Raw genomic sequence first — 72,089 nt, forward strand, 5'->3', positions numbered from 1 at the left:
AGACTGTATTGGAGTGTTATATTCAACACAGACAAAGTGAGTGATGTATGATACATACAAATAATAATTTAATGGACAGTTGTAATAAATCATTTCATGTTAAAGCACAACTCACACATGCACTTGTTTTTCGATTAATCAAAACTTAAGTAATTAGGGATTTCAAAGTACAAGTGTTTGTTATATATATTACTATCGGATCAAATTAAATTAATTAGATAATTATTTCCATTCAGTTCAATTAAATACGAGTTGTACAAATACTATAAAGGCTTGTTAAAACAAAGGTTCACGTTGTTAATCTTGAAGTTGGTTATAACCACTAGCACCGGGCAAGATTTATCTCAGTACAAGGATGCTTTTGGTTATAATAGAACTGAAACCCTTTAACTATTCCCCGAAGTCCGTGTTTAGTATCCCTAAATCACAAAGTGTTTTTATAAGTTTTAACATGTGAAAGAACCCAAAGATATCAATCGGGAAATTACCATTGTCGTTATAGTTATTACAGGGAATGGTACCTTAGGGGGGCATTCCCATAGCAGAGATGCCAACTTTACAGACTAAAAAATAGTAATGATTCTTCCTGCAAAGAGTAATGCTAATGTAAATACATAGGACAACAGTCAAGTTTAAGAGTAACCACAGTACTTTTCAGAGTAGCCACAATGTTGGCGTATAGGACAGCTGGAATTTTCAAGAGTAGTAACATGCCTCAAAATCCTAATAATTGCTCCAAAAGAGTAATGGTTGGCATCTCTGCCATAGGGTTGAGCACAAAAATGTTCCATCTTCAATGACCCCTAATTCCAATTTTCCCTTTTCCTACCCCACGAATTCTGCTATATTTACGTTTTGAAACACAAGCAATCGATTTAGCCTATTTGTGACAATAAAATGTTGCCCCTAAATAGGAGTTGTGACATTAGGGAGACATTGAAATGGCTCCTTAATGTCCAGTGTCTCCTAAAGGTATTACTTACGACAAAAATGTCTCCTTAAGGGTATTAAAAATTACTGGCTTTTAACTATTACTGGTTATAAAAGTATAATAATAAAGTGTTTATGTAACACCTGAACTTGTGAAAATATATTGTAACATGTGTATTTAAAGTACTTTTATTGAGTTGACTGATTTTTAGTTAAGTTTACATGTTTAAATGCTTCACTGCAAGTGGAACTACTTTTATTGCCATTACTGATATGGTTTAACATTTAATACCCATTTTTCAGAAAAAAATATTGCTCATCGCCAGTCAGGTCACAAAATGCAATTATATGGTCACGCAAAAGCAAATTAGGAAACTTTACTGAGTTCTGCATTTCAACTGGTTGAAAAAGAAATGAGACAAATATATATTTAGAATGTATAACCACAATAAATTAAGCTACATCAGCAATCAGCACAAAATATATATGGAAATGAATCTGATTTCTCTCTCGACTTGGACAAGTCTGTCGATGAGGTGTCATTAATGCCACCCTTCCACCGATTTTCTTATAAGTTACTTCGCAAGCGGACCTCTCGTGTCAATCTCATGTTTTGGATAAACTGTTTTAATTCCAGTACGACGATCAGAGCAAAATTCATTCGATTTGCATGTTCCCATTAGTGCAAAGGCGAGAGTACCGAATCAACCACTTATCAACCACTGGTTCAACCTGCTCGTATAATTCACCGTCTAAGAGGAGGTGCTTTCCTTATTCTGTCTCCTTCTCTTTGAGAACCTCATCCCACGTCCCTGAAAATGCCTCAAACTTCAGCCTAATCGCCTATGACTTACAGGATGTCACCTCTTAATACTAGCTGGTTCAGACTCCTCCTCGTCACTTAAGAAACCTTTCGGGTTTGAGTTTTGGCTGATCTTTCTGTAAGATAAACAACCAACAGTTTTCTTGGTCATTTTTCATGACACCCCTAACCAGGACAGTTTTTACGAGAAACCTCTCTAAATCTGCTCAAACCAAACGCTGTGCCGTAAACCAAATGGTTCATTTTTTTGTGCATGCACACAAAAAGCAAACATAGGCCAACAGCACCAAAAACTCTTACGACAACAATTATACATGAACACGTATACCAAATAAATACACACGTGACTACAAAAAAAGATTTCTTAATATGGGGACAATGCATTTAAGAAAAAAATAAATTTGGGGCAGCAGAAGCTTAATCGCGAAGGACACAGCTATTGTGTGGTCAAACTGAAGGCATGTAAAAGTGCCTTAGGCAGCTGCCATTCGATCCATGTCATAACAGGAAGTCAATTTTCATGGAGGGAGAAAACCAGAGAATCAGAGAAAAACCCTGGTATTTGCTTGTTCTGAACCGCAATAGGAAACACACACATGACAGTAGGGTGCTGAATTTAAAAATTGCAACCCAGTTTTGATTCGTATTCGAAAGCTTAAAAAAGAAAATCCTACCTTGCAGTTTTCCGAACACACTTAGGGCAAGCGTCAACAGTCAGAAAGCAGGCCTTGTGATAACATGCCCAGCAACCTGCAAAACAATCACGCTGGTGCAGTTAATAAACAAGAAAGTCAAGATATCCTTGGGCAATTTCAAGGAACTGCTTAAAAATTTATACAGAATGACAAAGCCAGAAAATAAGTTTCAATAACAATTCTACAATGAAAAATGAATTTCAATTTGTTCAAAACTGAGACTTCCTGGCTGAACTTTGACCTTTGACTCAAAAAGTTTCCATAAGAATTTTACAATGAAAAATGAATTTCAAGGAGTTCAAAACTGAAACTTTCTGGTTAAACTTTGACCTTTGACCTAAACTGACCTTGACACTGGTAGGTTTTCTGCAGCTGGAAAGGAAAGATGATGTCCTGGTCGTTGTTGCAAACTTCACAAATGAATCCCTTGGCTTGACACAACTGTTAACACAAACAAGGCAGTATACTTGCACTCAAGCAAAATTCAGGAGTTTAAAAAAAAATCAAACGTAAATCAATAATGGGAAATCTTTTGAGATGCTTGGTAGCCGCAAATACAATGGTCCTGTTCGATTGTTAACGACTTTTTGAACATGCGCACATCAGCTGAAACTCGTAAACAATTCAACAGGATTGTTGTATTTGCTGCATCTAAGTGTCTCAAAAGTTTCCCATTGTTATAAGTATTGAGTATGCAGTACTGAGTAATGACGAGTAATGAATATGAATATCGTTTCGGTTTGCAGTAACACCATGTGGTAATGACTTCTGCTTAGTAGATACTTAGTTCTGAAAAGAACTTGTCCTGCTTATTATCAACTTTCGCTGTGTAATTTTAGTTCTGATAAGAACAGTCCTGCTTTAAGTTCTAAAAGAACTTGTCTTTGGTCTTTGAGAGTATCAGGTAGTGAGTAATAGGTATGGAGTAATGAGTATCCTCATCAGGGTAACCGTGATGCTTACCTGACACTGATTGACGTGAGCGACTGCATCTTCCACCAGCTGTGTCAGTTCCAACTCCATCTCGCCGCTGCGGACTCGAAAGATGTCGCTCAGTGAGTACAGGTGCGGCTCGTTGAGTAGGTGGTGAGGCTGAGACTCATAGGTTGCCTGGAGACTGTTTTGAATCAGAAAAAAACTGAGTCACCTGAAGTTCAATGATTAGGATCAATTACTGATGGGAGAAAAGATACTCAAGAGAATGTTGCTCAGTGGGTAGTGAAGGGAAATAAGAAATTGTTTCCACCAATAAGAGTTACTTTGAAATAATGAGAGTAAACACATGACCTTGACTCACGGACAATCATCAATATGAGAGTCACAGAAAAATATTAGCGTCACATTGCACAAAATCAGATAAAATATGTGGCTCAAGAAATATGATCATGAAAGACTTAATACGCATTTCTGCTACTCAGGATCACTCAAATTGAAACGTTTAGCTCAATTTCATTGCATTTCCCGATGTGTTCCATGTTTCGTGTGACAGGGTCAGTGCTTCAAAAAAGGGTTGACTTCATTATACAACTCCATTTCTCACACCAATCCTAGCATCGATATTTTTATCCAGTCTTTTTTGAGTTTCAAATCTTCTGTCAGGCAATCTTGACAGACGTCCACCTCTCCCATTTAATGTGAGTCTACTGTCAAGGATTGAAGAGTTGGGCCCAAAGTGAGCCTGATCCATATTTTTTGCGCTTTTTAATGTTTTGATGTCTAAATCTTTTCATTTTTTTTTGGCAAGTGTTTTTTATATGTTTTGAGTTTATTTTCATCGTAAATTTTTATTGTAAATTAACATTTTATCCTTTCGTTTCTGGTTCTTGCGCTGTTGGATGTTGTTCGAAATGAATAAAAAAAAAAAAATTTGAACAATAATATTGCCTTGTACCTTTGGCTCAGTCGACATGTCTTTAAGAAGTCCTTCAAGAAGAAAAGCTGCGTTCTCAATTCCTGAGAAAAAAAAAATATCAGTGAACACATTAAAAACACAACATAGACCCATGTTTTGAATAGACTATGACAAATCAAAAATGCCGATCCCAATGTGATTTTATATCCCAACTTCACACTAGTTTCAAAATGAGGAAAGTTAACTTGCAGTGTTTTTGGTCAGTGAAATGAACGCCCGACTTACTTTGCACGTGTTGAGATGCTTAACTTTCCTGTAGAGTGACGGATTTATATCCAAGATGTTAAACAGCGGGTCCTCGTGCATCTTCTCAAGGAGCTCACGGGAGAAGTTACAGATGGGGACCTTCTGGAAGTCCCACTTCCTTAGAATGCGACCCGGGATGGCAGCGGAGCAGTTGCTATGACAACAGTGACAAAAGTATTTGCCCAGATACTCACAGTATCTTAACCTCTTCACAGAACCTATCGAAAGTAAAGGAAACTGTTATGATGCATTTGAACCAAAAGTCAATTAACATAATCAGGTTGAAAAATTTTACACTAATTGAAGCATTTGATGCACAACCTTCTAGTAAATTTGGTACAAAGACAAGTCTAGCATTTCAAGAAATCGGAAGGTACATCGTACCTCTTTCTATTCTCATGCCGCATCCAGCGCAGCGATAGTTCTGCTTTGCAACCAGTACTTTTCTCCTGCAATAAATAAAATGAACAAAAAATAGATGTGAAAATACCGACAGGCTACAGGTAAAATCGGGGTTTTGCCTTTTGTACTAAACTTAAGGGATTCTGGACCGTTGAGCAATTTACTTTTGAAGGGCTTAATTTAATTTTGTTTGTTTTGTTTTAAGTATAAAGAATGTGGGACTGCGGAATATGGGTTTGTGGGTTGGGGTAGGTTCCTAGCAAAAATCATCATGGTGGTGGAGGGGGGTTTGTGGGTTCGAGTAGGTTCCTAGCAAAAATCATCATGGGTGGAGGGGGTTTGTGGGTTCGGGTAGGTTCCTAGCAAAAATCATCATGGGGGTGGAGGGGGTTTGTGGGTTTGGGTAGGTTCCTAGCAAAAATCATTATGGGGGTGGAGGGCGTTTGTGGGTTCCGGTGGGTTCCTAGCAAATATCATCATGGGGGGGGGGGGGGGGGGGGTGGAGGGGGCGTTGACATATTAGAGTAGCACAAAGAGTCCTCGGTCCTTGTACTTACTTTGGAGGTGGGTGAGCATTGAATATGATCTGGGCTCTAGGTGGCGCCCAATCAGCATTGCCACGTAATCGTGTCTAAAAATCACAACAGAAAGAGAACCGAAAAATTGAAGTTGAGAATTAAATCCAATAAACTTCAAAATAGTAAAAAATCAAAGCATCACAGCATTTTTTCAAAATATTGCAAAAGACATAGCATTGCAAGAATTGAAAATAGCAATCAATCAAAAACAAACATTTTTTTTTCAATATAGAAGATAAGTTTTTTAAACCAACAGCAAGTTTTTGTTTGGAAAAAACCACCATTTTTTTTTTTTTTACAGTAATGGCTAATGATGCATGATATTAAATGGACAATTGAGCACCTAATGAACTGCCATGCAAAAGGTGATGACCTTTCCTCTTTCCAAAGCAAAGGCATAGACTGATGACATATACTGGTAAACCTTTAGAAGGACCTCTACAGCCTTAAGAAAGTTTGCTTCTTTTGGCATTTCTTCAGCTACATTGTTAATTTTGCCTGCATCAGGCAAGTTAATACTCCACTTATCCTAATGCATGTTTTTTTTAGCCCAAAATGGAAGCTGTTAATGCAAAGTTGCAGCAGTATGCACCAATGAGCCAAATTACCATGAATAGATCTGTTACATTAGCGGCCATGTTTGAGGTGCACGCGTTTGGTCCATAGCAATATACACAGGTAGGCCTCGTGTGCACCTCAAACATGGCTGCTAATTGCAAAGGGTCTATAAAGCATTCCTTGGGCATCTACATGTAATGCACTAACTACCAATGCTGTGAGCGTCGCAATGTTAAAACTTTCAATTTACCTGGTCTACCAAGGACTGACTGCCATATTTGGAAGACAATTTGATCTACAAAGATGATCCAAAAAGGATCAGGTAAGGTGATGGACATCAATTCCTCTTAGCAACTATCCTTCTACTAACAGTTGTGACACAATCTAATAAAAGAAATGACCATCTGTACGTTTGTTAAGGCGACAGTTCACCATTCAACTTCCTAGAAACTTTGTCAAAGGACTCACACTTTTCTTTGTGTAGATGTCAGCGTTTTCACCATCATCTGGAGATACTGGTAAGGATTTGGGCATTGGTAGGAGCTGTAAAAAAAAAAGTTTATAAATTGATACAGAATTTCATAAGATAAACCATTAGGATTATGGAAGTTATGGTGTGACGTCAAAGCATGTTTGAGTGCTGGAATACCAAATGCGGTTTTGATCGTGGTTGTGGTTTTAACTGTGGTTGTGATTGTGATTTTATCTGTGGTTGTGATTTTGGTTATTATTATAATTTTGGTTGCAATTGTTGTTGTGGTACATTGTGTTTTTGGTTGTGGTTGTGATTTTGGTTGTGTTTGTGATTTTGGTTGTAATTTTGATTTTGGTTGAGGTTGTGATTTGGCTGAGGTGTCGATTTTGTTGTAGTTTTGATTTTGGTTGTAATTGTGACTTTAGTTGTGGCTATACTTTTGCAACTGTTATTTTCCTTGTGTTTGTGATTTTGGTTGTGGTAAAAATTCTGGTAGTAATTGTGATTTTGGTTGTGGTAATAATTCTGGTAGTAATTGTGATTTTGGTTGTGGTTATAATTCTGGCTGTTATTGTGATTCTGTTGTGGTTATAATTTTGGTTGAGACTGTTATTTTCGTTGTGGTTGTGAGTTTGGTTGTGGTTATAATTCTGGCTGTGGTTGTGATTTTGGTTGTGGTTATAATTTTGGTTGAGACTGTTATTTTCGTTTTGGTTGTGAGTTTGGTTGTGGTTATAATTCTGGCTGTTATTGTGATTTTGGTTGTGGTTATAATTTTGGTTGAGGCTGTTATTTCTGTTGTGGTTGTGAGTTTGGTTGTGTTTATAATTCTGGCTGTTATTGTGATTTTGGTTGTGGTTATAATTCTGGCTGTGGTTGTGATTTTGGTTGTGGTTATAATTCTGGCTGTGGTTGTGATTTTGGTTGTGGTTATAATTCTGGCTGTTGTTGTGATTTTGGTTGTGGTTATAATTTTGGTTGAGACTGTTATTTTCGTTGTGGTTGTGAGTTTGGTTGTGGTTATAATTCTGGCTGTTATTGTGATTTTGGTTGTGGTTATAATTTTGAATGCTACTGTTATTTTTGTTGAGGTTGTGATTTTGGTCGTGATTGTGCTTATAACTATAGTTGTGATTTTAGATGTGCTCGTTGATGAATGACATTTGTTGACGTTGTGATATCTTCATCTACTCACTGCCTGAGGAGCGTCCTGCTCCGACACCAGCCACTGCAGCTCAGAGGCGGCTGGCAGGTGCTTGGCTGGGAACTTGCTGAGCAGACAGAGGGCGACAGACTCGGCCGACAGCGTGTTGCTGTTTAATGTTGGTGAAAATTCATTCGATATTGCTGACGGGGATGTTACTCTTCCTATGTCAGCATCTGTGGTTGAAACATTCATGCACATTTTTAAAGCTACAGTATATCATTTGCAGCTAGTAAAAAAGTAACTGACGAAATTAAAAAAGTAACTGACGGAATTATTGTACAAAAGCAAACTTGGTTTAAAAATAGTAATGGCACTTAACTCCCTGTAAAATTACTCTTTCTGGCATGCTGTTATTTTGAAAAACAAAACAATTAAAGAGGGTCATTTCCAAAGATGAGTCTAAAGACCTATCTTTTGAAATTTCCGTTAGTAGTTCGTTTTTAATTCGGCAAATCCGTGAAATGGTGTGCGCAAGCTTTGACACGACGCACACGTGCGCGGTTGCTATAATTCGTCGGTTCAGTGCGTGACATCGCGTAACTGCAATCAGCTGAATGAGAAAGTGTCCCGGACGCTGATTTCGGGTGCAATTCAAAACATGACTCGGCAACTTCTGAATTGAAATTGAGATCCTAGAATACTGTTTCCTCAGCATTATACAGCATTCACTGAGCTAAAAGTTCATCAGGTTAGTTGTTCAGCACCCTTCTTTAGATTTTGAGCACTTTCGTTGCTACAAACGAAAAACATGCACAACTGACAAATGATATTATCTTCCCTTAGAAGAAATGCAGCAGTTTGCTTAAAAATACGTAACATATTTAACAACCTGAGATAAATGTTCAGTTAAAAAGATAAAACCATAAAGTTTGAAAACTGACTCTTGATTTGTTTTTACCGCAGGAATTGTAAACAACAAGCTAGTAATTTTTTAGGCACAAAAGAGAATCAGTGCCAAAGTGCACCAAACACAACACAAACAAAAACGACAAAAAAACAACAAAACAAATATAAGGTACATATCATAAAATACATCAGTCACTATCACACACTTCAGATATGATGATATTGACATTGTCACGGATTTTTTCAAACTGAAAGGCAATTAAAAGATATAACAAGTGTCAAAGTGCAATACTCTGTAACCTGAAAGAACCACATCCGGAAAAAAACCCATAAAACAAATGTACTTTCTTCAAAAATGCTAAACACTTAGATATGTACATGTACGTGTACATGACAAAGGGCTTTTTTGAGTGGATATTGAGTATCTTTTCCTTACACTTGAGATATGCACAGAACAAACGTTTTTTTTTAATGGAGATTGTGTATCTCTTCACTACACTTGAACTTTGACCTGAAACAACCACAGCCGGAAGAAAAATATACCTTATGTACTTCCTAAAAATGCTAACACTTAGATATGTACATGTACATGTACACATGACAAAGGTTTTTTTAATGGATATTGAGCATCTTTTCCTTACACTTGAACTTTGACCTTCGACCTGCTTAACTGACCTGAGTAGAGTGATGCAAGCGACGCGCTCAATCCCATGGCTTGTAGGGACTGCAGGTTGGAATGGTTGGGGTCGGCTAGATCGAGATCTTCCACCGAATCTGAATCAGATGAATCTACAATAAAGATGAAGAATCGGAGAGCAAAGAAGTTTCAATAAATCTACATATATTTACAACTCATAACATTGTATTGGGTCGGTCAATAAATTTGGGGTCCAAAAGTTTGACATTTTTGTGTGTCCCTGTTATACCTGGCCTGTGTAATTTGCCAAACGAGAATCATTAAAATTTACTTCAAACTATATGTCATTGCTGAAGAAATTAAAGAATGTGTCTTGAACTTACAAAATCTCATAGCAGATGTAACTAGGACACACAAAAAATTGGACCCCAAATTAGAGTGGTATAATTGTCAATTACCTTCTTCGCTTTCTGTGGCCGTATCTTGCGGTGTGCTGTTTGTGCTACTTGAAGCAAGGGTACTTGCTGGTATTGAACAAAAGGAAAAGAAAAGAAAAGAAATGAATTATCAAAATTAATTTTGTTTGGGAGGTTTAAGAAATTTTGGTTGGGTGGGTCAATACAGATTTAACTTCACCCTACCAAAAACAACAAACTCCAGTAATGGTGAAATCATCTTCAAGAATTCCCCCGTCAGGATCAGTCAAAGGTAAACAAAAATATTGGTAATAATTTGGTCAACCAAATCCTACCTGAACTGGTCAAGGTGTTGAGCCCACTGTCGCTCCTGTTTTCGCCGACCAGCGTGGCTAGTTGACGGAAACCGCCCCGGAGTTTGTCCCTCCGCTTCTCGTTACGTCGCAGCCGGATGCGCTGCTTGAGGTGCTGGATCTCCTCATCTGAGGCGTCTGACTCGTGATCGGATACTGACGTGAGTTGCTGCTTGCATCGGATCTGTTCAACGGCCGCGATGATGGCTTCTGATATACTGAAGTGAGCATTTTCCTGAAATAAGGTAAGAAATTGGGTAAGTGGATACTGCGATTAAAACTGGAACAAAAATCTAAAACAAATGTTTAACACCAATTCCAATTTTCAAACGACTCAAAATGTCCAAAACCTGAAGGTGTTTTTGTTCAAGTAGCCCTTTTGACAGCATTAACCATAACCATCCCAAATCCTCAAATGCTCTTTGCAAATTGGATGAATTTGCAGGATTGAGGCTACATGCATGCATCGCAAAAGTGTGTTGCTGATTGCGGAGGACACACTGTGTCAAGGTCTTGGGCCGGACCTTGTGTTGTTTATGCTCACCTGTTCTTAAATCTAAGCCTTGATTATGCTTGATAATGCTTAATGAAAGAGACGTACATGTAAGCTACAACCTACCCTGTCTAACTCTGGGATTCGTTCAAAGTCTCTGGATGAGAGGAAGCTCATGAGAGACTGACCCTGGGCTGGCTGGGGGAAGTAGCACTCTGTGGCTGGCGAAATAGCACCTGTCAATAACACAAATTGGGTACTGTATTACAGCGTTATCAAATCACTGGAAAAAAAGGCCAAGACTGTCATGTACAGCAGACAGGGTTTAAGATTTACTTCTACCAAGTTGCATTTGATATCCCTTAAGCTTTCTACCACTTCAACTAGACAAACTACATAGTTTGTTTCAAATTGTGTTATATAATTTGGATCTATTTTGAAACTCATACCTGAATTCAACAAGCTGTTCTTGCGCGGTGAAACTATGTGGCTTTCTGCTGGCAAGGAGTTGCTGGTATTATCTGCCGATTTGATACCCGCAGATGCTTCTGCCATGTAGGCTAGTGGTGGCTTGATTGCATGGTCCGACTTTGACCGTGAGTGAGTTAAGATTTTCTTTTTCTTGGCGACATGTTCAGCAACACTCAAGCTGGTCTGTGAGTTTCTCAACGGTTTGGATTTAGTGTATGTGCTGCTCTTCGCTCGTGGAGGACTCATGCTTGACAAGGTCCTACTCAAGAGTTTACTCACGCTACTCGGCTCACTTTGCCTGGTCTTCCCGCATACACTGCAGCGAGTTTCATCCTCTACGTCTGCGGTCTTTGTCTTTTCTGAGGTAACAGTCTTCTGAACCATTGAGTCTCTACTTGAGGTAACCTTGGTATTGCACTCACAAGTTTCCTCAGTAATGTCTTCCTCGTGTAAGGATTCCAGAGGACTGCTTCCCAGGCTATCTAGAAGCTTCTCGGCTTGGGGAGAGGAGCTGTACTCAAAAGGCAGCTTCGGCTCTTTGTTTTGAGACGCAAAAGTCGGAGCAAGTAAATCGCTGGTTGTTTTCGCCCTCCTCAAGACTTTCCTCCGTGGAGGGGAAGTTGCGCTGTCATTCGTGGGGAATTCCATATTCATCAGCGGATCATTGACAGTTTTAGGGAGCTGGTCTGAGTTTTGTCGGACCTGTCCGTCGGCACCGGTGTTACTCAGCACCGACAGAAGCATGGTGCGAGCTGATTCTGACTGGTGCCGCTTGAGGGTGGGCGGGTTCGGCCGAGCATGCTCATCGGACGTTGACAAGATGCTCTCGGCTTTAGGAGAAGCAAATGTAGGAGGATCAATCTCGTCAAGAGAGATCCTCCTTTGTCGCATGGAAGGAGCGCTCATATCCGCTGTGATACCAACAAGAGACGAGTGCCTTGTCCGTGTGTTTGTTGACGGCATCCTGTCCTGCAACTGTGGACAAACAATTTGAAGTGGAGTTGGAACTGGACACCAAACAACAGGAATACCTGACCCAAGTTAATTCTTAGCTAACACTAGCATGTAGAATGCACTTGGAGTCAAATTGTCTGGGCAAATGTAGTTTATAATGGCTGATACACGTCTGACATCCGAGAAAGTTCATGCTCCATGAATGATGAAAGGATGTCCTGTATAGACATTCATATATGAAAATATTTCGCAATTGGAACAAATCCAAGTTTTATATCTCAGTATCCTGAAGTGCGAGCTTGTGTTTTGCTAAGACAAATATAGAAATTGGTTGGTAATTGTCTAACATCCAAGTACTTTCACATGTACTTTAAAGGATATCCCGTATCAGGAAGCATAATGTGAACATTTCACAATTTGCTTGACGTGATCGAGTCCAACTTTCATATCTCCATATCCTGTAATATAAGCTTGCTATTGTTCTGCTGCTCGTGGAACAAAAATAAAGCGTAAAAGCGAAACCCCATGGTTTTATTCACTAGCGCAATGTCGTATATTTTCTATTAACGCAAGGTTGATCATGTGTAACAACATGCAGATTTGCAGGTACTGTTATGTACATGTACGTGACAGTCACTCAATGACCAAACACAGGAAAGCAACAGCTTGTTTATAACATGCAAAGCCAAAACAAATCAAAGTTCATGACAATGTCAAATGCAGACTTCATACTGTACGTGACTTAATCACTTGATGATGAACCAAGTTTCACAATAATCACATGGTCAATTCATTCATGCAAGTTCAAGGACAAACACTGAAACGTGCGCATACAATTTGAATTCCCGAAACAACTTTTTCACTGCTTCACTATATTTTCAACAACTTCCAACAACATAATGACCTAATCTACTTGCACAAACACCGACCTGAAAGTATATCCGTTCGACAACACACCACAGTTAAAGAGGGTACATATAAACTAAAATCATAACGTCATCCATTGTATGTTGATTAACACTCAACAAGCAAGGTCAATGGTTCTGCCTCACTTACTTTCACATAGAAGCAATGACTTTCCCAGATGTTTCAATGATTATTCTTTGTTAACTTTAAAGGGACTCTCGACAGAGTCATTACGATTCATTGATTTAATTACAGCAACAATTGAAGCAAAGAGGGGAAAAAAAATAAAAACAAAACCTCCACCCTAAATTGAAAGAGTCAGTTTGATATTTTGTTTTGCTATATCGGGAAACAGCACTTGCAATATTACATCATCTCACCAGTTTCATATCAAAAGTAAAAGTTCAAAATTGTGACGTAAATCAGTTACATGGATAAAGTTAGCTTTTGTGAAACTGAAAGACAGAAATTTGCTCTATCATATTAAAGCTGGTTTATTTATCTTACATGTCTGATAATGCCATACTATAAAATGTAGTCTGTTGAATTAGCTCATGTTAAAAATAGTAGGGGCTTTCTTATGTAAAATTTAGGGGAAAGTTTGCTATTCTTGACAAAAATCAGGAAATCCAACAGTTCCTTTAAGTACATACACAGATGTTCATTTGTGTACATTTGTTCATCTCAAAAATCCCTTTATTACTATCACAATTATCACAATGATATTTTAAAAGAAAAATGCTAATACTGTGAACTGCTTAACACACCAATGCCACAATTTACTTAAAGCTACATATAGCTAAACAAAAAACCAATTCTGCAAGAACTTACCACATGACAATAAAGACAAGAAAGCTGTTTCATTGAAAGTAGGGAATAATGTGTTTCAAGAGCGATTAATCAATTTTGTTATAATTTTTGTTAAAAAAATATAGTATAATAATATTCTTGCAGTAGAACCCTGTAATAATTATCAGAACCCCACAACTTTAAACTTGGAAGTAACAAAAAAAGAGGAAACTCCAATCTTTACAAGACTTTGTACAGTGTTTTTCAATTTATAATGGCATAAGTGTGAAGTGAAAAAAAAGAAGGAAATCTGCTGACCCAAGATTAAGTTGCATGCCTGCACACAACACAAAAAGTATCATTGTTACATTCTTAGTCTACAATGCAAATCAACCGAACACATCATCCAATCATATGTACACGCACCAGAAATTAAAAGTCAACGTTAATCTTTTAAATGGGAAAGGCGATTTTGGGGCAGAATCATAGTCTAATATGTTTTTTTAATTTTATTCAAATTGGCAGACATTCTCATATTTGCACACATTCTCATATTTTTTTGTCATTCAGCTTAATGCACAGGTTTGACAACATGAATCTTTCAAAAATGCAGCAAAATTACATGTACATTCAGCAAAATACAATTGTTTGGGAATAAATAAAGACTTTGATTGACTTACAAGCATTGGATCCAAGTCTGCCAGCAGTGAGGCGTTGTTCTGCTCCACAGATTGCAGGCAGATGTACAGTGCCTTGAAGTGGGCTTCGCTGCACAGAAAAGCATCGTCTGGTTCAAAAAGAAAGAGAAATGAGGTAAGAGCAAGAAGTAAAATTTTTTTGATTCTATCCATCTGGTTGGAAGATAATAAGGTACCCAACTGGTTGTCTTGGTCCAATTTTGTTCACCTAAAGGGACCAGTCATGATCCCTAGTCATCACGAGCGGACCTAGCAGTAGAGGGCGCTATCATGATAAATCAAATCTCGTCTTGGGAATTTTGACACTCAGACCCAAGAAATTCCGAGCGTACCTCACACGTGAAGTACAAAGGTACAGTGTATGCTTAGAATTTCTAAGGTCTGTGTGCCAAATTTATAAAGACTGAATTTGATTCATCCTGTTGATTGAGTCCGATGGCATGACTTCATTGCTCAGAGATGTCCCTCCCTCTTCAAGTATATCCGAAGGCTCCCAGAAGACGTGCCCGCACATGCTGCTTTCAAGCTATACACCAACATGCTTGGAGGCGCCCGACCTAATCCAACCTGCTACAGAGGCTGACCTTGCAACACCTGGATACATCAGCTCGAGGTAGAACACGGGGCTAACAAACAGTAGCTGTGGCAGCTCATCTACAGATCGTCGCACCTGGATGGTTCTACATCCCACAGTCGGATACAGAGAATGATGATGATGAAGGCACCCACTACCACCACTTGAGGCAGCTTGAGCATGCCTGAAAGGATCAGGACCAGTGGCATTAGCGGAACGAACCCCAAATCGTCTAGGAACCAAGACTTCATCTACTCACCATGGTAGTATCTGCTCAGATGCTCCCTGTCGTCCACTAAGAGCCTCAACTGGCTGGCTAGGGTATGGGACTCCAGACTCGTGTGTACCCACAAGCCTCCTGCCTCCATCCCCTGCTCTGTGGAACGGCGTTGCAAACGGTCAACAGAGGGAGCCAAAACTGGCTGGAGACGACGCAGTCCCATGACAAAGTCCCAATAGTCTCCATCCGATGTGTACTGCTAAAAATCAGAATAAAGACAAAATTGAAACAGCTAAAAAAACAAAAAAAAGAGTTTTGTCATATACACACTAACCCAATTAACATCATATAAGACATTGGTAAAATATCAAAGTAATATTTTTTTTCAATGATTTTTGGGCAAATCACAATTTGTTTTCATAAAAACTGGAAGTTTGCGCAGAATTTCAAATCCTGTAGTTGTACTTGTAGTATTACTGTTAACAGTGTTAGCATTACTCAAGCATGTCTCAGAAACTTTTGAAACTTTAAAAAGTATCTTGTCTAACTCACAGCTCCCTTTGGATGTTTGAGACGATGACGCATGACTTTGTCTATTTGATTGCACAGTCTTGTTAGTCCACCATACGTCGACCACACATTGGTGGTATGCGCTGCCAGCAGCCCCTCAACCGTGAATTTGAGTCCCCACATAAGCTCTTGGTGCTGCCGATGGCTGGGGAAGTAAGAATAGAATTATGGTTCAAATTCAATGTTAGGCCTACCAAAAAAAAAATAATCTGTAGTTATTTTACCGTGTTTGAATAACAACACTTCAAAATTAACACATTTCTTTGAATATTTTGAGATTTGAGATATTTTTGAGATTTGCTTATCTAGCTCCCAGACCTAATGTTTTTGAAACTCAATGGTTCTTGAGTCTGGAATGCTGAATTGAATGGTAACATATATAGCCTATCGGCCATACCCTGTACAAATGTACATGCCGCATAGCAAACGATGACAATTGGTGTGTTCTGCAAATGAATTCATCGAATAGCGTCACTCCCCCCGATATAGCAGTCTATAGCGAACAAGGATATAGGCCTAACATTCTGTTAAAAAAGTAGACCCAAAAAACGAGTACAAAATTCATGAAGTTAGGCAAAACTGCTAAATAAAACAGACAGATTCATATTGAAATTTTATCAGCAAATGCAATGTTTTTACCTTTCATTTTCATTGATCCGGGAATAAAGACCTTGCTCCTCCATCATGCCTCTGATAATTGGACTGATCCGGTACTTAATTTTGACAAGAAAGAAATTCTAACGCTCACGGATCCCGATAAATTTCAGCCATGTTCAACCTGCGTCATCCGATCATCGTTGTATTAAATTTCACTCATCATGCAGCCATTACGCACGTTGAACATTCAAATCAAAACTCAACTCAGCGAAAACACTTCAGTTTACAAGGCAATTTCTTCTATATCAAGAGTTCAATCAACATTAAAACGTTCACGATATTGTGAAATAAACTCTGTTTAGTATAATTAAGAATAAAACTTGTTGAAAAACTGCAGCCAATCCTTGAAAATACCGATATTTTGTATCAATGTTTACATGCGATCTTCGGCTTTTCCAGAAAGTCCGGAGAGTAGTCTAGTTACCGCCTCATCTTCCGTGCCAGTTCCTATATTTCAACGTTGGTTTACGCAAAATGGGCGGAGGTGAGGGATCAGACTATTCTGACCATAAGTTCAAAGGTCACGCATTTAGTCGGGCTCCCAGACGCTGCCAGTACTCAAGGCGTGATGAATGGTCACGGGTGCCTTTTTCCTATCAAAGTGGCGCGTTATTTTGACGTAGGTTTTCGTCTGCTAAAAAGTCCGAAACAAATGCAGACGAGTTCGATATTGTGATACCCAAATTCACTTATTTTTCGACATACTTTACCACAAATTAAGAGTACTCAGTCAATCTGTATATTTTAGAACTGTAATAAGGTAAGTTAATGCACCAAAGAGGCACGGGCAGACAGGTTAAATTGATTGAAATTGGTCGGTCATCCCATCCAGCATGTCCAGGCACTTCGCAAAATTCAATTTCGGGCATTGTATTTCCTGCTTTCGTGCTGCGTCGGCGCGGCGGTCACAAACAGCTTGATAACTCTTCAACGCTGTATTTGAAATATTAAGTGGCCAGTGGGTGCGAGGGAGGGGGGGGGGGTGGTAAATCCTATTTGCACAAAATTTGTGAAAAAAATATGCAAATTGACTTGTGAATTTTTAGAATTTTAATTTTTAGATGAAACATGACTACCCAGCCTCCTGCAGCAGTAACCAGTGTAATAATCTTCACAAATGATGCAACTGAGCTGTCGTTCTCTGACAGCACAAAGCTAGAGCTGTCTCCTTGCGGAGCAAGCTTTGTGTGTCAAAGAGCTGCCAAAAGAGGGCAGCATCCTCTAGATGGAGGAACAAGGATTCAGCAGAGAACGGAGTTTACCACAAGTGAATTCAAAGATAAAGTCTGTCAGGCACTTGAATGTCGGAACCGCTTTGCTGAACAGCCGTATCTCTGCCATCAGTTTTTACCTGATGGTGCAACACTGGTAAATATTCTTCAAGAATTAAAAATACGAGCATTTTGACACTTACGACTTTGATGGCTGTATTCAATGATTCATGTGGCTTTTTTTATTTCAGCAACTTTTTGCAGATATCAAGGCCGTAAAGTGGCCAAAATCCACAGAGAAGCTGCCTGGGGGAAGACAACCAGATGGTTCCGTCAAAGTAACTTCTGTCGACGAGTGTGCTTCGCTGTTGCTGTCAGAAAATAAAGAGGAATTCACTGTTGAGTTTCTCTGTAAGTTGAGTCGAAAAGAATTTCCAAAGAGGACTGCAAAAAAGCATGGGAAGCTTAACAAAAAATCTGAGAGAGAAACAGATGCTGTTGGAAGGCTATCAACTGACTTGCAGTCAGACGTGAACAGGACAGCTGTAAGCAGCTCTTTAAAGCTGTCCCATCAGGACAGCCCTTACTTACAGACTCTAATTCACAGAAAAAATTCACTGAGAAAATCTGAAACCCCTGAGAATCAAAGTCAGCCATCAGTGGATGAAAAATGTACAGCTGGTGCTCATGAGGTGAGTTGCACCTCCCAAGATCATTTGAGCCAAAATCCAGAGATCGAAGAGATTATTGCTATAAAACATGGCTATACATGGGTCATTCAGCATCACACTGTTGAACAGTATCCGGAGTTCTGGAAACATCCATTACATTTGGCTTTAAACTTTGACCCCAAACAGCACACTTGTACCCTTTCTCCAAAAAATGAAACAAACAAGTCCTTTGAAGGGAGTGCAGTGTCAGATATGAACACCAGGACCTCCCAAGATAAAATTTGTTTGACGAGCAAAGTTCTTAGAGATCTCAATTTGAACAAGAAGATAGTGAACTCTGAAACTGAATGCATTGACAAGACTTCTAAAACTCAACAAGAGTCTGTGACTGATGTTGTTGCTTCAACACTGCCTGCTCCACTGCCACTTACCTGTGGGGACAGCCACCGCCATAAGTGGAGGAAGGATGCTGGGGCCAGAGGAGTAGACATCGTGGAAGAAGATGTTCCTGTTGGCCAAAGTATTAAAGTGTGGTTTTCAAATGGAATCATTTACAGGTATGTCTAATAGGCCAATACCAACTTAATATCAACCTATTCAAACTCATTAATGAGCAGCCATAGATAGTCCCTTGATAAATCATTAACATATGTAAATGTAGTTACTTCAGTAAAGTAAATTTCTTAAAGCCTTGATGAGTAAACCGTCTAAAATAAAGTTTTTGGATTAAGTTTGGGTTGCATACATTTTCAAGAGCTCGCCCTATATTTCTTCAACTGAACCCCAGATTGTCAAGGAGTCATCATCCAGCAGTCCACATTTACCCAGGGGATGGCACCCTTATTAAGTCTACTGCTGGGAATGGTGGTTTCTTCAAGCACATTATCCCGCATGATGGAATTCTTGAGGAAAGAATGCTGTGTGTAAGGAGTCTGCCTCCGGATTGTCCTGGAGCCAAGTACTCAATGGCAGGAGTCTTAAGGAAAGCCTCTAGGAAAGTAAAATTCTTCTCATTTAATGCAAAGTTAAAATATTTGTTTGCATACATGTACATTGTAATAAGTTTTCTATGTAACAATCTGTGATGTGTTACGGTATGTTTCGTTTGGGTGTTTCTCTTTAGTTTTTCAGTTTTGAAAGTTTTTTTTCAGTTTAGTTTTTCAGTAATTTTATGGGAGGGGTAGGGGAGGGGAAGGAGTTAGTTTGTACCATATGTAACAATTAACCTGCATATGTTGTATGCTTTTATGTGTTCTTTCCATATTTTCCTGTAGGCTCTTGCAAAATATGATGCAAGCAGATTTGGGTTTGTCTCCATTCCAGAGAGAAGAAAAATGCTGTTGGAAGGTGATGAAAACTTGTCATCTCTTTAAGACATTATTCTGAAGTGGTTTCAGGGCAGTCTTTTCCCTTTAGTTTCATCTTATGAATTCAACTGAAATTTCCTTCAATGTTTGGTTCAGTAACCTTTTGTGTTCCACTATTTCTTACTTCAAGGAAAAGTCTCGCTCCTGTCCTGTCACAAGTCCAAACCCAACTGTTATCATTGAGGAGAGCAAAGTGGAAGGACTCGGCAATTTTGTTGCCTTCTCGAACGGAAGGGTCCGGGTGGTGTTCAATGATCGAACCACTCTTGACATGGAATGGGACTTCAGAAGTCGGGTTGAAGAAAATAAACAAGACAGTCGGCAGGTATATTGCTTTGATGTTGATTCTAATGCTGATATATGCAATCTTTTGACTTCTGCTCAGATATGACGTTAGATCGACCAATCCTATAAATAATTATTAGGAACTTCTGGCTAGTTTCTATCAATCAGTCATTGCGGACTAGTGGCTGACTTTGAACTAATACCTATTACAAGCCAACAATGTACTAATATTACTGGTCACATTACTAAATTTCCTTTTGTTCTTCTCAACTTCAAGTCACGTTTTTAATGGGCAATGATGTGTGGCAAGCAATTATATATGGAGCATAATTAATATCTTGTCCTTCCTTCTTTTATTGCATTTCCTTAGAATCTGCCAGTTAAACATGCAGCTCAAGTTCCAAGGATAAGGAAGTCTATTTTTAAGTCCAGTCTTCAGAAGGGTGTGTGTCAGCTTTTGCTTCCAAATGGACAACACATACTTGTTGCTCTTGAGAATCCACAAGAATACCAGAGGTGGGTGACTTTGATATTGGTGGTTGGAATCCTGGATATTATCAGGAATAAACTTCCCTTGGCAATATTTGTAAAAGCAGTAAATGCAAAAAGTAATAGCTCTTTGTAATCATCCACCTTTATTAAGTTCTTTGGCATCACGCCTTTATCAACAGTCTAGCTTCACGGCTGTACAAATTCTGTTCAGTAAATTTGAAAAGGTTGTTCAAGGGCGGATCTAGCTTTCAGGAACTTGGGGGTCTGGGACTGGGAGCGTGCTCCTCAGAAAATTTTGAAATCTACAATGATGTTTCCTGCATTCTAAGGCAATTCCAGAATAGTTTTAGAAACTTTCGCATTCCCTTTTCGAAAAATATTTTTGGCTTTATTTTGTTAGTCAAGTTTTATAACATTAGTCAGAGGCTGAACGGGGGATTGCCACCCCCGTCTAGATCCGCTACTTTTACCTTTGAAGAGCATCGTTTTCATTGCCCAACCCTTATTTTCAGGTATGTCATGGTGGCAGTAGAATGGGCTACATGGGTGGCAAGCTCTCCAGAGGAAAGAGTTAACTTCTACAAGTTTCTCGAGTCAGACTCCTCCCACCAAGATGGGTAATATATTTAATATCTCGAAAGTAGTTATAATATACAAGGAGAGTATAATGACGAATCTTTCTCGGTGCTTTTTATGATTCTGTCCTATCATCCCATCCCATCCAATCACCTCCCATCCCTTTCTTTTGGCCCCGCCCCATTCTATCCCATCAAAAACCACCTAATTGCTCATTTTTCTATTTCATCAATCAAATTTCAGTAGATACATACAATTACAATGTACATGCAGTTGTAACTCATCGCAAATTGTAAGGGTTTTTTTTACCTACAAAGACCATAATCTGGACCTTTTCTGTTCTTTCTCCAGTGCTGTTCAAACCGAGCTGCAGAAAATTAAATGCTTCGAATGTATCCTTTAAATCGTCAAGCTACTTCTGCCGCCACTACAGCAAACGTAATGTACACGTGCATCCCTTTGCGAGTATTGTACAGTTATTTCATTGTACATGTATAGGAAATGTAATGCTGTCTTCAGATTCTTGTATGGTAAGTGTGGGCGGGCCATCCCCGTGTTTATATGGGGAAGTTTTTATTGTTAGGCAAATTAGGACCCAGTTATATGGGGACTTTCTGCTGTCCCCGTAGCGTCTTCGGTCCCCATAGCGCCATGGGGACAACTCGTGTGTAGTCCCCACAGTTACTGAACAAGAATGTGTGTTACATGTACATGTATTGCGCCCTCTTTAGGTGATCGTAAATGTGAGCTACTATATTAAAGTAGCTACATTTTTATGTATTAATTATTTTGTTAATTTTTTTATATATTCTGGGTTAACAAAACCAAGTCAGCAGCCACAAATGTTTTAAATTTACTAATGCATATATTTATATAGGGTGAGTCAAAAAGAAAATGACCTGGATCTGTTTGTTCCCCTTCTAAAGCAATACCATTTGATACTCGTTTCACACGTGCTTGTTTTTGTGTACATGTATGTTATTTCCGCTCCTGAAAAAAAAAAAGAATTTCTGAAATGGATCCATGCTATCAGATGTCATACTGAAATAACCCATTTTCACAGCTGTCCATAGAATGCTAAATGCTTGGAAGCTATCCAGCTGAGTGAGAACCAGAGATTACGCACAGGCATTCAAATACAAAATAAGATTTTAATAATTTGAGCCGTCGAGACTAAAAATCATTTTTACTGTCAAATTTTGATTTCAAGTGATGTCGCAATAAAGGCAGGCACTGCGCACACCGCCATCTTTTCCGCACGCACATTATTTTGGTTCAAGTGGTGAGAAATTGCCTCAGATCGCACCACAGAGCATCTAGAACTGAAAACGAACCCGCCCCCCCCCCAAAAAAAATTAAAATTGTGCTCTGGATCCGCCATTGACTCCGAGTCTGTTTTCCTTTGCAAGTTTTTGTTCATTCATATCATGTCCATGGTTCATTGTATTTAAAGCTTAAAGGTATTCGTCAATGCGAATCGGTAAGTGATCAGTGGTGGCCAGCTGAATTTCGGGTTACACGTATTTCTGTTCAAATGGGAATAACTTTTTGAATGGAGTATGCATATTACGTGAAATTTTCACAGTTAATAGTCAGTAACATGTACACGTTCCTATGCTATTTTTATGAAACGGAGCAAGACACACATTTTTATTTAACATTTTTTTCCTACGCGATCAGCGGATCACTTTCTTTTCGCTCGCCTATAGGGTACATTGTAGTTATAATTATGTCGTGCCAAATATGCTACACATCACCTTTGTTTAGAAACATGATACCTTCTTAGTTTGATAGGCTCATTAATCCTTGTTTATCCGTGGTTGGCGTCCCAATCAAAATAGAGAGAAAAAAAAACTTCAAAATTTAGGACGACAAACTGCACCATCGGCGTGTTATTATACACGCTCTTTATTTTTCCTCGAATGCGAGTGTGAAGATGGATAACGCTGGGTTTAAGCTCACGTCATCGACAAATTCAACACTATAGTTCAAGGAAAATCCTTGGCAAGTCTGTAGAAGTATAAGCATATTGATTCAAATTCCGCGAGTGATTGTTACGGAATTGTTATCAACGAAGCCCTACATGCACTTTTTTTTTTTTTTTTTAGCCCGGTGCGTTATAGAGAAAGCAATTTAAGGGCTAATTGTTTTCAGTCAGACCAAAGTGTGATGTAAATTTGCCCACGCATTATTATGGCTTTTCTCTATGGCGTGGCTGGTACATGTATAGGCAGAGAAAAATATAAGTACAAAAAAAATGGTAATTTTTTTCCACCATTTAATATGTTTCTCGTGCAGCAATTGCTTTCAGCATGCAGCCAGGAGTTTTTGGAAATCGCCGTGCCGATCGAAATTTGTCGAAATTGCTGGTCCATTAAAACTGGAAGTCGCGATACAATTAATATGATAAATTAGAAGTGCTTAGCAGCTCCAGGAAGTCGCTTCGTAGTAATATAAAGTGTAAACCATAGGCTAAGAGTTTACCCAAACCCTTCTGAAATAACCGAAATTCTGAAAGATTAAATTACACATTGAAACGCTAAGATCCATAGGCCACAGTTGCACTGGTGCAAATTAATGTATAAAGTCTTTGCATTACACGTAAGACACCTTTTCAAGGGTGAAGGCTGTTAGGTATGCTTGTTTTTTTCCTGTTTTTGTCGCAAACACGACACCCCGAGTACATCCGCTATGCACAACAGTGGACCCAGGTGTGCTTGTTGATTACAAGGTACATGTATAGCGCGCTAACAGGCCAAAACATGGCGAACCGCGTTTTAATTTACGTCATTATAACAGTTATATCCGTAAAGAATGAGTGTCATTTCGCCAATGTCATAACGTCATTCGTTTCGCAATTTGGTACACAATGCCTCATTAGTTTTGCGCACGCGATAATTTTTCAGTTTTCTATAAGGCGATGTTTTTTCCTGCTTCAAAGAAAGATAGCAATGACTAATTTTTAATCAGCCAATGCCGCCCACGTGTTCATAATTGGACGGGAATTTTCCCTCCTATTTTTCTCCAAATATTTGTCACAAAAATAAAGAGCCTTAAATAAGTGAGAAAAGGAAAAATGTTGCGCTGTTAGGCTATAATGCATATCGATGAAAACGTTCCTGCTATGACATAGCAAGTGAAACTCAACCAACCAAAAAACAACAACAAGACATTGCGTTTGTAACTTGGACAAACACAAACCCAATCGGACCTATTCTGTGAAAACAAAGGCTGTTCGGAAAATGTTCCGAAAACACCGATCTCACCAAGCAGGTTGGTGTAGCGGAACTTTCCTCGCCTTCCACCACTGTGACCCGGGTTCGAATCCCGCCTGGGCCAACATGTGGATTGGGTTTGCAGTCCCTACCTAATTCCGTTCCCTACCTGATTCCGTTTTATGTACAGCACCGGAAATGCGCATAGAAAAAGCTCGTCTTCCATAAATGGCCCACATTATTTTGGTGAGGCAGTGTTAGCAACACAGTAGGCCTAGAGTAACAGCGATCAAACTCTATTTTTTTTGCTTTTCATAATTTTTCTTTACACACTCATTCAGTGCCCAGTAGTGATAATTGCGGCATAAATGCTGACATCATTTACTGATGTTAGGTGTCCGAATGCTGTGACGTCATCGAAACCGGATGTTAAATGTCAATCGATACATGCAAATAAATCTTGTAATTTGAGGAAAATAAGATATTATCAGTGCTTTTGGTCAAAGGACAAAAAAAAACTGAACTGAAACAACACACAATGCGGCCAATCACCCTGGATTTGTAGCAACAAAATTGTCCAAACCTCTAGTTCCACGTTTGTTTCACTCTATTTACAAATATTGTCGATACAATATTGATATAAATATTATTTAAGAATATCACTGAAACTGCATGTTTTTCTAACAACCAAATACAGAGTGAGTCAATAACAAACAAACAACGAAACCCAAATGTCGGTACCATTGTTTAAAAATGAAGTTCTGCATGTAGCACTTCCAAAATCTAGGATATAAAGGCCCAATTCATAAGCTTTCTTTTAGTATAAGAATCATTCAAATCACTCATGTAATTTTGATTTTACGGAATTTTAAACACAACCACCGTTTTTATAATTCTGTCCACGGATCAACAGAAGGTAAGTGTTCTTTCAGCAAAACGAAAACAAATCACACAGGGATTCGTGTGAATTGTTTTCGTTTTGCTGAAAAAACGCACACCTTTTTGGTGATCCGTGGACAGAACTTTAAAACGGTGGTTGTGTTTAAAATTCCGTAACTTCAAAAGTACATGAGTGATTCAAATAATTCTTGTACTAAAAGAAAGCTTATGTATTGGGCTTCCATATCCTAGATTTTGGAAGCGCTACATGCAGAACTTCACTAAAACACAAGTCCCGACATTTGGGTTTCGGTTTTTTGTTGACTCGCCCTGTATACACGTATAAACTCTTATTTAGTGTACGTGTACATTATGGGCTATGCTTGTCCATAATGAACTCTCCTGATTGTAACATCATCAACTCGTCCCCATCATCTCACAAATTCCTGTTCGATTCCTCTGTTTGCTCAGCTGCACAGATGCCCCATTGTGTACGTCGTTCGTGACATGATAAACTGCTGCACTTGCAAATTCCCAACCCGTCAGAGTTGTCTGTTGAAACATGTGGGTACGTACCCACAAAGTCTGGCTCTATTAACAAGCATCACCAATATTGAATGCCTTAATTTGCTGAACATTTTTCATTCATTCATTCATTCATTCTTTATTATTTTTACCATGCACGTCTCATTGAGATCACATTACACGACCAGGCATAAGTACATAGTTTTAGATATTAAGGCATACTGGTTTTACAAAATATATTCATACACTTTGAGCGCATTATTTTCAAATTAGAGATGATGGAACATTTACAACATGGTTGGCGTTGTAGTTCTCATAAGTATACTTGTGTGTTTAATATTGCGTGGTGTTTAGTATTAGGGTAATTGGGTGCTAAAACTCAATTTTAAAATTACGTATACATCTCTTAAACGCAGAATACCATTGTACAGAACTAAGTGTTCTGGTTGTTGATTTACTTGTTTCTCCTGTGAGATGTACTGAAAACCAATGGCACCATGCCCACTTTCTACCCCCCCCCCAAAAAAAAATGAAGGCGACTAGGCCTAATCTAATTTTTTTTTTTTGGGGGGGGTAGTTTTCATGAGGTTACTTGTTCAGCACATGGAGCATATTCATATATTAAATCTATGTTGCTGTATTGCAACAACTCATTGTGTTACCCTTGCACCACGTGGTACAAAGACAAACCTACTCGAGGCGCGAGAACAAGTGATAAAACTGGCACGGTTCATGACATTGCCATATAACCTCTTTCCAATGTGATCATCCATGCAGGGACTCAACTGTAGGAAAAAAAATAAGAAATGCCACATTTTAATCTGCAGTTGTGACTAGTTATCCCGTATCTATACTTTTCCCCTGGCTTCTTGTGTTACTTGCTAGGTATGTTGCTATGGTATAGACCTAACAACTATGATATTCCTAATGGTCACCTGTAATGATTTTGTTTATACTTTCAACGAAAGGTAAATGCTCGTGCTTCATCTTCTGAGTAACTCGAATAATATCGTTTTTTCTAAGACTCTTCGAGAATGATTCCCTTTGCATTGTAACGTATACTACTTCATTTACTTGAAACCAAAATCCAACTTTGATTCGCTTTGAATTGTAACGCAATTAAACGTATACTACTCAATTTACTTTAAACAAAATTCCAACTTTGATTGATGCATTGATGAGCACCGGTAGTTTGTTCACACCTTGACTCGAGTTTGATAAACTTCCCACGACTCACACACGCAAGAAACTCTTGATGTCTGGCTATAAGACGGCAAGCAAGGTCTCATCCCTCAAATCTTAGCATTCGCGTCTTGTTTTGCTCTCGACTCAGATGATTATCTTCCCCTGAGATGATTTTTAAACTCAAACACCTGCGAAATGAAGTTTGGAAGGGCAAAAAAAGGTACAACCGGGGACTGTACGTGGGCGATTTGACCAAGAATTACCATGGCTAAGCACTTCCAAGGCGAACGCGAAATCTGAAGTCGCGAAATCAGAAGCCGATCAACCGATAGACAATCAGTGCTGCTCTTTCTCAGTTTCTCCTTTCCCCCAATTTATCAGTGTTCCCATTTTTAAATATCAAAACTGCGAATCTGTCGTGTTAGCTGGCTCTCCACAATGCTTAATGTCACAAGAGAGACGCACGATTATTGTGCTTGCCGTAAAAGGGATCTGTATAGATCAACCCACGCAAGTTCGCTGTTTGCGTATTCGGGCAGGTATCTTTATCAAATAATGTATTGTCACTATTGTGCAACACGTCTTGGTTTTTTGTGTGTGTCGTGAAACAATCCCACACATTTTTACAATGGCTGAGTTGATTGAAGGTCACTGGAGAGATAAATTGTACATTATGAAGTCACCTCGCACTTTGACGCAGAGACGATTTAAGATGACGTGTAGCCTGTAGTATTTCGTAAAGTTTCAAATCTGGCATTATAGACACCACGTTATTTAAAGCGCAAATCAGTTTTAAAAGCAAAAATCAACAACAAAGAAACCTGAACTTTTACCAATATAATGTAAAGGTCATGACGTCACATTTTGGTGTAGTGTTTTCTGTTGTGTTTTTGAAATAGGCGATTGAAATCAGAAAATGTTGACGTCAACGTGAATGGATACAGGTACTTTAAAGTGAAATGCCAAGACATTCTTTATTGTTAGATTTTTGTTAGGAAGCAATTTCCTCGCTTGCTTTCCTTGACTTGAAATTATCCCAGATATTCTTGAACACAGCCTATCGCCTGGTGGTGGACAGCAAACCCAAGAGACTAAAGCCATCAATCGAACCATCGGTCCTTTGACCAAGGATACTCAAATGATGACAGGTGTAGCAAGCTGGAGTTCGCTTCAACCGACTGAAGATGGATCTTCCCTTGCGGACCCAACCCCGGACTTTGTAAGGGACGCGCTGCGGAGGACCAGTCATACAATCCGAAACATCGACTCTGTTCTGGGAAAGCTCTGAGAAATGGAAGTTGCACTTCCGATCGTACCAGATCGGGATCTCCTGCAGTATGTTAATAAAGGAATAGATGTGTGTTTGGCCAGTTTTAAACACTTTGTTTGAGACCAGTTTGGAGTCTGGACGCTGATAATGATCCGAGCTGAAGACGAGCGTCCAGACTCCAAACCGGTCTTAAACATAGTGTTTAAACATTTATTCCCATTCATAAATAGCTTTTTGTGTCAAACAGTCAAAACAAGTCAAAAAATTTGAACAAAGGGAATGATATCTTTAAAATTGTGTTTGATTATCTAATGTGTATTTGCATTAAACCTTGAATGCCGTTGTCCTTAAACTTCTACTGCTTCGATTTCGAATGATCAGTCGACCGACAATATTTTGATGGCAGGTAATTAATTCTGTCAAATTGTTCGAAGTCGATATAATAGTGCTAAGTCCCCGTGGTGATATCGTGCTCCGCATTACATTATGTAGCCTACACCACACCGTTAATCAATGTGAGCAAACGCCTGGAGGCCTCATGAGGTGTTACAGCGTGGTCTTTTTTAATCCATTTCTCTTGAAATATTTAACATGTATAGCAAACTACTTGACCTTACGATTGTTCGGATCTTGTGGTTGCGAAAAGCTTACCAGAGCGTATACATGCTACTGTATCAGTATCAGGGGTCGTAAGCTCTGGGGTTGAGAGGAGGACCCGCCCCAAATCCGCACTTGCTGAACTATATAGTCTACATGGTGAGTCGGAATGATCTGGACCCAAGTTCACCATTTTTTGGTACTCAAATAGACTAGAGTACATTGAGAAAATATATTACCTTGTCTTCCACAGGAAATTTGAATTTTTTTAAATTAGTGACTGTGGTGAGGAGTTATGCCATTTTCATTGAAGTGGCTCATTTTCCAGTCTGCACACGGAATTGGTTTTAATTTTTTTTATGTGTCAATAACTTCAAGTTAGTCAGTCACCATGAGCGAGTTATTGCACTGCTTCACATCAGCATGCGATTTCAATAAATTTGTTGAACGATGGAACCGTGGTCAGAGTGTGTTCTTTGCTAGCGCTTTTCTTCAAAATGGTACAATGGATATACATAAACTTTTACCAAACTGTCCAAAATACCAGCCTATAACATGCCATTTGCACTTGTTTTGATAATTGCTACATATTTTTAAATGTTTATTTTAATTTGGGTCCAGATCATTCCGACTCGCTCTTTATCCCCGCTAGAACTAACCCAAAGTGCGGAACTATTATATCAAGAGATTATCACAATGTCACGATTAACTTTTTCTTTTCAATTTAGGTTTTCTTACACATGTATGGAAGTACATGGAGCATGATTACGTCAGATATTAGACGTATATGCAGTGACGTCATGTCAGCAATTGCACTTTTAAATGCCTTTTCTTGAAATCACTATGATGTACTATAACATGTATGACCATCGACTTTAGCACCTTGACAGCAGGAAATTCGTTACATCATAATTACGCCGAAATCGATTTCAGCGGTCTAACCTATTAAAAATTAAAAGGCCAGGGTAATAACAGTTTTGTGCGAGTCAACAAAACGGAACTATTTAATGAGGTGTTTGTGGAAGCAAGAAAACTGCGTCAATTGAAGCCGTATAGGCTTGCGCTGAGAAACAATGTTTGTTTCATGCTACGGTCGTCGTCCTTTTACGGGCCCTTTGGCCCAATGTTTAATAATGAAATACAGTTTACAAAATAAAAGGGACTGCCAAATATATACAGGATGAGTCAAAAAAAGGTGTGTGTTCTTTCAGCAAAACGAAACAATTTACACACATCCCTATGTGAATTGTTTTCGTTTTGCTGAAAAACACTTACCTTTTTGTGATCCGTGGACAGAACTTTAAAACGGTGGTTGTGTTTTTTAAAATTCCGTAACTTCAAAGTACATGAGTGATTTGAATGATTCTTGTACCAAAAGAAAGCTTATTAATAGGGCTTTCTTATCCTTGATTTTGATAGTGCTACATGCAGAACTTCATAAAAAATTGGTCCTGCCATTTTGGTTTCCCTTTTTTATTTTGCTCACCCTGTACATTAAATTCATGCAAATGTAATTTAAAACAATAAATTATATGTAATAGTAATTGTGCGTAATATAACTTCTTCTTTTTTTGGACAGCATTTTCCCAAACAACTCGGCACTTAACTGTCTTTGTGGGTCAGTACAGGTTATTTCATAATGCATGTACTTTCAGTTTTATTGTCTAAGTTGAGTGGTTCAGATGTATATTTATATCAATCACCAATGCACGTGTGCTGTTGTATGTTGTATTAAGTGATATAGCAATATCAAACATTATGGTCAGCTTGCAATGACAGAATGATTTTCCTGTTAGAAAAATCACTATTATAAAAGTAATACACAAACTTGCATGTAGGCCTATCAGACTACGCCAAGCTGCAAGGGCTAACGTGCTGATATTCATCTGCACATCATCCGAATGAAATTCCCATCATAAGTGAACTTCTGCCAGAGTTCATTGATAACGACAGGACAGGTGGATCTTTGACAATAGTCAAGAAATAAACCCAGTTCTGCTTTGTGTATGCCATATATAGCTCGTTATTAGGTATGTCTTGAATTTCAAATCTATGAAACTGTGATCTTCCTTGGCAGCAGTTAATGTACTCCCAGCTCCGCATACATGGAATACTATCGAGTGTTTTCGTGAAGCAGCACCTGATTTTTAGCTATATTTTGTATTAAAAAAAAGTAAAATGCATGTAATGCAAAAAAAAATGTCTTTGGTTTCTGGTATGGCAGGCATGCAACTTTTCCTCGGATCAGCTGATTTCCTCTCTTTTCACTTCCAATGTGTGCCATTGAAAATAGAAAAACACTGCACAAAGTCTTGGAAAGATTTGAATTTCCTTTTTTTTTGTTACTTGCCAGTTGCATGCCTGGTATGGAGGTTGCCCCCAAAGTGATGCGGCGACGCAGGTTTTTTGTCCGTACTTTTTTCTTTCTTCAAATGTCGGCTGATATTACAGCTGACGCTTCGATCCCCTTAAAACTCTCAAAAATATTCTTCAGGTTGGAGCTTGAGGTGACCTCAGTAAGGCCATAACCCATAAGGCTTTAGAATTCTGCACCTACTTACGATCTCGATCGACACGAACATTCTGCGGGAAACTTGGATAGTCAAGACAAACGGTAACCGTAACGTCAGACCATACAGCGACATCTACATCGTGCATGGTCTGCCGAGGCCGGTCATAAGTCTGCTATACCTTTAATGAGCGAACAAAATAATTACTAAACCTCCAGAATCATGTTCGTTTCGTAAATCGTCATAATGGACTCTTGTCCTGCACTTAAGCAACACATGATCCTGCTGTTTTGTGCATGCACTGAGGCATACACAAAACTAAGGAATTCATTTCCCGAAAGTGTTGTTCTTGGTGAAATATTTTTACTTCAGTCCGTTTGTTCAAGTTTGATTTCTGTTTTATATTGAAGTTTATCAATTTGCAGGTTATCTGCGTCATTATGTTGAAAGCCTGAATTTAATGAAAGTCCTGTTCTTCAAAATATATTTACAAAATATGATACTGCATCATGCAGAAACAAAATCACCGATCAATTCGAAACCTCAACAAAAACACGAAACCTCAACAAAACTCGAAACCTCAACAAAACTCGAAACCTCAACAAAACACGAAACCTCAACAAAACATGAGTACCCAAAGCTGCGGTCTAAAGATTGACATTTTATTACTTCGCAAGAGTTTGTGGTTAACCAAATTTACCGGTTAACACAATCTGCTATCGAGCTTTGTGAGTTGCAATGAAAATGTGCGCATCACATGCCGCAGGCAGTGATATGATGGCGCGTTTCCTTTCTCTGTTACAGCTTTGTGAATCTCTCTTAGTCAACTGTATAAGAATTTGACAACAGTCTCGTGTTACTCTGATTCCGACATCACCCCGCGGTGTTCCCATTGTCGTGCCGGTTGGCGGGATATCCAGTGACCTTTTATGGTCGACACTCCTTTGAAATCTGTGGCATTTCCTTTCTGAAGAGACGCGCGAAACATATATTGACATGAGACACATCAAAAATGTATTAAACCCTTCTTTATCTCTTGGCGATTGTTGGCTGGAAACTATCATCATGTGGCCCACGCAAAGACCTTTTGGTACGTTTCCTCAGAGTGTCTTGACGCTTTGTTAGGCCGGGGCTAAATTAGGCACCGTTGCCATGTTTTGGTTTGTCGTTTGATTGGTAGAAATACAAAGCTCCCACGGGGCTTCAGTGGGCGTATCTCCCGCTTAAACACCCCTTTATTTATCTATTGTGCCAGGGACAAAGGTCTGTTTGTTGTGACATCATTTCTTGACCTTCTCGTTTGAAAGTTTGCCAACAATGAGGGATCAATCAACTCGAAATCTCATTATTCAGGCGCGAGGACTGAATGAAGATGAAAGAGCACCGTTTCCCGTAACCAGAGGAGTCATTTTGCAACACTGTCTTCTGATCCCCTTCTGTAAAAAGGGGTTAGGCCTACATGAATCGAAATCAGGTCGATCGTTTTGTCCGATACAGAGTCAAGGCATGCATTGTTTGGAAAATGTTAGGATATGTTACTTACCGTTGAGCGTATTTGCCTTTGTGATTTTGTCTTCGAAGGCCTGATCAATAATTAGAGGTTGAACTTTGACTTTTCGTATAACCTATACATGCATATCAGCTAAAGAAACTGTACGAGTTGTTATATTATATTAAAGAATTAAGAGAAGAATTTAATGAAAACAAAACCCGTACAGCGCCTTTTAGTCCTAAATTTAGGTCCATTCTATTTAAAGATTCTTTGGGATCTTTTTATGGGTTATTTAAACGAAACCTCTTGAAGCCAGGACCAGTACAAAGGCTAGTCCTGTGTTAAAATCCTGGTGTTTGTTAACGGTTATAACTTTTGAAAGCAAACGTACAAGCAAGCCTCGTGGTTGGTCTTTAGTAATAAAGGCTAATACAATGCGATATATATAATCTCTTCTCCATGGAAGTAGTGTTGATGATAAATGTATGACTATAGGATGCCCTGTCTCCAAACTTGAGCCAAAGTTCGAATCTGGGATGGTGCGTAAAAGTGGTCAAAGGTAAGGCAGTGTCTGAATTTTCTTGTCTAGAGCAATCTTCGACAGTTGGGGACATACTGACGTAGGTCCTATAGCTGTATAGCTCATCAGGACGTCTTACTAGACGGACGGAGAGTTACAATCCCCATCGGCGAGAGAGTGTGGATGTATACCCTTAAGGTATACAATAGGATAAGGGGCCATGGTGGTAGGTTTTGCAGTCATAATTATTGGTGTGCATGTCCACGTTTCCCTCATCCGAACTGTGATATAATTATGTCGAACGGTTATAGAAGCTCTATTGGCAAGTCTGTGAGCCAACAAGATAGAGGTCTTGACTTCGGGGTTCATGTTTTGGTCCTCGTTGCTTCATAGAGTTAATTGTGTATCGATCTGGTCCACCTGTAGTTTTCATTCCGAAAACAGTCCTGTGTTAATGGTGTAATATTAGAAGTTTTCAGTTATACTATAGTGTGTACTTTTTAAGTATACTTCGGAAATGTCCTTTTGAAGGTATTGGATGAAACAGCTGTCGGAATTAATACTGTACCATATCCTTCATCACGGTTTTCACACATTGTTGAAGCTTGCACCTGTAGAATTAGTAATATACAAAAATGAATCTGTTCACCGCGTGAGAAGGGCCAATTCGTCACCTGTAACCAGCATTTCCACTCGGCGGCTTCCATGGAGAGTACGGTCTGTGCTCTTCGGAAATGACTGTTTCCCTATGAGCAGGTGCAAGGCAGGTAAAGGGAAGTCGTCGTCGCCAGGCTAACGCCCAGAAACAATTAGTCAAGGCCCTTAGCTGCCCAAGGCGGGCAGTTAAAAGTCGCCGGCCTAAGGGCGACAAGACATGTATCATGTGAGTTCATTTCCGTTGTTGGTTTAGCCCGTCGGTACGCCTTCATCTTCATCTTCGCGGTAAACTGGCGGGTGGATGGGTCACGGGTGTAGCATATACGTGTTCCGTCAACGCACATTGAGAAGGAACAACTTCCACATTGCGATATTACGCAACGTACAACGTGCATATTGCGAAGATACAACGTCAATATTGAGAAGATACAAGGTTGATATTGAAAAGGTCAACATTAAAATGTCGTTCCAGGGCCACCGTACTTGTTGGGTTAAAGTTGGTATATAGGCCTACTTGCTTTTTCAAAATTTCGATTTTCTTTTCCAAACGAAATTTAAAGGAATATAATCTCCTGTATTGCAGGCCATAGTTTACAGATTTCAAAATTGGTTTTAAATTCAGAAATTGCTATTCAGAGCGAATTAGGAGCGTCCCGCTTTTAATTCAAGAGTTGAAATTAATTAATTGATAACTTGTTATGGGGCGAATTTTTCGTGCGATGTCTAGTCTCATTGGAAGCTCATAACTTATGTAATGCTAGAAAATTGTCAGTTCCATTAGAAAATCGATTTCTCAAGGTGCCACACCCAAAAAGCACGTAGCCTATGAACCAACTTTAACGTTTGAGGCAGGGACAAGTCCTTAGTACATAATAATTAAGCACCCCGTTCGTGTATTTTATTTCTTTTCTATGTGTTCGGGTTGATAGGTTTTCATCAAAATGCACCTATTTTGCTTAATTATGGTAAATAGTCTGCTATAGGCCTAAGTCCCTACGACTTTCTAAATCAACGGATCAAGTGTCATTTCTAAACTTAAAAAAAAAAGATTGACAGACATTAGGCCTATACTGTGATTAAACCAAAACGCTACTGTCAATTTTGTGCGAACGGACGAGAAGTATTATCAGAACTTCAACATTATGAACTCGAACCCGGATATCGTATAATGTCGAATGCATTAGCAACAATCCATGGAGTTCTATAGGGGCTATAGTGCTGTATAGCCATCTCGTATGTTGTGGGTTAATTATCTCGCTAGGCAGTTATTTATCATGCAATCCAGCAGTGCCTTTGGCTTCCCGATGCCACTTGATGTTATTAAATACGTTGACTTTTCAAATTTTTCCTCCCGGCCGTCGCCACTGTGCCGTTAATTCGTAAACCACGATTCCCATCGCAGTACCCGCCATACCGTGAAGATAGCAATTCTGTGAGTATATTTTCACTGTCAATTTTCACTGTATATCTGTCTCTAGGATGGAAACGATTCCATCTTCTAAAACTGAAAGCGTCTTCTAATATCAGTCACAATATTTTAAATTATAGGAAGAACTGTATTTATTTCCCAACTGCAGTTCAGATTATCACGAACAGTTTTCAAGCGCCAGGGGCAGCAGTCCCCTGACGCCAATAGGACACAGACTGCTTTGAATCAGACGACGTTGATGCATGTCTTTAACCCATATACCCGAGCATTTGTCATTGGTTATTTTTTTGGTGTCTCTTGCATCAATGGAGTTGTATCGCAGCGCGAATAAGCCCAATCTATCCTAATTAGGTTTGTGTTTTTCTATATTTTTATTTAAAAAAAAATGTTACTGTGCATTGCAAAACACTGCACTGAAGTTCGTCTTGGTATACATATAAAACAGTTGTGCCGATCGGGAAGACAACGGTAATGGGTATCGACCCACGTTTAATCGCACTGAGAGAAACGTTTTTACTTTAGATTCTTGGACATTATTTTTTGGCTGAGTTGGGTGGTCTGTCTTTCAATAACAGTGTTTCATCGCATATAATGCTTGTTTTCCATTGGAAATATGTTAACGATAATGTGAAGGAAGATGATGTTGCCCATGCATCTGTGAGGTTTTCTTGGTTGGAGTTCTCCTTTTCTCTTCAATTAATTTAATCTGAAAGGCAGAGTGTTTTACGAATAGTTCAGAGTTTCCAATCACCAACAGTTTTGTGCAGTCAGGCATCTGCAATATTCTCTCCCTATAATACAGGATCGACTGATATAAAATTTCAAGACAATGTATTAAAGGCAGATCAGGCCGTAGGTGTTCTAATGAATAAGAAATCTACTTGAAGAGTGGTGCAGTAAGGATACCTCTCGGCGTTAATTAACACCAACGTTTTTGAAGGTCTAATTTTGCTCGGCAACAACTTGATCTGTCCACCGGGACGCATTAATTTGTTTAGTTTTTACCTGCATCCCAAAATCCTCGCGGGAGCTCATTCGTCATCGCCCACTTGCGTATATATACGTCTCATAAAAAAATCATATAATAATTGATATCTCCCAATGCGCCCAAAATAACGCCCAAAGCTTATATGTGTGGGATGTCGGGCACAACAAGCGCTCGCCCCCTAGTGGAATTTATCATCCACGAACCCGTGGCATATTGGGGTTACTACGAGTAGAGGAAAGTAAAGTGCCATTTCACACTGACAAGATAAGTGGAAGGCCATCGATCCTAAAGCTACTCTTTGGACCATTAGTTTCCGCCGAGTCCGTAGCGTAACAGTGATGCCAAAGAAGCTACCGTAGCTTATCAAGGCATCTGTATTCCAAGGTTATAAGGGTACCTCTTAAAGATTAATCTTCGGAGCACTGCCCACGCAGATTATTGAAACAAACAAACATCATGTGTCGTAGCTGGTCCGAGGGTACTGAGCTTTTTGTCTTCAGCCTGAAACATTTCGGACTTCTTGAGGATAATTTTACATCGCATGGTTTTTGTATACTAATATTATACATGTCATCAAAATGGATGGCATTAAGTCTATAATCACCCACAAAATGGACAAAGTTACTCGTTGTTGTGTTTTCGATTGCAGAATTCGGTCGTACTTTCTTTTATAAATACCCCGGTATGTTTTCTTCTTCATCTTCGGTTGTTCCTCTTGCAGCAAGTCGACTTAGTCGAGCGGAGGTGTGGCTAGCGATCAGGGTTCGTGACTCATGATCACAGGGTCAGGGGTTCGAATCCAGCTGCTGGCCATACGTTGTGTCCTTGCTATGGGCAAGCCACTTCATCCTCACTTGCCTCTCTCCACTAAGGAGTATAAATGGGTACAGGCATTAGCTGATGAGTAACCAGCGATGGATCGGCATCCCATCCAGGGGGAATAGAAATATTCTCATTCATTTCATGCTACTGAAACTGGAGATAAACGCCGGTCTGATGGGCCATATTGGCTCGGGACAGACTTTACTTATTTTGTATTTTAAGTCGAATTACGTGAATTCAGTCAAGCCCAGATGGTGTTCTGCTTTGAGTGTCGATCTTTGAGCAATAAAAAAAGTGGAATTCTTTTATGCAGGGCTTTTTTCCTGCTCACAAGGAAATTCACCTTAAGTTGACGTATTAACTGGAATGGCATATTGTTGGCCTTAAATTAAAGTTCTTTAATTAAAAGCAGACAATATTAAGACATGACTGAGTCCATGGAGCAAGACGTCTGACGTTATGACCAGTTTTAATTTAAGTTTAGAAAGAAAAATGGACCCATGTTGCACATCAACCTTGCCCATAGGCCGACATATCTTTGTTTTTAGTAGAATACTGCTCCAGTTTAGCTCACACATAATTTTGTATACACAAATGCCCTGCAAGGCCTCTGTAATACAATTGTTTCTTATGACACATGATGGCGCTTGGATTCTGATACGTACGAGAAATGTAAGTGCTTGGGGTACATTTTCCCCGGTTGCTCGGTAGTCAATCTCAAGTTCATACAAACCTTGTTTTTTTTTAATTGTTAATCTTTTGCCAGGAGTGTCATTCATAAGCTTTTATCGCATTCAATCTTCTATCTGTTACGCGGGTTTTGAAATAAAACTCCCTTTTTACGCCGTTATCGACAGAATCTATGGCCGGCTTAGTTGGGTATTAGACCCGTAGGTTGTGGCCTAGCTGACCTCAATCTTGACAGCTTCTGACACTTTTTGGTGCTTACATGGTTTGTTTTAATCAAGGCGAAGGAATCTTTCCAAAAATCGCGTTAATATCGCACAGGAAGCGGGCAAGGCCGTTCGGAGTGGAGGGCTTCGCGCAACAACCCCGGCCCAGGTTGTCGCTGCTCCCGCTCCGATCCTTATACGCTCGCCTTTAGGCCTATACTCACCAACATTGCCACAACAGCCAGACGTCAATAGGGCACCCTGCATCTCGTGTCGATATCCATATACAAAAATATCCATTAACCCTGAAAATGAAAAGGGGACTATAGGGGAAAAAAAGTTGTGTGGCTAACGTCAGTGGCTATAATTGATGAGTTTGGTATAGGAGGGGAATTCTTCTCGCTCTATGGTCATGAGATCCGCGCCGTTTCACGCACGTGTGACACCGACAAGGAAGAGAACTAGCCGTGCGTAGCGGGCAGGCCGACATCCCAAACATGGAATGTGGCAGGCCGGGTACCGAACAAATCCCAAACTAAGCATTTCGCAGTGTCTTATTTGATAGAGCTATTTGGTGTAACGTCTGCGCGGCGATGCCTTCGTGCTATTTACTCACCACTATCGCGTGTCTGTTTACATTGCAATATTTATATATGACATGCCATACCGACCACTATAGCTTGCAAACTATGTACCACTTCTTAAATTACTCAGCTCTATTTGTTTTGGGAAGGCGATTGGTGGGTGAGGATTTGGCCTATACCATGGTAATTCGCTTGGTATTAGAACAGAGTGGGAGTATATAAATTACTTGTTGAAAAGCTCAAACAGACGAAGTAGCTGTATCGGACGAGAGGAAAAGAAAAGGTCGTTTTTCCTTATTGATTTCTATAACCTCAACTATCAAAAGAACCGCATGTCTGCGATTGAAACCCCCCCCCCCCAGAACTTTAAGGCTTCTCTAGAACCTGTAGAAATAACAAATCGGAAAATGAAGATTGAAAAATAAATGCAATTAAGAGGCATTTTAATGTTAAGCGTGTGATGGAATTCACACGCAATTTTAAGTCTTGCGAAGCTAAAAACTTTCACTACAGGTGCATCTAAGTCAAGCAAAATGCCATTAGCGATACACTTAATGTATCTATATATTTATCGAATTTGTCGCTTTTGCTTTCAAAAGTTTGTCCCCACTCAGTAAAGTGGTCCCCACGAACAGTCGGTCAGTTCTAAAATGTTTTTGCCCAACTTCCCTGAAACAAACCTTAGGGAACAGAAAAGGGGGTCGTATATGGTACCTTTTATACCCCCCATTTCTTCTCATTTTGCTAGTCCCAGAGAGACGGTATCATCCACCCCTTTCCCACTGAATGACATACTGTCATCTGTAACTTTGGTCCAGCTTTTCAAGACCTCCTTATATCATAGAAACCCGAGTGTGTCTTCCCAATTAATTCAGCGTGAAGTCAAACTGGATGATGATGCCTAGCGGCGATATGCAGCTGAGATTCTGAGAGAGAGAGAGAGAGATTCGGAGAACTGTTTTCAGGTTGGTGGTTGTCATCCTTCTTAATTTGCAGGGTGGTGACCGGATGCACCTGCACTTTTGTTCGGGAATCTTTCCTTCATGTCAATAAAGGATCAAAATATCACGAAAACTGTCCCTTTTTGGGCTACAAATTCAACTTCGCTAAATACGGAGCAGAAACGTGGTTGGAAAAGCAAATTAAAGATATAACTGTAAGGTATGCTGGACAGTTGCTGCAACGGCCCGAGAGAATGAATTCTTACATTTCTGGTACATGAATGAATTAAGCCATTGTTAAAATAACGAATTTCTGCCTCTTAAATGTCCCTTTTTGCAAATGCAGATTGCTTGAAAATAGTCGTTACTTTTTGTGATTAGAAATAATATCATGAAGTGCATGTGCCGATCAGACGGCGTTTAGTGAGGCAAAGCCAGAAATGGTTCTGTTGGATAAATATAAATTACATGGGGGGGGGGGTGTACAGACGTCTTTTTCATCGAATTGCCAACGGCGTTAACTTTTGTCATTATACTCTTGTCGTATTTTATTGTTCGTTCCGAAACAATTTCACTGCCACTGAGTCAATTATCTTATTCCCTGGGTATTAAATTTAGATATAAAGAGAACCTTTGTTCCGATTTTAAAAAGGCAATTTGAATCAATCATAAATACGATTAAACGTCATGAAACTCGGAGGAGGACTTTTGTTGGCAGCAATTTATTATAATGAATTTGTTTTTTTAAAGCTCCCCAGAGGATTTCTCCCTGTGTAGTACATGTACATGAACATATAGCATTAAGCTAGAAGATCATCATTTCATCCAACCACGCTCCATTTGAGAAACGAACGATGCCCGTTCCGTTGTTAGCTAGGTGCTTCCATAGTGCAAGGAAACAACGGTCCTATTACTTATTCAGCGGGCAACAGCACCAATGCTATTAGGTTCTGCATCCTTGAAATTGGATTTTAGTTGATGTCTCTCCCGAGAACGGTTTCCAATGGATTCATTTTATTAGCGGAGAGGCTGACTATTATAACGCGATGTCGACGGGGTTAGAAGCAATTAAGAGACGAAGCGCCCGAAGAGGAACAGGGACGTGATTAAATGTCACCCTGGCTGAAATTTCATCTTTCCCTGTTTCTTGAACAAACATTCAGTGTCATTCTTTCGGGAACAGATACATTTGCTTGTTTTACGCAGAGAGATTATCTGCGTCCAACTTGAACTTTTTTAATCTGCTTGTGGCCCAATCAAACGATCCAAATATGGCAGGCTTCAAAAGTTGTTTTAAGCCCTAGCGGGATTAAGATGTTTGTTTTGACTAAAACCAACCGATCAGAGTCGTCAAAACATTTTCCAAGTCAACTTTTGTGCAAAGGCGAATGCTACACGTTTTCCAAAGTTAAACTGCCTCAAAAAATGCTGTCGATGACAAAAAAACTTATAAAAATGCCAACATTAATGACTTTGTTCCCAGAAACCAGACCAACATGCCGTCCAAACACGATGTGACTGGTTTTGTTTCCGTGCTGTCGTGAGGAGGTACAGGGTGCCATAAAGGCCAGCACGGGCATCGATCTGGTTTGTTGTCCGACGCGAGAGAGCGCTGACATTTCGCTCCGATCTTTAGCATTTCCTGCGTTTGTGTGTACTCACGACGCGGTGGAAGACGGCGTGACGCAATGCGAATCCGACACACCGAAAGCTTTTCTCAGGGTTAAGTTGGGAGCAGCCAAACTTACGCAAACGCATCAAATTGGATTGACTTGGTTCACAGGGTTGTTTTTTTCTTACAATTTGATTTGAAGCTGACATTTGATTCATTTGACGCAGTTTTCAAGTAACGTCATTCTGAAACCAATCAAGCGAAGATTTTCACAGCAAAATTGCTCAGATTTCAGCAGTCGATCGCTTTTGCAAATTTGTTAAATTGGTAACCATGTGTCGTGCCTCGCAAAACGCAATTTTGTAATCTTCTAAATGAATTCACTTGCTGATCCACGTGTTGAACAATTTTTGCTAGAGTTTTCCTTTTTACTTGACGTGTAAATAGCCTATAAAATTCTCGCTCGAAGAATTGATTTTGCAAAATGTTTTCCCATGAAGCCTGGTTTTCGGGACCTAAAAGAGTCGAAGATCGTTTGAAAGAACAAAGATCAGTCGAATCTAGGTTTTCTCAAGTGTCGAATTTCATACACATTTTGTGATTAATACAAAATTAGGAGAATCGCTTTATTTTTTTGTCAATTGGTGTTCGTACTCCCGGCCGGAACTTTTGGCGTTGTATTGTTCAGTGTCATTTCAGTTCAAATCCGTAGCTTTGAGGTCAGTGCGTAAACAGATCTATACTGACAAACTTAATCCCTCCAATTCCATTTCCAACAAAAGCGTACGAAAATTGATAGCGGAAATATGTGCTGACCGGTTGTTTCACTCCGACATACGAGTTGCCGAGCCCCAGATTTTGCGGGCAAGTACATTTCAGGGCTGATGTTGTTTTGTATCTAACTGGGTATCTTCTGTGTCCTGTGTAAGTTGATAGTCACTTTGGAGGTTGTCACTTTCAGTTGGTGCTTTGGCTGGTGCAGGGTTTCAAATGCCTCCTCACCATTGTGGTTCGTAATACAGCGCTCCAAAACGTTTACAAATTAGGCTCAAATATAGGGCCTAAGCATCACTTGAGAAAACAATACATCAGATGAGCTACCATTAACGAGCAAGGTGGTGAAATATGAGATAAGTACATTGTATTTTACACACGCATACAAATCTTCAATCATTGTCGGAGATCTCCCTTGAGATCAGGTAAGTTAAATCCACTTTACGAAAGGCAGTTGATGCCTGAAATGAATTGGTATAATAATAAAGTCCGTAACAGATTCTTGTGGTACCCCGGGTTCAAGTGTTTCCCCCCGTTTTGACAGATAAAAGTCAAAGGTCCTAACACTGTTCAAAACAAGATTCCCGAGGGCCAGGGCCTCATCACCCAAACTGTTAAAGTCGACTTCGGGTCGCGATTGAGAAAATGACTTCTAATTTTAGCGGGAAAAAAACGAGACATCCTATACCCGTGTTTGCGTTAATAACGAAAGTCGACTCTTCTTGTCAACATTTTTGACAGAAATGTCTTGTTTCTATTTTCATTCCCTCTTGAAAAGAATGTCTTCCAAGCTGTCAATTGATTGGTAAAGCCCTGGCAAATATTTCCCCAGTTGTTATGGTAACCATGTACACCTTTAGGCGTACAAGTTTTTTTGATTGTAAGATGCTCCGTGTGAGTTGTCAAAGGATTACGTTGGTATAGGATGAGGGTGAGTGAAATGCTCGAGTAGACGACTGTTTCGTGTTGTTTGAAATAAAGTACAGGTGCACCAGAAGTCTATTTTGTGTCACAACATTTTATGCTAGTTCTACCTCAGCAAATGTCCCAACAACACGGACATGCTCTGTTACGCAAACGTTTCGGTTTGTGGGACTGACGGTACCTGCATAGCGCCCAATTTACGGGGTACTTCGGGGGCCGGGCCGCATTCCATTTTGTTTTTTAAACATTAAAAGCTAGTTTTTGCTTCCCAACAAGTTTTGAGCGGGGTGGTGGAAGGGGTGGTTGTGGGCCATGAGGGCGACATGTGGCACAGCCCTAAAACAGGGGCGTGTCCCAAGCCCCATGCCCCCTACTATTACGCCACTGCGCTGACATGATATACAAGGCTCGCCCGTTGATACCACACACGACTATCAAGACGTTTCCCTCCAAAACTGTACTAAAACCACCCAATGAATGATTCCTCCTGTTCGTGCGAATCAACTTATGTGATTTCTTGTGATTTCAAAACCTCGTAAGAAATGGTCCTGATTTAATTTTAAAAATATTTGCAACAGTGAAAGTGATCGGAAAATGGCGTCACTATCAGGGTTACACTGTTTTCACATACGATTATGCCACTCGATCATAGTTGTGTCTTCCCTATCATGTGAAAGAAATATTATACAGGTAGAGAAATCTATGACGCTTGTATAAACTTTATGCATCAATTTAAAACCAGTGCGGATTTTCAAACGTTTCTGAAAATACGTTTTTAAATTTTTGTTTATATTTCTTTATAAATTTCACGGTTTTAAAAATTCGTATGCGCCATTTAATTTTTTTTTAAAGCTTAGGTCGTTTTATATTAATATGTTCAAACAAAATCTGTTCTCACGGCGATTGCAAAACCATGACTTGAAATAAATTCGGAATAGAAAGCTCATTTCAGCTGATCCCGTCAAAAAATCCAACAGTACCCGTAGGTGGCGCATCCGTCTCCGATCGACCGCACAGTAAACAGTAGTCGGTAGCCGGACGGATTGTTCGCACCACCGCCAGGTGACGTCCTTGCTGCGCGTCGCGCGCGCCCGCCCCCAGTCGTCGCCGTGCCTCGCCAAAGCCGAACGTCTCATAAGGGCCTCTGCGTGCATTGCTTTAGCTCAGACTGGGAGGCAAACCTCTTTGCGCACGGACGAACTCATTCTCCAGTGTTGTGCCACTTTGAAAAGCAGTCGAGCCGCAAATCGGTGTTCACCAACTGCTTTCCCAGCCAAGTGGAAGAAATCGCTGGCTTTGGAAGTTTCACTGCGGGTGCGGTTTTGTGTTATTCTTTTGCAAGCGGAAGACATAGTTTTTTGGCTGTATTACATACAAGTACGTCACTGAAGGTAAGTGCAACAAACACCCATTACACTGTTTTCCATGATGCAATATTAACACACCCACCTTTACTATGTCTTATGGAGACCAGGTAAAGATGCACGGTCGAGTCACCTTTTCCTTGTGCAGATTAAGTCACAGTGCCACATGGATTGGCATTGCTGGTCTTCTTGTAGACATTTGACAGAGGTTTTAGATGTGTTTCCCCTCAAGAGAGGGCTAATTGTGGAACTTGACCAACAATTTAAGTTCTTGTGTATGCGCGATACCTAAACCATCGCTTGGTATAAGCCTTAGGTTGCACACACTTTTTGTTAGCTTGGTATGTGGCATCTTGTAGAGTTTATTCTAGACATTGATCATGAGGTTCAGTGAATTGGATGACGAGGCAGACTCCTCCGGGGAAAACGATCACGATTAAGTTTGGATCAAGATAGAGGCATCGGCCATCCCTTATTCACACTTTGTTCTTTTTCAATCGATGTCTTTCGTTTAGATTATCGGATAGAATGTTTTAACGTAAAACAAAACCAATTTTGTGTAATTGCCGACGGCTGGACGGTCATTGCAAATGCTGATTTGTGCAAAGAAACCCTCAGAGAATTAATAAGTGGGCAAATCCACATCTCCACTAATCGTTACGAGCTAAAAACTGAGTGTTAAGAGCATCTTTGAAGAGATTTTGAATAGGGTACATCATAAAATGTCCGTAATCCAACACCCCTGTAAAATGTGAGTGACACTTGCAAATTGGCAGCCGTGTATAACTGATCACTATAATGTAGGCATTTTTCAGTTCATTTCCATATAATTGAAACTTAATCTTTCCTGCCAATTGTGAAAAGGGTATTTGCGACACGAAAGGGGCTATCAAATAGCACGTAAACCCCATATGATGAAAACAGACATATCCCAGAGATACGGAGAAATTAATGTCATTACCCCGTTGCCTAGGTAACTTAACGCATCAGGCATTTCATTGCCTTTGGCGAGTTGCAAATTCTGTGCCATTTTCACCTTTTTTTTTTATTTGGTCCTCAACGGCCCTCGTGATATACCGCCTTTTAAAGGGCCGGGGAAAAAAAGGCGTCCCTCTTTCTCTCTCTCTCTCTCTCTCTCTCTTTAACACACATTTTCTGCACCAATTCGCCCGAGATGTAATTTCATTGAAGATGCTGCAGCCACACAATTTAAGCAGAGACTGGTATAGAATTGAAATATGAAGTCAGTAATTGTGGTCGGTGACCGCAATAATGTCAGACTCCACCCACGTTTTGGAAACCGTATACAAGCGAAACCCGCACAGAGCGACTTTTGATAGCCAACGTCGGTTTTCCATCACACACCGGGGTGCTAAATTGTCATAAAATCCCACCGAACATCGCACAAAATGGGCTTTTAGATTCAGTTACAATTTACCCATCAGAAGAGGCTGTAGAATTACTCGCATCCTGGCGCGAAGTGGGATCATATCATCGGGGCGATTCAGCGCGATATTGTCCAGGAAATTGAATACTGCGGCCAAAGGTGGGCATAGTAATATGCATATTGTGCCATCAGAAGTAATAATCGCATATAGGGAACCTGTAGCTTTTCATAATTGGATCCGTGCTTGTCGAGGGTCGCTTGATAATCGTTCACTTCTTCGAAGTACCTCAGGGGACTGATTGTCGTTCTTAAATCAATCCAAAAAAATAATTTGCACCGATGATATTTTCTAGACCCCCGTGAGCCTTAGGGCCACACACCACCGCCACGTTGTTTTTCTTTTTTTTTCACGGCGTCAATTTATTCATAGAAACAGGTAACTTGGTGTCAAATAATTATTTTTTTCTATCAAGCTATATACAAAATGTCTTGTGGGTACATGGATAAGATAATGATTCTAAAATTACTGAAATGCCTACAAGCATTGTTGAACATGATTGCGATAGGATTACAGAAAATATCGTAAATGTCATGCCCCGAGCAAAACGTTTTGGGTTCATATTGTGTCTCATCAACGAGCTATACCAGAAAATAAAACAAGATTATTGATGTGCATTGTGGAGCTGTATCATTAGGTTAATAGAAATTATTGTCAGAGGTTATCGACAAGTTAAACTATTATTGTCTCGGAGGTAAACACAGTGTAACCACATGCAGTAATTATTTTTCCAAAGCTCCTTTGAGGATTAATATATGAAAAGACATAATCTTCGTATTTGGTGTAAATTTATCTATGTTTCCTTATCCATCTGGAAAAACAAGGAAAAGATGCAAACAAGAAAATGAAAAGATGGTTCAATTCAGGTGGAATTGTAATGATCTGTTCTCGATGTGTGATTTTGTAGTTATGCTTTGCAGTGCGATGTATTGTTACCAAAGAAATGAGTTGAAATATTTGGAATTTATATGTGCCAACTGAAGGGAGGGAGCCATAACGGACAGAGACTCTATTTGTTTTCTCCGGTTGCAATTAAGCAAAATGCAAGGCCATTATACAGCGCTGTACTAACGAGGCATTTTATAATGCACAGGCCTTCGCGCGCGCGCGCACTCTTTTCTTTTGTGTTGGGCGATCAATGAAGAGTGAATGGTGCGTGAAGTATTTTTTATATTAATGAGAAAAATTTGAGTTGTTCTTTTCGCAGCGATTGCGATATGCACGAATGAAGAATTCCCTTGGAGCCGTTTAATTAGCAATACATGTGAATTTCCATATTTTCTTTTGAAATTTAGTGATTTTTGTACAGAAGCCTTTGCAAATTTCTCTAAACACCCACTATCATACGAAACTGCGTTAAAAAATATGACCTTTATAGTTATGTTTTCGTTTTCGCTTTTAAAGCAAAATAAAGTAATTTCCCAACTTTCAAACTGTAGTTTATCATGAATAGAAAAAACTGAGTTTTTTTCTTGATTAGAAAAAAACTTGATTTTTTTTGTGATTTAATTTTTTTTTTACCTTCAATGGAATCACATTACGGTACTTTTTTCAGTGTACGACAATTGTATCTAAAAATAATCACGCATGAAAAAATGACAGTTTCACATGAAAATCCAAAGACTGCTTCGAGCAGTTTATGCTCTGGCAATTGACAAATAAAAAAATATACCTACAGATTTAGCCGACTCGGTGAAAAAGTGGCGAATCAAATTATATCCAATGGTCTTTGTCTCCGTCGAGAGCTAATTTCATTTTCATATTTTTAAGAAAATGTCACGCGTAGACGAAAATAATAGACAAGATTTGAACATTATTTCCCCAAGGTACTGCCTCACCTTCTCCAGTACTGATTAATAAAATTAAGGTATTTATATACGGTGGCCTATGTGACAAGTTTAACTCCAGTTGATGACTGCAAAAAAAAATATCGTAAATTGCGACCGTTTTGTATGACAGAACTGTCAGTGCTAACGATCATTTAATAAAATCGTTGAAAATGTCGCAGGTTAAGAGACGGAGCTTGGGTTGCGACCCAGATTCGCTCTTGTTTATAGATAAGAGAACTTTTTTCCAGAAACTTAGTTATATTCCTGAATATATTATATGATAGTTGATTTTCCGACGGTTTATTAATTTAGAAAATTGTAGTAAATGTAGTTCCTAATTCAGTCAGTTGTTTTAGAAGATTTTCTATTCTATTTTAGGAAAATGAATTATGTGATATTTTATTTGCAGCGTTTTGTACAAGGTCGTTCCTTTTGTTGGTAAGGTCATCTGTCTTTTCCTGAATTTGTTATGTAAGAAAATGCATATTTTTTTAAGATTAAATGGGAAGTGGTCATATGAGCTGTTTGCAACAGTTAGTGATATGACATTTACAAAACTATCCCCACAATTAAAGGCCTTCTTGCACGAGTTCAGCCAATTTTCATTATTTGGTGTTTATAACAAAAATATGGCAAATCTAGTTAGATTTAATGAAAACGAAAACATAGCAGCATTTACTGTGCGGCTTACTTCCCGTTAATCAAAATGATGTTTTAGCTGAACGAAGTGGAAGCCACTGGGACGTTAAGCAAAGGCAAAGGGACACTTAATATAACCCGAGGACTGAAACTCTGAGATACAATCGCAGGTTTGAAAGGCCTTTCTTGTAAAGTACAATGACATGCTTTCAACTATACCTCAACAGAGGTGTATGGAATCGAAGAGGGATTTGATTGGTTGTGTAAAAATAAGTAACGAGGAACAAAGATAGTGAAATCTTACACAATGCGGACCAAAATAATCTCCCTGAAAGTGTTTTCATTGGAAGTGATTGCAACACGATACGGGGAGACTAGCCGAGTTATACAGTTTGTCACTAGTAGAAATTGGTCAAGCCAGACACCGCGATAGAAAAACAAAGTCGATGTCGATAGTGCTTGAGGCTCGTGTCACGAATCCGATATGAAGTGTGCGTCCCCAAGAAGTTTACCTCTGGTGCACCCGAAGTCGTTTCTCTTCGGCTACGATTTGTTTTCTCGAATGTTGCCTTCGAAGCGTTTGGAGATACCTTGGCCTACACGGGAGAGGGAGTAAGCTATACTCGCAATAGTCTCGAGGGAGACAGAAAAGCAGAAGATATATCTTGTTGACGGGAGCTTTTAGTGGTTTGTTTGAGGTTCAAAGCAAAGTTTTTACCGAAAAAAAAATCACTGGTTTCGTTTTGAACGTGTACCGCAAATGATTTCTTTTATAGCTGAATGGTTGTCACATGTATTTTGAACGTCTTGGTAGATTGTTAGGGAGTATCCGGTTTGATTCACCATTGCAAACCAGATGCTGTGCAGCGTCAAACCATAATTAACCCTGAGAAACGATCCCACGATCTCAAAAAGAACAAGGATGAATAGGAAATGTAATCCCAGACCTCTTCTTCAATAAACAAAAAGAGGTGAGATTTAGAGCTATAATTTTATTGCTTCCGGCCATATAATGCTCCAATATGCCCTGCAGGAAAATATCCTCAGACCGCAAGCTATACAACTTATACAAGTATCCCTTTCTCACAATTCAAGTGCTAGGTATCGAGTTTCTTTTCTTGGTTGACTGTCCCGAAACTCCCGACTTGCCACCAATATAGCGTTTCATCAAGTTCTTTGATGATGATCGATAGTGCTTGAATGGGTTGTAACAATTGAAAACTAAAAATCCCGATCTTAAGTCTGTTACTAGCTAACATAAATTTCTAAGATTAAAGTATGTTATTTTGTATACGTGTTGTCAGATTATGTGGAGGGGTTAAAATGGCCCCCGTTCCCCCTCCCGGGATCCCCCGTATATACGTCACTTAAAATCCGCAACGTCACTAGATTTGTAAAATGCATGCAATGCGCATAATTTCAATTCATGTGTATACATTCGAATACCGGGGTAGTTTGTATTGGTCAGTATGGAATTGTGCACGTCAGTAAAGATACATCCATCATAACTGGCAGCATTAAATATGCATGTACGTCACTGAATACGGTGTATACGTCACTCAAGTCCAAATGTACTTATTGACGTGTTCACTCGATTAACGTCGAACACCTGAACTCGCAGCTTAAGTCACAGTTACCCCCGCATCCCGAGTTTGTCCGACTGACCTCACTTCTTGCGCTTAAAGAACAATTAACTAAGAAACAAAATCTTCCTCTATCGTCACAAGCTGTAGCATTTTAATAAGGAAATTCGAAACAAAGATATGCATTTCCACGTTATTTTGTGAGGACAATATCGTTTGTTGGTGTCAGCACGAATCGTCAAGTTTGACAGTCTGAAGTATCGCGTTCTAGTTTTACAACCGTGCTTGAAACATACCCTTCCATTAAATGTCAGACGACAATATTGGGTAACAAACACCGTCGGTTTATTCCCTGGCATTCAAGAGAGTATAAACCCTCCATACTTATAGCGAGTTCATCAAGTGACAATTGTGGGACAAAATTGACACGTGTTAATTTTCGCGCGCAATTAGGCAGCGAAACACTATCTGGGAATCTGACAGTTACTAGAAGCACATCTGCATTAGCGCGCCCATTTACAACTCACCCGCAACGAAGTCGCTTCAAGATGTCGACAGACAGCAACACCGCACTGCGCGTTTAGGGTTTCTTCTCCCTATTTGAGCTGTGATCATTAAAACAGAATACAGCTTGCAAGGTTGTTACGAGATCTGTGAGCCCGGGACGTTGCAAAGAAGAGTCATCACTCCATAATTGACGTTCTCATTGACTTTGACTCGTGTTACGTGTTTGCTGATAGTAATGCCATCAGGTTTTTGGAGGGAGTGAGTTAGATGTGTATCCAGTCGATGTTTGCACGGTGCCGTTGAAGATTACGGCGCGCCGAAGGGAAAACATTTCTGATCCGCTGATGAGCTATTACACCCTCGAGGCGTATAGCTTGTCACAATTGTCATCCAGGGAACAGAAAATGGTTTTGTGTCTATACACGAAAGGGGGAGTGTTGACAGATTTGGCGTGCCAGAAATCTGCGCAATTCCCAACGAAGCGCGGCTTACGGTTTGACGGGGATCGGCTCCTGGAAAATTAGCCGAGGGTCGTTGACTGGGTGTCGGCCCTATAGAGCTAGAGGCCACGTTACGTTCCTATCCCTTCCCGTCACCGTTCGGCTTGGTCGTAAGGTTATTCCTCGAAGAAATTGAAAATGAAAATGAAAAAAGGTAGCTTGATGAAGGAAAAATCGAAGCAACATTACTACGTCCTCTGTTTGTCATCCTTGAGGCTAAATGTCACCAATAAGGGCTAAATAACAAACAAGGACGGCTAAATTTAGAAAAAAAAATCCAATATCGAAACTCTAGGTTCGCGTTTGTTGAGTTACAAACGCAGAGTGGTCGGGCAGTCAACTTTTTCATAAGACACTGCCCAGTTAAATTATGAATATTTTTATGTCAGAACAAAGGATCGCGAAATGTAACCTTTACAGTACAACCAATTATTTTGTACAAAAAAAATGCATCTATTACGGTATGATAAATTTCAGTATACATTTTAGATACACGTAGAAGTTATTTCCGGTTTGATGACGTCATCAGTCAAAAAAGGGAAGGGAACACTGATTTAGTTCCAGTAGGATACTCATTAAATTAAAATATCATGCCGTCAGAGTAAAATGCACCACTAGGGATGAGGGTCGATATATGTTGAAAGTTACAAGTTCATATCATAAACCGTTCAGGAGAAAACCCGCGGAGACGTATTGTCCAGAAAAAAAACATAAAGAAAGATTAATCGTAACAACTCCAAAGAGTGGTCGGGTTGTGCCCGACCACTCAATGAAAATTGATCAGAACAATTGTAAACAGTGGTCGAGCTGTGCCCGACCACTCAACAATCGCTGCTACGGTCTCGACATCAGCCAGATCTCGTTTATATTATTATGATACGATGCTACTATTCCAGACTTTAACATTTCGAATCTTGAATCTTTTACATTTCATTCATAGTCAGGTGTGGTGCATTCACGGATCGGTTTTATTGTTGAGTAGTATATTTTGATCTTTCATCCTGTAAATATAACTCATTGCTTTGTAGACAGTAACAATCATCTCAACGATTGAATGCCGTTCACAAGTTGGGCGCCGTTGTCAAACGGCGCCCTGCATGTGATGAATATCATCACGAACTGCATAACAAATAAATCGGACAATTCGTCATGACATATGGAGGATTGGGGAATTACCGTCTAGTGCGGAGTGCCAAAATGGAACAACGTACTTTCGGATGCCCTTGCCAACGTAGTAAAAAAAAGAACAAAAAGAGTGGAGCACAAAATGTGAATCCGAGGCCGCCTTAATGACTGACAAATTGATTGAATAACGCGCAATACCTTGGGTTCAGAATTACCCAAAGAGAACATAATTGCTTGTTTTGATCTAGAATTACTGATTTTAGAAGAGTCACCATTTTCCAGTGCAGCAATGAGCGATCGAATGTAAGTTATCTCAACGGCTGTTTTAAGCGTTATTTCGTGCCATTATGGTTGTTATTTTGTTTTAACTTGTCCAAAAGAGTGTTAAAGTAATTTACGATCCTTCATGTGTTCTTATTCCTCCATGCTCATAGAAGGGGCACAGTGCCATAGGCATTTACCAGTGCTCAGAAAATATGTCCATGCACGCGCAAGGCCCCTATCCATGCAAAGGCGTAGGCCTACAATCGTTATTTCAAAAGATTTCTTCAGCGTTGAGCTAAACAATATTTGGGAGGGCTCATTTCACGCCTCCCTCGCCTCCCTTGCAGACCTCGCTTGTAATTTGCTGGGGCCAATTTGTGCTCGTTTACCCTTTGCGATCGATTTAATTAAACTGTGGTCGAGAGGCCAGAGCCAAATTGAATCGCAGGATTAGTAGAAGTGGAGAGAAGGGGTAGAGGTACTCCGGAGAAAACGAGATTTTTTTTTTCTTTGACCATGGCTGGTGACCTAATAAGAAAAAGAAGGCCTTTTTTTTATTGGATTCACAGTGGTGGGAGCATTATTGCGTGTGATTGAGAAAGCTGATTAATTTGAATAGAGTTTGAAATGAATAGAATTTTTTGAGCGCTGACACGCGTCTACGTTGGACGACGCCATTTGGTATTCAAAGAGCCTTTCACGAAACCCGGGCTTGAACTGCGGTTACTCTCTAAATTCCAAAGAGTGAAATTAGGGACTAGACGTTTTAGAGTGAAAATCACCCTCATTTTCGATTGAAATAGTCAGAAAAAAGAACCACTTCAGTCGAAGCTCGAGTGAAAACTCGATCTTTACGATTGAAGGAATTTCACTCTAAAACGTCTAGTCCCTAGTTTCCGACTATGGTAGTGAATCTTCACTCGAATGGAGTGAATTTTCACTCTTCGGAATTTAGAGAGTATAGGTTGCATCTTCATCTGTCATTTTTTCGAAGCTATGATGTTAAAACCGAAATCTTCGGTGTCATATACGCAGATATAAATTCATTCAACATGTCGTTTAGAAATGAAAGGTTTACATTGACTGGGTTAGATTGAAACAAGGCGCGCTGGTCAGGGCTGACGTCATTTGAGCTCTCATTGGATAGATTTGCGTGACCTGTGACGTAGAACGCGTCACACAAACTAGCTTCCGGTGTCCATCATGCGTAGCGCGCGCTAGCTGCATGCGAAGGTCAATCTGTACTTCCTTCACAAGATTCTGTGAAGCCCATCAGCCCTTACCAGCGCCCTGTTTGCCCTGTACGAGCGAACGCTGATCTGCGCGTACACTACACACTACTTCCGGCACTGAACGGGAGTAGCTTAACTGAATAACGTTTCCAATCGCAAGAGCGACGGACATAAAACAGATACACTTGACCAAGACCGTGCTTAATTTGGGCATTTTGGGCAATAACGCCCACTTGCCTCGTCAGAGGGAATCCAACCATTGACATGAATCGCGGTTGTCAGTGGACATTTTGCCTGAAGAATCTTCACAATGTCCTGTGCTGTCTATTCGAAATATTCTGTAATCTAAGATTGTGTGGGAAGCAGAAATCTTGTCAGTAAAACAGACATCGATGTGACATTTCCTGCCCTCAATGGTCGAAATTGGCCATTATTTTGTGATTGTTAGCCGTCGAGACACATTCAATCCTTCCTCTTTAGCTCGTCTGCGTCGTTCGGATGCGTGGCTTCGGGCCATCAATCTGAATGGACGCCCGCAATTTGATAGCGTTCATTGATGCCTGAGGAGCCTGTAAAATGTCACAGTCAAAATTGTTCTCCCTCTACTTTGGCATGCCTAATATCTTGAACATTATTGACTTCACGGTAGCCATGGTTATGAGTCCTCAGGAAAGAAATACAGTCTGCAGTTGTTGGAAGATTGTTTGATTTTTTAACAGAAATATCAAAGTTAAGATCAGTAATAGTGCAGAGAACGGAAACCAGATGGCGCGCATTTCAGACGCAAATTTGAGACTTTGATATTGTAAATACTTAGTCCAGGATCACCTTCAGGATTTGGGATTGCTTTTGCACCGTTTAGATAAACATATGTAGGAGCTTTGTGCATTCATTGTTAAATCAAGATAACATAGAGCGCCCTTTGAGGTACCTGCTGTGCACCTCTATCAACCATAACGAAAAAGGGACGAATTGCCGTGTTTATACCTGTCCATTTAGGCGGCTTAGCAACTACCTGTTGGAACTCGCAAGTCACGTCGGCCTTATCAAATAAATCTGGGGCACCAAACTGCGTGATAAGTCTTTGAATATCGCGACTGACATGCCCTGAAGCACTGCGTATCGATTCTACAAAACCACCAAATTCTGTCAATCTCCTCTGGGACGTGTAAGCGTGCACTTTACGCAATATCGTTTGCGCAGAGTACTCGTGTATACCCGAGTATTATTAGGCTAATATCCCAACGGACAGCGCGTATGCATCTTGACCGATGCACGCGTTCAAATCTTACAAAAAAGGAGAGGTCACGCGAACTCAATACTATTATTGCGCGTATGATTTTCTCCATTAAAATTGGAACCGAACGAAGTATAAGCCATGGTTGGAGATAAATTAAAACAGGTTGCCGGCATGATTCCGTCTGTTTTGTAGCCCGAGGATAGTGCCATTTCCCCTTTTTCCTACCCACCTGGCGTTTGATCACCCGATCATCCATCACGCACGCTCGTCCTAACGACACAAGAGCCCCCTTTTTTTGTTGTCGCTGACTTACGACATGCAATATGTCATCGTCTAAAGGAGTCTCAGCCGTCGTAGCTTTTTGTTCCACCTGCCCGCAGTCACATTTTATTGAAAGGTTCGGGAGCACTTTGCTTGTCACCGGTAAGCGTCTGTGAGATACTTCAATCGCAAGACAATAAGGACAACATAAGCAGTGGATAATGGATTTGTATGGTTATGAAGCTTTTTGAAATCGCATTTGAACACTTGCCCCCCAAAACACATGTAGAGCCTGACTTCTGTGTTCAGTGTGTTGCCTATTACACAAGCGTCGTTCTGTCTTTTTTCCCAGAAGTCGAGAAAAATACTTTACCTAATGCAGCGACACACAACACTGGTAAACATCATTGACGTCATTTTGAGTGATGTTCAATTTTTTTCAACTGGCAATTTTGAACTGTTTTTCAAAACCTCGCTTTGTCTCACACTATGTTGTGATCTCACCTCGAAGTTCTAAACAGAATCAGTGGGAAAAAAGAAAGATAATACGACCCACCATTCTTGTGCCATTTTCAAATATCTCGCAAGTATCTCTAAACGTATTCTCGTAACTATCAACTCAGTGGGGCATGTACTTAGATCGACGGAGACAAAAACTATGTCGATTGAAATACATCGAGACAGACAATTGTATGGAAAAGCATGAATAGGTATCAGGCTCTTAAGTGCCCATGTCAGATCCTCTTCCTGCTAAAACCACGAATGACTAATGGAAACCTTCCAAGGATTTGAACAACCGCTGTTTTATTGGACCGTCTTAGCCTAGCGGGTATCGGATTGTCCACTTAGACCATATGAGAGTAACATCGCATACTTTTGAGAGTTATGAGGCTCTATTCTTAGGGGGAAAACACAAAAGGGGAGTTAACATTTACATGGCTTTAAAGACTACGAAATGTATAATTTCATGAAATTGGAGAGAGAGGGATTATTTTACAATTAATATTACTAAAAATAGAAAATAAACATAAAAAAAAGAATAAAAATGATATTAAAAAAAAATAATATGTTTTTGCGAGGCTCCAACGTCAGCGCAGAAACACGTATACTGCCACTATTTTTATACCATTTTAAAGCTTGGAATCTTAACTTTATCCCTGGCGAGTATTGGTTTGATATTTAAAAGAGTTTAAAATGTTTCGTGTTAAAGGCATGTCGAAAACAAACTCAACCGATTTTAAGGAAAATCGATGATGCGGTACATCAGATGCAAACTCGAGTCAACAAGCTGTTGAAATAACAAAAACAAACAGTTGGTTTATATTAAAAACACATTGAACTCGTTACGAACAATATTGTGAATGTATTTAAGGTGTAGTCTACGTGGATCGAAGAGAAAAGCAAACACAGAAAGTAAAATAATGGCGGTACGTGTTTCCGCGGCGACGCTGGAGCCTCGTAAGAAATGTTGCGGGTATTTTGGGACGCGCTGTAAAATGACTTGGATGAAAATGTTACTATGCAGTATTATAACTCAAGTTAGGTTGCACCTCTGAATGTTTTGTTTTGCCATTTTTTTCCCTTTTAAATATCTATTTGATTCATGACGATTCACAAACAATTGCGAAAGTGCAGGCGATATGGTCAAAGACAGACAACTTTAAGAAGCTTTTGTCCAAAATCTAGTACACTGCTGATGATATCTTTATAACAATTTTGAATTCTCAGTCACACACTAATCCCGAGAAAGCAGGCAAAAATACCCGACGCTTCATCTGATAAAAAAAACAACCCATTAATCTTGATAGCGACATAAGTCCACGTAAGGTACTTTCTTTGAGAACCTACAATTCACCCCGTTGCTTCGTGTCGTTGCGTTCGATAGACACTGGCCTCCCTGAAGGGCCCGACATTTTCAAGATTAGCTGGCACAGTCATCTCCAACTAAAAATATCATCTCTTATACCTTTCGGGAACGGTAAAGACTGCGGAGGCTGATTTCTGTTTCCATATAGAGTCTCAGCACTTCCGATCCTTAGCATTAAGCTCCTGCGCCGTTGGGAGTCGAGAATGGCCCCAGTTAAAGTTCCTCAAAATTTCACGCCCGAAGCAGGGCATTTGACGATCGATCATATCGTCGACCAAGTCACATCCCTCTGATCCGTAGATACGTGGAAAAGACACTGTTGAATACCGGCTCGTTCTTCTGGGTTTCAAACCTAAAAATCCGCCGGTGCTGCGTGGGCATGAAGCAACGGACGTCGGTTTAAGATACAGGAGTTTTGGTGGGCTTTGTATGCAGTAAAAACAGGGGGGGGGGGGAAATCTTCTGAATGGCTGCTTTTAGGGCCTTTGACTCCGGATTAGTTGAGGGAAAACATCGATTCGGGTCAGTATTTTTTTGTGACAAACCGGTTTATAAAAATGATTTTTCAAACATACGACACTGTGGAGGGAAACCTTTCCATTTTGAATTACAATTGTGTTGAAATGTCGTCTTCGGAAGAAAAAAAATAATTTGAAAGTTTAATGAAATGTCACTCATGAATCAGCTGTCATACTTGTTATTTTTTTGAGATAGGATGAATGTTAATTGAATCATTTTTGATAAGGTTTTATGTTAATTAAGATGTTTGAGGGTTATATATTTATCGGAATTGGTTAGTTTGTTGGTTGCATGACAAATAATTTACGGGTGGTCCTTGGTACAAGTACAAATCGATTAGATTTTGGAAGTGATCCGGATCTGGGTCTGGATCCAGGATTTTTTTTAAAGGATTCTCCACCATTTATGCGAGTATTTCTTTTGGGTGTACTGACAATATGGCGGGGAATTGTCTAGCCTTGGCGGAGGTTTGCGCTCTCTGAGTGCTTTCTAGTTCCTTTTGTGTTACGGTCGTTGGAGCTCATGAATATACGAGCTATGAAACTTGGTGTGAACATAGAGTGCTCAATGGTCTGGAATGGCCTTTGACTCCGTTCACTTTCTCAAACAAAACAAACATAAATTTGAGGAGACTTCATAGGTTATTTTATAACTTTTTTCACAATTTTCAGAAACTTGTGATGTGGGCGGTGGTAAACGATCTCGGTGCAGCAGTCTGTAATGGCTGGTATCATTAGCAATCAAACAAATGTTCACTGAGCGTTGCGTCATTTGTACCGGTCTGATGGTGAAGAACATAACATGCATGCATATTGAATTAAACATTAATGGTACTTTTGTACCCGCCGCCGCGCTGTGAAAATGCCCTTTTTTCGTACAAATCCACCAAGCCCATTTATATTACTAATGCAAATTGGTGCTTTGTGTACGGTATATAGCGTGCTTGACAATTTGTGCATCTATGACGAATTGAGTTCTTAATATTTTGAGAAAGGCCTATATCAAAAGCCGACCACACAATGTGCATTCGGTAATTCATCAACATTATTTCAATGTAAGCATACATCTGTGTTCTTCTTCGACAGTTGAAAAATCGTAACTATGCTGTGGAGACATTTATCAAAACCCAGACATACATCGGTGCCTTCGGTAGCAATTGCATCAATATTTGAACACCACTTTAAGCAGGATATTTTGTCAGACAGTATATGTTTTATTAAATAAAGCAATTTCATCACAATGATGGCAGAGAAAGATGCCAGACAGCTCTCAAAAGACATTACTCACAGCACTCGTTTGAAGTGCTATAAAGCTGATGTTATAGTGGAAACTAGCGCAATATGTGTTTGTTAAAATTTAAAGTTCAAAGTTCACACAGTGGATTGTGGTTTAAGTGCACTCTTCACATAAGTCGCATGAATATGGTTATTGTGCGCTTTTCAATGGTTACAAGTTTACATCCCGATCATTCCTATATCTCTTCCTTTTTAATAAAATGATGTTCTTGTTTCTCGTTTACTGTCAAACCGGTTTTGTTTAAAACGCAGTTATTTTTGGGGGAAGCATTGAATACGTGTCCTCCCACGGCCTCTTTAAGGCATTCGTGCTCGATCCCTTGCCATCGCCGGGGGTTTTGATAAGAATCGCCCCACGACGATCGAACCAGTCCGCGCTCACTCTCACTCTTAACTCGGTAATTCTCTTTTTCTTACTTTCTGCTTCATGGTGTGGTCCCCTCCGGTGCCGATTGGCTGATAAGGTGCTCCTTCATCCGGTAAGGGTCATAATCCTCTGTCTGAAGAAAAGTGACTGTGAAACATTCACAAGAGTCACGCGTGTGGCACCTAGATGGGTAGAGTTTGGAGTTGGACAAAGCACGATTCTGAACTAGAAACCTCTAGAGGAGAGTTTTACAGTTTTGGGACCTTATGTTCCTCACGTTCAGTCGGCCAAAGACCTATCAATAAACTCTGACTCATATGGTGCAGCTACACATTACGTTATGTGTCTTGTTCCAGTGGTGATGTGATTGATTTAATCATGAAAGCAAATTCCTTCTTTTTTATCATCAATTTGCATTTTTTTCCTGTTTGATGCAATTGCTTCCTTTTCTGCAACACATCTCTTTTTCGTAGTTCTTCATCAGCTCAGAAGCCAAAATAAGCTGCATTTAAATTAGCTATAAGCTACTACACTAATTTCAGCGAAGATGGAATATTCAAGTAAAGTCTATTGCCCAAGGACTTGCACATACACCATGTTCCTATGAAACTGCCTTCGATAAAGTACGCAGCTGTAATAATATGAACTTCATGTATCGCTTTCACGGTTGTTGTGTTTTATTGACAAAACATCTTTGGACGGCCTTTTCGCCCGGTGCACTCGTCTCCGCGAACCTTAGAACATCCGGCTGATGCGCGCATCCGAGCCAAGAATGTCGCAAGGATGCCACCTCATCCTCTTGATGTAACGGGAGCTTACAGCAAAGTCAAGCTCCCGAGCGGTTTAGGAGAGAGAACAAGTGGACAAGCTGAAGGGGTTGTAGCTCTCTCTAGTGCAATGCCCGTGCGGATTACGGGTCCAGGAGGAAAGAGCTCGCGGCTCTTGTAAGATCGGAAACTCTTGTCCAGATGTTACTTCAAAATGAAGAGCCTCTCTCAGGGCACGCAATGTGTTTTGCCTCGGGCTACTAAGTCGCGTGTGGCAGGTGCGATAAAAAGGTGGCTGCTTGAAAGGACGACAAATACACTAAGAGAGAGAGAGAGAGTACCCTTGCGAAGGTCAATTACAGCTTGGTCATCGTGTGTTTTAGCTGTAGTTACAGCTAAACACTGTGGGTTCAGAAACGAAACATGATTTTGCTTTATAGCAAAAGCAGCCCCCAAAATGTAACGGTACCAGTAACGTCATTTTCAAATACCTTTTTTTCTCACTGTTGATTTCGATTGGATAGAACAAGTCGTGCTGGGTTTTTTTCCGTGCCATAGTTTTTAAGAGAAAGTTCTGTGATGAAACAAAAGATGTCTTCTGTCTTAACAAGTAGAGTGAGGATGCCAAGATAAAACAATGAAGTTTCTTTACATGAAAAACAAATATTTGTTCTTACTTGGTGGTTATTCTCTTCAGAACTCCTAATGGGAGTCTGACGAAGAGGCTTTAAATTCTTCTCGAAGTCAGCGCACACTGGCTGAAGAAACAAAATCATATATTCGATGTCATTTACCTCCACCTAGTACTTATTATCAACTTACATCCTAACCGCTCCACCTTCAACCACCTTCTTCCAAATATGGAACAGAAATTGAATTTAGTCAGGAGGGGGAGAAGAATTGCACAGTGCTACATTACTTTGTATGGAAGGCACATTAACATAGGCCTAGTATACAGAAGGTCGTTGGACAGCAAATTTAGAAAACCCTTCTTCGTAATAATAGATCACGAACGTGAGGAATTACTGTAAGCAACTCAGACGTTAGTAATAAAATGACTTTTTTAAATATTTTTTAATTCACTGAGAGATTGAGGTCCCTGGTTTAATATAATTACCGTCCAGGTAGCCACACGGTTCGCAACCACCTTTCGCCGGATTTAGTGTTTGAAGTGTGCCGGGTAAACTGTCCAATCGTTTTGCCCTGCGGCAATTTCATGGGCGTTTCCTGTTAATAAAAGAATGGCCGGCGAGTGTACGTCCATACCAATATTGTAACCGTTGCGCAATACTTAACTGCAACCCTGTTATTTTGCTTGGGTTTTCATTAACAAAACAAAAAAGCAAACCCAAGGCGCAGAGGGGTAAACGCTCTAGATTTATTTCAGTGTGAAATTACATCTGCATACAGCTTATCAGATTACGGGTCCGGCCCTATTGTCCAACGGTTATTCTTTTGTGTCGTTCAACTTTGGCGCACTTTTTTAATACCAAATTGGAGGTTAGTTCGAATGCGAGCAAATCGATTTCTGCCGTAGATTTTTGATTGAAAAGTCATCCCTCGTGACACCAACAAAAAGGAATAACGATGGCGAAATGTATTTTTTTTACGCAGTAGAATTCCCGTGAAATTCACTGCCTTTTTTTGTTTGCACTGCATTCTGTTACTTCTATTTTCCACCGTAGAATTTAGCTTTACACTTCTTCAGACGGATTTCAAGTAGATTCGAGTCTATCATTTTTTTTTAAAATTGTGTCTGTTCATGAAGGCAAGGGGTTCTCAAAAGTGCATAGACACTGTGGTTGGAAAGCCTGATTAAACCTGAAGGAAGAACACGATGAACTAGAGGTATCATCTGTATATAAGAGGTGGGAGGGAGAGCCATGAATGGATGTTCCATGGATACCCATACCCAATCCAAACCATTATCCTCGGCAGTGTTTTAACCTGGGTCATACAGGTGGAAGGCGAGGACAGTGCCACTGTGCAAACCGCAATATTTTTTGTATATGGCCAGTGGCAGCTGATTAAAATGATTCCCGATCTAAAACATGTTGATTTAGTTAAACCACCGTGGGGTAAAATATGTGATTCATGCAAACCAAATTTACAGCTAAACCTTCCTCTATGGATCTACATATCAATAAAATAAGTAAATTGGCATCAAGGAGCACATTTCAAACCAGAAAGATCACATGACGCTGTCTTCAATTAAACAGCGTGGCAAAGCAGCATGATCTCGCCCCGGGGCCTTAAAGGTGCAGATAACCCATCCACGAGTAGCTAAGACACGCTGATAAAACCCGTACTCGGTGCTTAATCAGGTGTTACCATCACCGAGGACGTATTGGGTTTGATGTGACTGTCTTTCACCACAAGCTCTTTTTTCTTCTCGCTGATTGGGTCATGATAACGGGATACAAATTGTACAACCATCCCTGGTAATTCCCGTAGAATCATGTAAAGCTTCGAATTAGGCGCTGCCTGGGGAATTCTTGATTAAATTTTCTTCTTTTTGTGTCAACGAGTCTCGTCACTCCTTATGGCGAGGGAGAGGAGAAATCCTTCAAGTACTTTTTCAGTCACGCAAGTCAGAGCATTTTGGTGGTAATGGTGAAAAAGTCCTTGAAGCGTCATCTTTCTGGGGGTAAATTCTCTCAGAGAAACTTAATTCTTGCACCAGGACTGTCAGAGTTTGCTGTAACATTTGTGATTCTTCCAAGACGTTATTTTCATTTTAGGTCTGCACTTGCAAGCGAAATTACGTAATAGCTTAGCAACCTTCAAAGCAACGACGCCAAAGAGTCTTTGCAAGGTTTGCCTCACTTTCGCTCGAAAATGGCATTTCCTTGCACAGCGCGAATATAACGGACTGGAACAACATGCAGGAGCGTTTCATATCACTGTAGTCACGATCTCAGAAATTGATTAGTGTATTGAAGGCAAAAAAAACAACCCAAGATCCAAAATGCATGTTTAGGGAAAGTCAAGTAGTCAATCTCGCAGGTGTGAAGACTGCAATTTCTGGAGAACTTCCTATACCGTCTCAGGCCGTGTCTCTATTGGCGTCGATTCGCGACGCGTCCATTACAACCATCTCACGCAACGTTACCCCGCACCACACCATTTTTATGTCATGTTATTTTCAGCCAAGAAAACGTGTCATATCATAGGGCCTATACATGTTTGCTGAGGCAAGTCGCGTATTCGCTCGCCGATTAAGGAGCGAAAACAATCCCGTTAAATCTCTCGATTTATGCGTCTAACGTATGGCTTGGGCAGTCGTGCGGTAGGGTGCGACGGGCTCCAGCGGAGCTGAGATTTTGCTCCTTGATTCATTCTAAAAAAATATTATAGGCCAATTAGCGTCCTGAGCTGAAATGTGTTAACCATAATATACCTTTTTATTATCTTTATTATTATTATTATCATTAATTCTGGTAATGAAACCAAGGATTTCTCAAAAGTGCCCTGGGCACTGTAGCTCGCAAGCCTGAAGAAACCTGTAGAGAGAAGACAGTGAGAAGAACGTACAGTTTTAAAGGTGGGAGGAAAAGCCCAGAAGAATATTCTGGGGAAAACCCATGAAATCAGGTATTGAAAACCCAATCCACATATTGGCCCAGGTGGGATTCGAACCCGGGTCACAGCGGTGAAAGGAAGGCGAGGAAAGTACCTTTTACGCCAATCTGATTCCACCTATTCATACTGCCACCATTTCAGTCATGTTCCCTGTATCCAATAACAGTACTGAATGATATTTTTTTGTGCAAAAAGGAACCAGACTATTTTCCCTTCCAGCCTCGCTTTGGTTACGTTGATTTGAATGGGGGAAAATGGCCGCAACATGATAATGGTTTATTATACGAACACTTCAAATGGTTAACTATAAAACTAACGATTAAGCACCAAAACTGTAAATAGGCCTAACAAATACATATGCACCTACACGTTTTTGACTACCCAGGTTTCATAATAGGTGTATGGTGTATAAATCTGTCAAAAGTAGCACATTGCATTGAGATAAAAATGTTTTATAAATTGTCATCTAGTACCACTCTAAACCTGAGGGCATTTTCTTTGAATGTCGAGATTACTGTGCATCATTTTGGCTGTCCGTTTCGTGGCGTTATTAAAATAGGCCGCCATGCATTATGACGACAACTATAGCTGAACAGTTGATAAAAGCCGATAGAGATATTAAATGTTTTCCGCTCGAATCCTGTTGTGATAATAGAGGTATAAGCTTTTCATAATTGACAGTATAGACTTAATATCTGGGTCCATTATAATGAAAACTACTACAGGGCGTCGCAGTTGTCTGGCAAGCATCACTGTTGCCATGGAAACCTTGTCTCCTCATCATCCTCATCCGATATTTTTGTAGGAGTCTTCACACCCTCCTACCACCTCGCCGTTGATACAGCTGCCCTAAGACGGAAGGAAGTTAATGAAAAATAATGGCAACTTGTCACAAACATCGTAGCAATACACGTCTCGTTATGAAACAACAATTGAGCGCATTTGGGTGCTTTGGATACAATGTAAGCGGTCATCGATGTCTAGTACCCTTAATGGCATGCTCAGACATTTCTCGTGGTGAATTGGCATACGTCACGGGCTTAATTACGTCACAGGAGCCAGTCTTCTTAGCTACGACTTCACTTTATTGCCATAATGGGTATTTGATATTTTCAAAGGGAATACATTTTTTTTTGGGGGGGGGGATGTTAGTACACGTTCACCTCATGTTGCAATTTCCAGGGCACGCCTGATTCAATCCGAATTTAATATCAGTCAGCAGTTGTGTTGAGGAAAAGGGCTAGGCCAGTGAAGCTGGTCCACTGGTTATAGTGACTGAGATAGCTACAAAGAGCTAGGATACCAGACTTGCCCCCTGCGACGCGGGAAAAATATACATTTCAGGAATGTTTTGTTGCAGCAAAACCACTTTAACGCCATCCAATTTCACACGAAAGCAAAGCAACTTTTTATTTTTCAGACAGCAGTCTTTCCGAAAATTGTAATGTATATCCTGACAGAAACTATAGACGTATTCATTTAGAAGAGTCAATAGAAGGAGGGAAATGATAAAGTGTAAGTCACCCCTTGTATCAGCTGTAGCAACCTATGTCAACTGGGAGTTTTCGCACTTACTGACGCCGTTGCTAAGAACTTGACAAGTGTCGTGTTGTAAGACACATCCCGGGAAGTGCATTCCAAACATTAAGAGCAAACCTTGCCAAAACGACTCTATTTAGCACTTGTGAAATCTTACACACGAGATCCAAACATCCACTTACCAAATGAATGTTCTCAACTCGTTGGCGCTTGCTGAAATAATAGCTGGCACCCGTCAACGTGATTTTCAAATTGGGTTTGATACGTCAAGGGTAAGACACCTCAAGAGTCGGGTAAATACATTCTTCCGTACCGTGGACTCGCGCCCAAGTGGATTTTATTTCAGCTTTCGAAATTGTCCAGTTGCGATTTGAGGCACGTCACAGGTGCCTTCGTTCCCGCGTAAGACCCCCTCCACCTAAAGACAGACACGCAAGTATGTGCCAGTCCTTCTGGTAGCTTTTAACGTATAATGTTCGCACTCGGGCGTTTTGTCCCCGGTGTCGAATTAACGTGGCGTTAGACTCCAATCACTCGGGTGATGGATGGGGCGGGAGAGGCGTTATTGAACCGTTTAGAATTCCCCTGCTGCCGGGATAATCCTCCCGCTGCTGCATGGGATATCAAAACACTTCATGGATGGGTGCCTGAATGACACGCATTGAATTTGGATACGGCAAAGACTGAATCGGGCCGCGGGTTAAATGTTTATCTTGCTAATGTCAGTTGTGCTTTTATCAATACATCATAGAAAATAACTTTCAAGCATGGATTCCTGAAAAATGGTTAATCTTTCCACAATTTCTCCAATTCAAGACCGATAGATGAATTGCTGACCCATTCTTGATCTTCTGACTGTTGAAGCATTCCAAAAGTAAAAAGAGATGTAATAATTATAGGCCTATAAAAGCAATGTGGATATACATTTCAATTCAAGACGACAATAATTACAACTATGCGTGCTAAATCGTGGTCATCTTACCGTTAGCTTGTCTTTGATACCGAAACTTTATTGAACAGTTAAACCTGACTTTACTAAATATACAAATAACTGCCTAACTAATCGACGATAATTTTGTTTGGCAGGGCAAGCATTTTGAAGTTTTACATTGTTGGTAAAAGATTTACAGCATATCAAAGTCATTCGCTGCCTCTATTTCTCAACTAGGCCTGTTCCTGACGATGATAAAGAATGGCGTCGGTTTTGCTGAAGCCCGCCAATATTGAACTAAGCAAATGAACTGACAGCAATTGTCCACTATTGACTGCATCATCTGAACATCCAGCAGTATTTTCACTCTGTATATAGACAAACGGTTTCCTATTTGGACTGATTATTTGGCGATTGAGTCAAACGATCAGCACAAATCATGCCCTAAAGCCGTGATACTGGCTCGTTTGCAGTAATAACAGCCAGTCTTTGGAAGAAATAACATTTGCAATTCCTCATAAATCGATGTCGCGTTGGCGTAAGCACGTTTTGTATGGTATGTCGCGTCATCAAATATGGCGTATATTGGTGGTTAGTACCACAATATGATTGGACTGGACCATCGAGTTGAATGTGATCAAGCTAAAGTGGTTTATGATTGACTCATTAAGTGACTACATATACATTTATATAAACATAAGTGAAAGGATTTCAACTCTCAATCTTATTGTATATTTTGCTTTCTCTCTGGATCTTTTAGTGTGCTGTTCATGGTTTTTATTGTTAAAGTATCAGAGATGTTTCCCCTGTTTTTCTCGTTTTCCTTTTGCTTTGTTTTGTTTCGTAAACAGAGTGCAATTGGAGTTTAGTCAGTATGTACTCTCAATATCACTGTGCAAAGTAACAATTTGTCCCACACCCAACCGAAAATAATTATGATCGGAATTTATCGAGTGTAGTTGAGTTCTTGAAAAGACAAAATACGTTTTGCGACTAGACATAATGAATTTACCAGGAATCTGATATATTCTGTTGACACTAGATACTCTCATTCAGCCATTGGTTCATTTTTTCGCACTGGAGGCACATTTCATCATTATTTTGTTGTAACGCCAGAAACTACAATCAGATTTTCGTTGAGACTGATGAAATGAGATGCTCAAAAATCTGAAGTAATGTTATTTAAGACCCTTTGATTTGATTCTGCGAATCTTTAGCTGATTTTGGCGCCAAAGGCGCTTCTCCCAAAAAGAAATCATAGAAAAGGTCTTCAGGGGCACGCTCAGATGTTTGTCCAACAATCTTGGCAGGAATCAGGTGGTTTCGTAGTCGCTAATGAGTCGTCTCGCAGTCCGTCGATTTGGCGATGAAATTAAGCAAGCCCGCTTGGCGGACTCTCGGCGGACTAACGAGATCGGGCCGCGTGGTCCCAGCTGTGGCGCGCTCCTCCTAAACGCGGCACGGTGTTATTAATTCGGACTGACACGGGCCTTTTAGTGCTAATTCATCACGCGACCAACGTTCCCGTCTCCCAACATTTTGTAATTGTAAAATTGTGTTAGATGTGTCGTGTTAGCTTCATCAAGTGTCAATTATTGAGGATGCTTCGCCTTCCCAGCAAGTCAAGGTTGCATGCAAATATACCCTGTAGTCAGTCAGACTCTGACGTGAAAACACATTGACAGGCTCGAGCATTTCACATCTTCACATCTTTCTTTCCAGAATGTACCGTACGTCTTCCATAATATTCAGTGCGCAAAGCTGTTTTAACGGAATGTTTTCCTAGCTTTGAGATATTTTCACAACGCTGCATTTGTGAATAAATGTTATTCTGCACGTCAGATGTTCTCACACTCCCCCACATGTTCCCGCATTAAGCTGCCACGTCCAATTTTAAGCTTCGCGTTCTGTTTTTACCTCTGTGCAACCATAAGAGACCTTTGTTGCGCATGCCCACATCAAACTCTTGATAAATAACCCAAAAGCGTTTGTTCAAATAGATATTGGGTGCCTGCATGCCTTAGTCAAGCTTATCATGCCTTTCGTGGGCTATCTTATAATAGGTCAACATCCACGTTACGCCCATTGACAAAATTTTAAATCCAATTTCAGATTGTGACAGTGAAGGAAATCGAGTCACCGTTGAAAAAAAGATCAGAGACGTCACAGGGGAAATTTTCAGTTAAAGGTAAGAAACCTGTTTTTTTTTTAAAGCTTTACTAAAAGCCTTTTAGCCTAGTTGTGTTTGATGAACAATCTGTAGCCTTAATACAAAGCTTTGCATCAGTTCCTCTATAATAAAGTCAGCGGACTTGACGTTTGGGCGGTGCACGCGTTTGATGTGTGAGCAAAGTTTGCCTCCGGAACGTTTGGCGTCACTGTGTACGCTTTTAGCATTTTTAGTGAAGGAGACCCAAAGCCGCTTCGCTTGCTTTCAACAGGTTCCGATCGCACATGCAGAGCCCGCCAAAAAATGATCTATCACACCGGAAATTTGGTACTTTAATTAGAGAGAAGTCTTTTAGAAGCACTTCTGATAGCTAAAACGCTACCTCGCGAATGAACTTTGGGTACGGGTTACCATATTGAATCGGTATGCCCTTTGCTTGAAGTTTACTTGAAATCAAATGCTGCTAACGTAATAGCTTGGAAAGACATTTATGCATTTTAAATATGCCTCCCGGTACAAGCAGGTGGTCTATTTTGAGACTCATTGTACTAAACCTCTTACATGATCCCAAGAGATCTCAGATCCGGCTATTAGACCCAACGGCCAACCCCAATGTTCTTATAGAATTTCCTTACAATTCCTAGTTCCTCTTTTTTTTTTTTATTATTCTCTCCGTTCAACGCATTGTCCGCAAGCCAGACACTGCAGAATATAAAGAACGAAATGAATCTCAATAACGTGTTCATAACAATCATTCACTCCAGTAACATTGAGACAATTTGAGTCTCAATTTTGTTTTATAATTTTTTTTTTAACATTTGTCCTATTCACTTTTACTCTATGGAATTAAAATATGTCTGGAGGCAGCCTAATGGTGAACGTTTCCCTCTTCTTCGTTTTGTGAAGCTCCTTAATAAAACAAATCTTCGAACCAAACACAGCTTATGTTATCAGTTGATAATTCGTTATACGAGATACATTTCTAAATATTTCAACAGTGCACCCCAGGGATTAATTAACCTAATTGTTTGCATAGCTTGGCATTTGTTCCCCTGGCAATTAAGCTTTGTAATTTTAGCGACCAATTAAGCAATTAAACCTCGTCTGTACATCCTCCAAAGTCCGGTGGTTGTTTTCGTAAGGCAAGGTCGTTTTGGGTCGCTTTCATCCTTGTACATCGACTGTGCTACAGAAAGTAAGACGACGACTTGGCAAAACTCCCAGTGCGGTGCAGCGAACTATTAGCCCACTTGTTTAATGAGTTTTATTAAAGGGCCCAAGCTATGAATTGTTTTAGGAACACATTTTGTGCAACTTTCAACTCCTCTTAAATGTATGAAAACTAATTGACATTTCTTTTTGGTTAATTTGATTGAAAAGTGCACTCCGGACAACTGAGGGCGCTGTTGCTGGGATTCGTTTCAGGAAGACACTGTCCAGTTTAGGGGTTTCTATTCAAATTGTGAACCCAAAATTTGCCCATTGAAAACTTTTTGTGAGAAAGGCTAATTGGCTTACTGCAATGTACTGACACAACAGCGAATCACCAAAGAAATGAACATTTACGACAGCAAAATCGCCAAAATTCTAGCAACTTTTTGTGCTGAAATAGCTGCAACGATGAGGTTTCTGCCTGGAACGGCATCTCAGTTTCCATATTCATTTTCATGAATATGGAAATAGGCATTAGCATAAACAACAAAAATGCACCAAAATACCCTTGGAAATGGCAAAATGAAAATTGATAATAAGGCCAAATGGGACATAAAGGTAAATTTTGTAGGATGGCATTACAGAAATTACATCGCAATGACCCTTTAAGTTTTATTCGGTTTGGAACTAAACCTTGCCTCCCTTCTAGGTTTATATATCTTGCTTGATAGTATTGGTATTGCGAAAGCAGAAAGGGATGAGAAGAACGTGAAATGTATGGTTTTATCGAACCATTATACTCGTGTTTAGAGCTGAGACCGTGACTACATGAAATGTGAAAGCATTACATCGTAAACGCTTAGACCACAATATTGATGAGACAGGGATAAACTGGACAAATTATAACTTGAAAGGAGTTTATTTCCCAACCACGATAGAGGCTTTGATAAAAATTCAGGGTTTGTTTTCAGAAAGGAATTAAAGTTTTGTCTACTTAAGAGATCACCCAGTAAATGTTCTGTTTTTCCATCAACTGCCGTGATCCTAGTCTATGTTTCGTTAGCCTAGCCAATTTCAACAAAATGGACCAGGAAATCCCGACCGTAGAGGCGGGGCGAATGCGGTTGATCCCTTGGGGTATAGCTTGTTGATGTTATGAGTTGGATGACGATCGGGAAATAGACCGAGTTGACTCGGTCAGACTGCATTCAGAGTGAGATCTCTGCATAATAGCAGACAAGTAATCTGTCAGAGAGCTTTACAGTGTCTGCTACTATATCAGTCCTTACGCCAGCCCAGGTTCGATTCGAATCGCAGTCATTATGTGTGTAACGGGGAAAGGACCATCCCTAGGCTTCTAGTTTCCTCAAGGAAAAAAACTCTTTCTTGTCTTGAGTTTAAAGTAGATCTAGATTCCTATGCATGTTCAGCAATCTCTCGGTTGATTGGTGGTTGCTTGCTTCGCCTCTTAAGTATTTTTACCTACACTCACAAGAGATTTGTGGCCGTCTTACACGTCTTAACCCAAAGGGAATATACTCCATTTACAATATCCCGCCCGAAGGGGGTAGCAAAAGGCCAGTGAATATTTCTCGTTAGTGGGAGATTGGTAATAACTAACACGCACCGGTAATGACAACAATGCAGTATAGGCCGTGTTGACCTGATTCTTATTCTGGTCTTAACTGGAGAACATGGGGAAAATTGAAGTCCCAATGAGCTTTTTTCCCCCCACTTGGCGAGGCAGACTTGGTCAATTGGCGTGTTGTCGGCTGTAAACACCACCAGTTTGTACTGCGGCATCTTGGTGAGGACTCGTACAAACAAGCAATGCTTTAACACCCTTGGATGAAAAGACATAATTGCATTCGCGCGTGCGGATCGTGCGATCGATCACCGCACGTAGACCAGACCACTTTTTGATTACGCTTTGGTGGGGATGTGCGTTGTGTGTGCAGAGGCTCACATTGGTAGCTTGTTATTTGAGGATGTCGAGATTCACAGACACTTTTGGTGGTGGTTAACTTGGGAAGAGATGTACGTCACTTGATTGATTGAACGTGAGACGAGTTTTGGCCCACGCAGAGAAAAGTTAAATGTATTCATTCGAATACCTTATCACAAGAAACTTTATAAACTTTAATAAATGGAAGAAATTCTAAAACAAAACGAAAACAAAAACAAAACAAACAAACGGTAATCGGTATCTAAGCAATTGAGAGAAACACATTTGTTTGTTCTTTTGTCAAATTTGTTTGTTCTTTTGGTTGTCGCAGGGATTTCTCGTTATCAATGACATTATCAAATCTGTCAATCTCAGATATTTGCCTGATCGTGTGTGCTTGATCTTTTTTAATTTGAAAAAAGGTAAAATTTTAAGTGAAGAGAGACAGTAATTTGTGTTTTTCAATTCTTATCTCGTGGTTCACTCAAGGTTGAATGTCTCGTCAGAGGAAAGCAAACATGTTCTTGGTCTCATGCTCGATGTGTCACTGCCTTCAAGTAAACTGGTCGATCCTTGCTTCTTGACCAGACGCCAAATCAGATCACTGAGTGCGATTGCGATTGGCTGTTCATCCGCCCGAGAATCACCTTTCCAGGCCAGAAGCTATGTGACTTACCTTCACCCATCAGGCGACCTAGACTTTAGGATTTCAGTTCATTCTTATCATGTAATCAGTCCTGGAAGTGCCGAGGCTTGGAGGACTGATGACTTAGTTCGAGCAAGGTGATCCTCTTCTTCTCAACCTCAATTCGGCCCTGGATTTATTCAGCTATTTCCCCTAGAAGAGATTAAAACGGACTCACAGCTAAAATGTCAAGGGCAAACTCATGTGTTCCTTTCTCACTTTCACTCATGTTATCTGACAATTCTGCTTTCGGAATGACATATCTGATTATTCACATTCTGTATGCTTGCAAAAATTGTTGTTTTGATATAGTATTGTGACAGTGAAAATCCTTGCAAGGGCAGTGACGTCGTCTCTTGGTGTGGATTATTTTGATTCTGCGTTGTCTCAGAAGTTGTTGACCGTGTGGCTGTTCCGGTTACTTGGCCGTTGCTTCCATTGTGGCATATAGG

At 40.0% G+C, this 72,089-nt stretch overlaps 2 protein-coding genes and 1 pseudogene across 6 annotated transcripts; 2 read left to right on the forward strand and 1 right to left on the reverse strand.

The window, feature by feature from the left end:
* Positions 1-1,014: 1,014 nt before the first annotated feature.
* On the reverse strand, positions 1,015-16,860 carry LOC119723443 (run domain Beclin-1-interacting and cysteine-rich domain-containing protein-like). Of its 2 annotated transcripts, none has more exons than XM_038194103.1 (19): positions 16,393-16,860; positions 15,736-15,898; positions 15,223-15,439; positions 14,372-14,478; positions 11,021-12,017; positions 10,698-10,807; positions 10,061-10,313; positions 9,768-9,833; positions 9,348-9,461; positions 7,815-7,999; positions 6,613-6,687; positions 5,566-5,639; positions 4,991-5,055; positions 4,586-4,824; positions 4,340-4,401; positions 3,412-3,565; positions 2,796-2,889; positions 2,428-2,503; positions 1,015-1,869 (listed from the first exon to the last, which is right to left on the reverse strand). In XM_038194103.1, the coding sequence occupies exons 1-19, from the start codon at positions 16,437-16,439 to the stop codon at positions 1,791-1,793; spliced, it is 3,177 nt and encodes a 1,058-aa protein (XP_038050031.1). In that variant the 5' UTR covers positions 16,440-16,860; the 3' UTR covers positions 1,015-1,790. The 2 variants fall into 2 exon arrangements, with proteins under 2 accessions (XP_038050031.1, XP_038050030.1); XM_038194102.1 differs by having other exon boundaries at positions 15,223-15,442; positions 16,393-16,858.
* A 135-nt stretch (positions 16,861-16,995) lies between these two features.
* LOC119723444 (uncharacterized protein C5orf34 homolog) lies at positions 16,996-28,248 on the forward strand. 4 transcript variants are annotated; one of them, XM_038194107.1, is made up of 10 exons: positions 16,996-17,170; positions 17,472-17,694; positions 17,873-18,849; positions 19,080-19,286; positions 19,567-19,639; positions 19,790-19,984; positions 20,315-20,460; positions 20,949-21,053; positions 21,364-21,404; positions 27,857-28,248. In XM_038194107.1, the coding sequence occupies exons 2-10, from the start codon at positions 17,479-17,481 to the stop codon at positions 28,102-28,104; spliced, it is 2,208 nt and encodes a 735-aa protein (XP_038050035.1). In that variant the 5' UTR covers positions 16,996-17,170; positions 17,472-17,478; the 3' UTR covers positions 28,105-28,248. The 4 variants fall into 4 exon arrangements, with proteins under 4 accessions (XP_038050035.1, XP_038050033.1, XP_038050032.1 ...); XM_038194105.1 differs by having other exon boundaries at positions 16,997-17,170; positions 17,457-17,778; XM_038194104.1 differs by having other exon boundaries at positions 16,997-17,170; positions 17,472-17,778.
* Positions 28,249-67,110: 38,862 nt separating this feature from the next.
* Positions 67,111-72,089, forward strand: part of LOC119723976 — a 20,353-nt pseudogene continuing 15,374 nt past the window's right edge.

This window comes from Patiria miniata, unplaced genomic scaffold (genome assembly GCF_015706575.1).
Source record: "Patiria miniata isolate m_02_andy unplaced genomic scaffold, ASM1570657v1 HiC_scaffold_17, whole genome shotgun sequence".
NCBI lineage: Eukaryota > Metazoa > Echinodermata > Asteroidea > Valvatida > Asterinidae > Patiria > Patiria miniata.

Bases quoted from the DNA above. Each gene is read 5' to 3' on its own strand.
- LOC119723443 (XM_038194102.1), bottom strand. From the start codon at position 16,439: ATGATGGAGGAGCAAGGTCTTTATTCCCGGATCAATGAAAATGAAAG. The intron at 14,479-15,222 runs GTGAGTAGATGA...TTTTTGAACCAG, and splicing joins TCTGAGCAGATACTACCATG to ACGATGCTTTTCTGTGCAGC. The intron at 2,890-3,411 runs GTAAGCATCACG...TTGTGTTAACAG, and splicing joins CTCACGTCAATCAGTGTCAG to TTGTGTCAAGCCAAGGGATT.
- LOC119723444 (XM_038194105.1), top strand. From the start codon at position 17,479: ATGACTACCCAGCCTCCTGCAGCAGTAACCAGTGTAATAATCTTCACA. The intron at 19,287-19,566 runs GAAAGTAAAATT...ATTTTCCTGTAG, and splicing joins GTCTTAAGGAAAGCCTCTAG to GCTCTTGCAAAATATGATGC. The intron at 21,054-21,363 runs GTAATATATTTA...TTCTTTCTCCAG, and splicing joins GACTCCTCCCACCAAGATGG to TGCTGTTCAAACCGAGCTGC.